Source organism: Nicotiana sylvestris, chromosome 8 (genome assembly GCF_000393655.2).
Source record: "Nicotiana sylvestris chromosome 8, ASM39365v2, whole genome shotgun sequence".
In the NCBI taxonomy this organism is placed as follows: Eukaryota; Viridiplantae; Streptophyta; class Magnoliopsida; order Solanales; family Solanaceae; genus Nicotiana; species Nicotiana sylvestris.
Window position 1 is genome coordinate 108,202,056 of NC_091064.1, and position 72,089 is coordinate 108,274,144.

Here is a 72,089-nt window from a genome sequence, read left to right on the forward strand (position 1 = left end):
TTTTCTTATTATCTTAGGAGAAAGATTCATCAGACTAAGATTTTGATCCTCGGAGAAAGTTCATCAGACTAGGTCTCTTTTCTACTTCTTTTTTGGTATCTTAGGAGAAAGGTTCATCGGACTAAGATTCTATTGGGAGGAAAATCCATCAGACTAGGACTTTTTATCCTAGGAGGCAAAATGTGACGATCAAATGACAAAAATTTATGCATATGAGCAAGATAAAAAAAGGCAAAAATTCGAGAAACTTCCTTTTGTCGGCTCTTCTCTTCTTTTCATTTTCATTTTTTTCTTCTTTTTTCTATTTTTGTTTCTTTTTCTCTTTATTTTCCCTTTTTTTGAACCACATTCCTTGCACTGCTTTGTTCCTATTTCTTACAAAGAAAAATTTGCCAGTTTTGAAAATGGTGGTCGGTTTGTGGCCTTGAGTCTTGAGCAGCTTGGCTTTTGCTCGATCATCTTGAGTCGGTCTCAAGAAACTTTTGTTCTGCACCAACTCTGACTATTTCGCACCCAGTACCATTTGTATTTCTGGCTCAATCAGTCTTATCCCAACTGGAGATCTTTTCTTAGATGACTTTTTCTGATATCTTGAATGACTTCCTGCTTTGAGCAATTTGTCTGTCAGAGAGAATCACAAGTTATATTTGTCTGCGCCAAGCAGGCTGACAAGAGTCTTTTGGGGGAGCCTTTGTATGAATACTCAAGGCATGTTGACATTAACAACTGAGTTTGCTGACCAAATTTACTTTGAACAACTGAAAAGCTGGTAGCAGATTTTGAAATTTTTTCTTGCTTGTTTTGAGAAGGACTGACTCAGGGTGAAGGATACAATGACACAAAGAAACAAATATTAACAAGAAATGCCCCTGTCGGAAGGACAGAAGGAAGAATTTTTTTTCTTTTTTTTTCAATAACTAGCCTTAATGATCATGACATGCATTTTGGATCAACGGCCTGATCTATCAAACTAATCCAATCTTCCCTTTTACCATTCTTATGATCTTTGAAGTCGGGCCTATCCGTGTCAATCCTTTGCATCAGCTTCATGACTCACTTTCGACTAATGGTGCCCCGAGGAATTTTCACCAACAAGCCTCTCTCATTTATTCATCTCTACTTACCGTCGTCTTACTGTGCCCGAGAGGGTTTTCACTAGTAAAACTCTCTCATTTTTCTTTTTCTTTTTCTTACTTTTTGTGAGTAACTTGACAGTGTTATATGTCATGTGACAACCGTTGCTCATTGCATGCTTCTCTTGGCATTCTTGAAGGCATATCGGGAGGTCTTTATTTGGAAGGTTTTTGGATAGGGTTGGACGAAAGGCCGACATGAGGCTCCAAACAGACTAAAGATGACGTGGTTGTATACTTACAACTTTTGAAATCGACTCTTTTAAAAATGAAATAAAATCCTTGCCCAAGTTTCAGCTATTAGGGATTTTTTTTTGAATTCTTTTCTTATTTGGTTGGACCGAACTGTGAGGCTGCCTACATATCCCTTTTTTTAAGGAATCAGGTCGAACTTAGTTCAAACATCTGACCTAAACTATTTTTCATCTTTCTTTCTGTTTCTCTTTTTCTCTTTTTCTTTTTTCTCTTTTTTTTTTGCCCCAACTTCTATTTTTGAGGGAATGGACCTTTGACAATTCTTTTCTTCTTCTTTTTTTCACTTGAACTTTCTAAGAATTTCCCTAGTTTGTACTCTTGGGACATGGACTTTTATTTTCTTTTTCTTTCTGTTTTGTTTTCCTTTTTTTGACTCTTGACTCCAAACTTGATTCCAAAAGAGGGTGGTCAAAGAAAATAACACATGCTCAAAAGGGGTAATGAAGGATATAAAGTGTTTGGATAGCAGAAAAAGGTCCTCCCAACCTTGAGAACGCCAAACATAGTATCTTTTCGCGATCACATCATTGACGAACATGTCTGTCTTCTTGGTGTGTCGTGGTCACAAGACACTTTCCATCCCTTAATGTCAAACTTTCCAAACAAACTTCAATTGATTAAACATCTTCAAGCCCGATCTTTACAATGATTTGAAGGTGAATTTTACTCGACCTTAGTTCCAAAGTATTCCAACTCTTTATTCATCCTCAAATGTATTTTTTTTTAGTTTTTTTAGTTATCCAATTCCAGATTAAATCAGTTCCTAAGATCTGGCCTAAATTTCCGCATGGATGTCATGTCATTAGAAATAGCGACAAAAGAACTAGGAACAGAATGACATAAAAGGACAAACTATATTTTATTGAGTAAAGGATGAAAGGGTTTTACAACTAAACAAACAACCCAAAATACGAGTTACAACCCTAAAATAACTCGATATGAAAATAGCAATAGAACAGACAAACAAGACTCACACAAACAGAATGGAGGGATAAAAGGGTTTGACTCAATAAAACAAATAAAATCTTGACCACAAGAAATAACCCAGATAATAGAAAAAACATCAAAACAAGCTACCAAGATTCCTTCCTAGTGAGGAGGGAATGACTTTTCAATTGCTAAGCTTGACATTTAGCCACAAATTTGCTCATCAGAATCAACAGAGCCTTCTTCAATTTCAAAATTGTTAACTTCGGTTAGCAAATTCCCGAGAGGATTCTCATATTCCCTGTCACCATGCATCATTCCCACAATGTGTGCATCATCATGTGCAGGTAAAGGATTCTACGCGATATTCTGGGCGTCACTGTCTTGGATCACAATCAGGTTTTCCTGGATCATCCTTTCTATTTCTCTTTTCAAATCCCGACAACTTTTAACATTGTGCCCCTGGGTATTGGAATGGTATTCACACCTTTTAGAAGGGTCAAAGCTTCTTGAACGGGGGTCCACATGATTTGAAGGAATATGTGCAATCATGTCATACTGTTTTAATTTCTCAAACAAGCTTGCATAGGACTCTCCTATTGGTGTAAAATTATCTTTTAGCCTTTGTTCCTTTCTATACCCCTGGCTTGGATGTGGGTTATAGGGCATTTGAAAATTTTGTGGAGGTTAGTGGAGATTTCGCGGTGCTAGTGCTCGCCTTCTGGGGTGTCTTGGTGGCCGGGAAACATACTGATGTGCAACAACAGAGTATTGAGGGTTCTGAAGTGGATAATAATATTCAGGGGAATCATGGGAAACCTGATGAGGTTGCTCATACCTTCAAGATTCTCTTCTAGGACCTCTTCTCGACCCTGATGTCATCATGATTTCTGCGTGCTTCTCATTCGTGTCACTAAAATTACCGGATTCAATTGAGACAACCTGAGTTGCGGCTTTGAGAATTGCTTGACTTATAATTTTGCTTGTCTTAAGACCATTCTCAATCATTTCCCCCATTTTGATTGTTTCCGAGAAGGATTTACCCACTGCGGACATCATGTTTTGAAAATAATTTGGCTCTTGAGCCTGAAGGAAGACAGTGATTAACTCGTGCTCATCCATGGGTGGCTTAACTCTGGCCGCTTGCTCTCTCCATTTAATGGCATATTCCCTGAAACTTTCAATTGGTTTCTTCTTCAAGTTTGAAAGGGAATTGCGGTCTGGGGCAATGTCAATGTTGTATTGGAACTTCTTGACAAAAGTCTGTGCCATGTCATCCCAAACATACCAGCGAGACGTGTCTTGGTCCATAAACCATTCGGAGGCTACTCCCGCAAGGCTTTCCCCAAAATAAGCCATCAACAATTCTTCATTTCTTCCCGTACCTCTTAGTTGATTTTAATACCTTTTCAGGTGGGCTATGGGATCTCCATGTCCATCATACTTTTCAAATTTTGGAGTCTTGAAACCAGGCGGCAAGTGGACATCGGGGAACATACATAGATCTTTGAATGCAACACTCTTTTGACCTGCCAACCCTTGCATGTTTTTCAACCGTTGTTCTAAGTTTTTCACTCTTTGGGTCATTTCTTCCTGTACTATCTTTCGGGCAGGCTTCTCAATGTTTGCAGGAAGATCAAACGAGTACGAGTGGTACTCAGGAGAGTGGTATTGCTCTTGTTGTATAGCAAATTGTGACTCATGATGAGGTTGTCCTTGACCACTGGCCCATGCTTGACACATTTCGGTCATTTGCTGTTTCAGTATTCTATTTTTCTCAAACATAGTAGACTCTTGTTGAATCCTCTGACCCTGAGTCTCTTGAGCACTTGTAACAGCTTCGATGTTAGTTATCATTTTTCCTTGGATCTTGTGTTTCCAGCTTACCACAAACCGACCACCTCAACTTTCTTCACAATTAAAAACAAAACATGTTAGAATGGGCTCAGTCGGTCTTTATTATTATCAATATTTTTTCATTTCTTCATTTTTTTTCATTTCTTTTTAATGGTGATCGAACTTGATGTGGGTTGCCTACGTATCATGTGGGAACATCAATCAGATCTTGCGTAGTTCGGGAAGATCATGAATAAAGAAAATAAACTAACTTTTTTTTGGATGTTGAATTTTTTTTCATTTTATTTTTTCGAAAGAAAGACTTATAAAGAAGAAAGAGAATATTTTTGGGATTTTGATTCTTCTTCAAAAAATTTGCAAAGAAAGACTTCTAAAGAAAAGAGATATTTTTTGAATATTGACCTCTTTTTTTTGGAATTTCGAAGAAAAACTTCTAAAGAAAGAAGAAAATATTTTTGAATTTTTGGACTTTTATTTTAAAATTGTGAAAGAAAGACATCTAAAGAAAATATTTCTGAATCTTGAATATTCTTTTCAATTTTTGAAAGAAGAATGAAAATATTTTTGGATTTTTTTTGAAACTGGTGGGCCGGAACCGATGAGGTTTGCCTACGTATCTCACATCCGGTAAGAATCAAACCCGCATAGTTCGCCCAGTTTTTACGGAACAGGAAAACATGACACATGAAAATATTGGCTCATTTTGAAATGACCTTTTTTTCAGAATTTTGGCAGATTTTCAGAATTTTCTTAATACCTGCCTCTCACTTTTGATTTTCTATTTTTTTTCTCTTTTTTTTCTTTTTTGATTTTTTTTCCCTATTCTAGAAGCCAATCAACAGGCAAGTCGAAACAAACAGATGTGTAAGTAACACGTAAGATGCATCAGGATGGTCTTTTAATTTGGGTAAACCTGTTCTAGACGGACCCAACCCCTGTGTTGAGTCCCCAAAGTCAAATGCACGTGATGCAAACAAGCGTTCCTACTAAGGATCCGGCAAGAGGCTGCGTTATTCTAAGTTTAAAACCTGGGTGTATTGTTGTAGACCTAGCTTACCCGAGCGGACAACTGGGGCCAAAGAGGGGGCAACGTACCGGGAGCACTAAAGTCTACCCGGCCATGTTGCTGGCCCAGCCTCGATCTATTTGGTATAATTTCTACAGAAAAAAGCAGGCCACGCGAATGTGTGTACCATTTTCAGAAGACTCAGAGGGGTGGCGTAAGAAGATAGTTAAATATAGTCAAGTAATATCAAAGCGGTAAATGGTAATTAGCACATTAAGTCCACAAAATACAGTAATATCAACAATAAAGCCAAATAAAAATCGCATCAATAAGATCAAATTCTTGAACCCTGAACCAGAAGTTCTAGGTTCTTATCCCCAGCAGAGTCGCCAGAGCTATCACACCTCCTTTTTTCTACCCCCGAAAGAGTATAAGGGAGTTTTTTCCAATTTAAGTGACATTATTCGAAATGAGATTGTTTAATTAATCAGAGTCGACACTTGGATAATTTATTTGGTGTCCCAAGTCACCGGTTTAATTTTAATCCTAAATCGAGAAAATTTCGACTTTCCTTTTGAAGTCTGCGAACCAGAAATTCAAAGTAAAGAATTCTGTTAACCCGGGAGAAGCTATTAGGCATTCCCGAGTTCCGTGGTTCTAGCACGGCCGCTTAGTTATTTATACTTGGCTTAAATTGTTTAACTATTCATATTAAGACCTATGTGCATTTATCTATTAACCGCTTTTAAATCACTTGATTATTCGTAATTAAAGAATTGAGTTACGTGTACGTATACTCTTTTCCTTTGGCGCGTCAAAAATCATGTCACACAAACGTGTCCATAATTAATAACGCTTTGTTTATTTATTTAAGAAAATTTGGTTGAGGTTGCGTGAATGCATCCCTCGAGTTACTTTTAGAAGAAAATCATAATTATGTTACGCGAACGTATACATAATCACGATAATAGACTAAGTCGCGCCTAAAGCAAGCTACGAAAATTTAATTTTTTGAATCGTAATCATCAATTATAGATATTGAGTTGTAACTAGCTCTTTAAATATTAGCAAACTAGTATGAATTATTTACAAATTAATGAGTTGATGGCTCAAAACAAAATGAATCAAACTGCTCTATATATGAACAATACCAAAATTCATAACTTGTGTTCATAGATTAAAATTAGAAAAGGAAAACAAGAAAATGAAGCCATAGATTAATAAATTGGTGAAAGTGGTTTTGGACGTTACAGCAAAGAAGCAAAGCAATGAAAAAGAGGTCTCGTGACTCTATATTGTCTTGTAGTAACTTGTGGCCACGGAAGTGGAAAGCATGTAATAGGTGAACCCAGATACAAAAAGAAGGCAATAACTTTATCAAACTTACACAACCCTATATATAAATGAGCCTATAATGTGACATATACCATTTAAAGAACTCGATGGAAACAAAACCCCATCAAAACCTAGATACAACAAGGCAATAACCTTATCACTAAAACTTGAACAGCCCCAAATAGAAACAAACTTTATTAGTTTTACGCAAACGCATGAGGCCTATATTTGAAAGGTTTCATAAACTAAAGTTATAAAAATTATCAACTTACTAAACAAAATCTTATAGGCCTATAAGCTAATAATAAGGCAAGCAAACAAACCATAATCCCATTCAAAGATGAATATTCACGTGGAGATAGACAGAGAAACGAAGAAAAAGCGATAACTGAAAGAGAACCAAATAACTACAGAGCTGCAGCAAATTAAAACAAATAGAAATGTGTAATCCCAAACTTACGCCGACACCAATGACTAAGCATGAAAACCTCGCCGGAACTCAACGGACCTCAAATTCGCCGGAAAACTCGACAACGAACAGGCTGAAAACGAGCTATCCGTGGCTGCCGTTTTTCTTCCTCTCAATCTTATCCATTTTTCTCCTTTTGTTTCTTGTAAAGATTCAATATATATATAGTTACTGCTGGAGGAGTTTTAGGCTAACTTATCTTCGATTTTATGGCCATGAATGACTTCAACGTTGATTCGGGATAATGGAACTGAAGGATTGAATATGATGAAGTTTTCGTCCCTTTTAGGAATTAGGAAATTGGGGATTTAAAAACTTTTTGTTCCATCTTTTCTTTCAAGAAATCTGTCGTTTTCTTTGGTTGTCTAGGTCTTCAAGGTTTTTGGTTCTTTGCCATTTTTGGTTTTTCTTTGATTCTTAGAAGATAAACGGCGGATTCAGTAAGGTTTTTAGGTGTAGTCCTTATATTTTAGGTGTAGGTCCTATTATATTGGGGTAGGGATTAGGTTAGGGGTATGAGCCTAGGAGTTATGGGCTTAGAAATTATGGGCTAGGGAATTGGGCCAAAGACTAAAAAAATGGACTACAAGATTCATAAAGACGGGGTAAACCAACCCAAAACTAATTCCTCCTTCCAAAATTATATACAATTATGATATAAAAATATAAAACTAATTTTAATTAATTGAACTAAACTATATTAAAATGTGAAACTATTTTTGTATTTTCAAGATTATATATAAAATAAAAAATAGCTACTATTTTTGTATATTTTTTTGTTTAATTTTATGAAAGTTGCGTAAACTAAAATATTTTTGTAATTTTTATTTTCTTGTAATAAAATAAAGTAAGAAAGTAAAAATTAGTTGAAATAGCTATATTAAGCCTAAATTAAATACTTATATGCTAAAATATAAAAAATCTTGGGGAGGGTCAAAAATCACATGTCTACACATACATAATCAAAGAACATAGAACCAAGGCAAGTTCAACAACCACAAATAGGGATAATGGGATTTGGGAACACATAGAGCACATAGTATACATGAGCATAGTTGTTCTTGTGGGGGTTTAAGGGATTAGGGAATAGCTAGTGGTACCAACACAGTAGGAATTTCAGAAACAATCATAGAATCAGCCATTTAAAGTGACAGATCAGTTTGCATATCAAAACTGGATAATAAGTAGACAAGCATTCAAAATAGGGTAGAGTCATGTTGAGACAGACTACTGGGGGAGGGGAGGTAGAACATGTTCTGAAAGGCCTAAGAGGGGTAGACTAGCATGCTAGAGGAAGTAGTAATGTAAACATGTCAATTACATGCTGAACAACAGAACCATAGATAGAAATAAATCAAAAACAAGATAAACTGAAGCAGTAAAAGAAACATATTGGTTTTGGGACTCGAATTGAAATCAGAACATACCAGTAAAGAGATAGTAAACACAAGGTGAAGAATAGGAGAGCGCAATAATTAGCCTTGGCTTGCAGCCGGCTAACTCAGAATAATAGCAAGTAGCCAAAGAGTGAGAGTAGAAAAGTTTTGAGAATGAGGGAGTTTTGAACTAATGTGTTTGTCACGTCCCAAACCGATGGGCCGCGACGGGTGCCTGTGTCCTACCTGTCAAATACCTCTAACATGTGTCTAGGATATGAACCTGTATAACGTCTACTGCATTAAGAAATTGACATACGTGAAGGAAACCTGCCATCAAGGCATATGTACGTATACATGCAGAATACAGTGGGCGAGCCGGCAAGGCTGCTATAGACAACTATACATCAAAAACTGAAAGCCGACAAGGCCACATACAACCCAACTAGACATACTGTCACAACCCGGATTTCCCACCATCGGGAGTCGTGATGACGCCTACTAATGAGAGCTAGGCAAGCCAATCCTTAACTACTTACTTCATTATCAAATAACTTCTTTTTACAAATACAAGGCGATAACATGAAAACAACGGAACTTTAAATAATTAAGCGGAAGATAACAATTAAATATCTGAAATCTGCGTCTAATACAATTACTTAAATCTCAACCACCCAAAATCTAGTGTCACAGTGTCACAGACGGTCTAAGATTTACTGCATACAAAGTGTGAAGAAATAATAATACACTGTTCCGGAATATAAGAAAAATGAAATAGGAAAAATAGGGATAGAGGGAGATGCTAGGGCCTACGGACGCTTGCAGGTCTACCTTGGATCTCCGTGTGGACTGAAGGTAGCCTCCACACTATGGTCCAAAAGCTACTCCGGGATCTGCACATCGTACAGAGTGTAGAATTAACACAACCGACCCCATGTTCTGGTAAATGTCTAGCCTAACCTCGGCGAAGTAGTGACGAGGCTAGGACCAAACTACCAAATAAACTTGTGTAGTTCAAATATATACAGCGGAAAAGAAATACAAAAATAACCAGTCAATACGGGAGGGGGAGCATGCTGCGGGGGAGATAACAATTTTGAATAGAAAGACATCAAGTAATGAAAGAACAGCATAACTCGGATATCAACAAAGAATCAGAAATCAACAAATGCACGGCATCACCCTTCATGCTTTTACTCTCGTCCTCACCAAAGCAATTATATAATAAAAGTGTGCACGACATCAACCTTCGTGCTTTTACTCTCTTTCCTCACCATATAATCAATAAAATCGACACGGAATGGTACATCGTGCAGCACGACATCACCCTTCGTGCTTTACACTCTTTCCTCACAATAATACACAGCATCACCCTTCGTGCTTTACACTCTTTCCTCATAAAACAAACAATACACGGCATCACCCTTCGTGCTTTAACACTCTTTCTCACCCAAACAACAATCACAAACAATGGGGCAAGGGAATAAACAAGATTATAATAGGAATCCCGGCAAGGGAATAACAATTCAACAGTTAAGTCCCGGCAAGGGAGCAACATCAATAATATCAACATCCCGGCAAGGGAGATAACCATTAAAGCAACAATATTCCGGCAAGGGAACAATTTAATAACTTCTTTCTCTTATTCACTTTTACTTCACAACTCACTTTACCACTTGAGCCAATGCTCCAAAGGGTTCAATCAACTCATATACTTTCACAATTCATAATATAACTTGAGTCAATGCTCCTTGATGTTCAAAGGTCACAATTCCTTCCATAAACTTTTCACAAGAAATAGAAATCAACTCTAAAGCATGGATAATACATCGAAGTCATGAAAATCACAATATAAGACTCACGGGCATGCTTGACACTAACGTATAGATACTCGTCACCATGCCTATATGCCGTACTCAACATTTATCACATAGCAGATAGGACTCAACTCCTAATCCCTCAAGCTAAGGTTAGACCAAACACTTACCTCGATGCCACGAACACAATTCACGATTCAATTATAGCTTTACCCCTTGATTCCACCACCAATTTGCTCGTAGCTAGTCATAAGTTACTTAATTACATAAATAAACGCTAAATGAATCAATTTGAATGCATGAAAATGAATTTTCCAAGGTTTTACCCCAAAAGTCAAAAATTGCCCTCGGGCCCACATGGTCAAAACCCAAGGTTCGAACCAAAACCCGATTACCCATTCCTCCACGAACTCAAATATATAATTTGTTTTGAAATCGAACCTTAAATCGAGGTCCAAATTCCCAATTTTTGAAAAACCTAGGTTCTATCCAAGACACCCAATTTCCCCCATGAAAATCCTTGATTTTGAGTTGAAATCATGTTAAAAGATGTTAAGGAGTGATGAAAATGAGTTAGAAATTACTTAGCAAAGTTTTGGAGAAGAAAGGTTATTTAAAAAATCGCCTATTATGTTTTTGGGGTTTTGGAAATGAAAAATAACTGAAAATCCCGTCTTAATATACCCCTCTCAAACCACATGTGCGGACCGCACAAAATCAACTGTGGCCGCACCGCACCCGTGTGGACTGCAGTGACATGCTTTAGTATTTTGGTCATAACTTTATCTACGGATGTCCAAATTATGATTTCTTTACCTTTTTGGAAATTAGACACGAAGGGCTACAATTTTTGTCTTTGAATCATTTAAAAATTCTTTGTAGATCAAAAGATATAGGCTTCCGAAGTTGGACCAGTGAAATATTTCTTCACTGCGGACCGCACAAAATCTAGTGCGGCCGCACAGGCCACTCCGCGGCAGCACTCCATTTTGTGCGGATCGCACAGGTTTGTTCAGTGGATTTCCACTTCTATGAACGCAACAGCTATGTTTTAAGCCTAAGACATCCCGGAACCTACCCGAAACTCACCTGAGCCCTCGGAACTCCAAACCAAGTGTGTATACTAACTCAAAAACATCCTACGGGCTTATTCGTGTAATCAAATCACCAAAATAACATCATGAACATCGAATTAAACCTCAAGATCAATGAAATTTCTCAAAACTTCTTTAAACATCAAATTTTACATTTAATGTCCGAATCACGTCGAATGGATTCCGTTTCTTACCAAACTTTACCGTCAACACATATAAATCATATTGAACCTGTATCGGGCTCCAGAACCATAATACGGGCCCGATACCACGGGTTTCACATAATATTTCACTTTCAACAACCTTAATATTTTTCAGAAAATAATTTCTTTCAAAAATTCATTTCTCGGGCTTGGGACCTCGGAATTCGATTCCGGGCATACGCCCAAGTCCCATATTTTCACGGGTCCGGGTCTGTTTACCCAAAATATTGACCGAAGTTAAATTAATTTATTTTATAGTAAAAATTTATTATTTTTCATAGATTTTCACATATAAGCTTTTCAACTACGCGCCCGGACTGTGCACGCCAATCGAGGTGATGCTAAAAGAGGTCTTTAAGGCCTCAGAACGCAGAATTCAATTAAAATCCGGGTCATCACACATACTGTCACAAACCTCTAATGAAAACATAACTGTACAAAGACGGGACTGAGCCACGTCATATATATATATATATATACATATATATATCGTACCAAACTTAAAAGCAGCTCCGGATCAAGTGAAGCATGCCGACTCTCGCTGATTTGGGATCCTAAGAAGGGGATCGTCAGTTTGCCCACCTGCACCTGTGGGCATGAAACGCAGGCCCCGTGAAATAGGGCGTCAGTACGAAAAATGTACCGAGTATGTAAGGCATGAAAATTAGTACGTAAAAGACATAGATGAAACATGGAATACAGAAATACCTTTAAATCTAAATAACTCTGTAAATTCTGAAATGTTTATTATATCATGCACATGCGTATAAATATCGTACCATGCATAGGTATGGGTGTACATAATATCATCAAGCCATTGAGGGCATCCCATTATATCGTCTCGGCCACTATGGGCAACATCATCAACATATACCAGCTGATCAGGTGGTGGTGCGTATATAATGCCATAACCTCTTCCCATATCCCATATACATATACATACATATATATGTGTATATAACGTCGTTTGAATCATATTTTAGCTACTGTGAGCATCATCATCATCATATACCAGCTGATCAGGTAGTGGTGCGTATATAACGCCGTAACCTTTTCCCATATCCCATATACATATATTTACATATATACGCGTATATAACGCCATCTGGTCATGGGTCAATGCACATGTATGAGTGAAATGCATGAAAAATACATAATAATCTAGATATTCCTTCCGGATAAACTTTTCCAACTGCGTATTATTCTGAGACCCATGAACAGAAAATAATAATGGGGATTCAAGAATATAAACACCCCTAATAATTCTACGAATAGTGTAATTTATAGAAACTGTGTGTTTGCTCGTTTCTTCAGTATAACTTGGACCATGCCAAAAGAAAGAATGGATGGCCTTAACATACCTGGAGTAAGGAAAATTTTGTATAATATTCTTGGTTAAGATTGCACCGTACTCTTTTAGAACAACAAAATTTGGATGGAATTTTCTGCTCGTTGAAGTGCTTGAACGATTGCGCTTCTATTTTTGGCATTGAAGTATCTGAGCAATTGAATGTCCTTGACATTGAAATGTCTAAACCAAGAAAGGAAAGCTTGCTTTAGAATTTCTTGGGGTCATTTTTCTTAGTTCTATTTTAGGTCTAAATGAAATGAAAAACAAGGCACTTAATTTACCTTGAATGGAATATTAAAGTTTCCAAGGATTTCATTGTTCTTTTGAGAATGAAAAGCAGAAGACGTGTATGAATTAAAATGATGAATCTATGTAACCTTGAATGGAATATTAATGTTTCCAAGAACTGAAATCCTTGGAATTGGACACATAATCAAGGAATGACCTTAGTCATATCCTTGTAAGGTGGCTAGCTCCCACGTTGCTTTTAGGGCTGGGAATTATTATTAATTTTTATCCATTTATTAGTTAACCAAATAATATTTTGCTACCCGATAATTAATCTATTACCCGCATAATTTAAAAATTATACAAATTACTTAAAACTCTATTTATTTTCAAAATATTTCATATATACTTTATATATTACACTACCATGGTCATATGGTACCTTGCATGGTACTTGTTTATAATTATCGGGTATTATCGCTCGGCCTGTATTTTATTCCAAATTGGCCACTCCCAACGAAACTCGTTTTCTTTAATTCGTGTATCTTTTATCCTTCAGGATACTTATTTATCGCTTGTAATAAATAACGTAAATAAGTTAACGTCAAGATGATCTCACCCCCGAGTCTACGTCGGTTAACTAAAAATGAAATTTTAACGTACGAAAAATGCGAGATGTAACATCCTTCCCCCCTTAGAAACATTCGTCCTCGAATGTTCAATTCCCCGTAATCTGCATAACTTTCGTAGGGTCGCCTTTGTAACAACACCACTACCAATTCTCCTCATAGAAGCTTAATAATCCAACGCCACACCGGATCATAATTATCAATAATGACAATGGCCTCACATAACCAGTGACAATAATCAACACAAGAATTTATACATATACCTTATAATTATGACGTCTCAGGCGGACACTTCTTTGGAGGAGAAAATAAGTAGGGATATCTAGATTTCATGTTTTCCTCGGTCTCCCAAGTCATCTTTTCCACATTGTTGTTTCTCCAAAGCACTTTCACGGAGGCTACCTCCTTATTCCACAGCTTACGAATTTGTCGGTCTAGAATGGAAATCGGAATTTTCTCGTATGACAAGTCCTCTGTAATCTGTACATCATTCGTGGGCACCACTTGGGTAGGATTGCCAATGCACTTTCGTAACATAGATACGTGAAAATCTAGATGGACAGACTCCAATCCCGAGGGAAATTCTAACTCATAAGCTACTTGGCCCACTCTTCAAATGATCCTATAAGTCCAAATATACTGTGGGCTAAGTTTGCCTTTCTTCCTGAACCTCATGACAACTTTCATCGGTGATACCTTTTTGTAATACCCAATCTTCCACCTGAATTTCCGATTCTCGTCATCGATTATCCATATAAGCCTTCTAACGGCTTTGAGCTGCCAATAGCCTTTCCTGTATAAGCTTAATTCTCTCGATTGCCTACTGTACAAATTCTGGTCCTACTATTGTAGTTTCCCTAACATCGACCCACCGTATAGATGACCTACACTTTTGTACGTAAAGAGCTTTGTATGGAGCCATCTGAATGCTGGAATGGTAGCTATTATTATATGCGAACTCAATAAGTGGAAGATGATCATCCCAACTACCTTTGAAGTCTATTACACAAGCTCGTAACATATCCTCCAGTGTTTGAATAGTACCCTCAACCTATCCGTCTGTCTGGGGATGAAATGTTGTACTAAGACTTACTTGAGTCCCCAATCCCTTTTGGAAGGACCTCCGGAAGTTAGCTATAAATTGAGCTCCTCTATCTGAGATAATAGATACAGGGACACCATGCAGTCGTACTATCTCCTGATATAAAGCCTCACATAATCTTCTGAGGAATATGTAGTTCTAACGGGCAAAAAATGGGCTGACTTTGTGAGCCCATCAACAATTACCCATATCGAATCGAACTTACGCTGGGTACGAGGTAAGCCTACGATGAAGTCCATATTGATTATTTCCCATTTCCAAGTCGGAATCTCCATAGCTTGCAATAATCCACCAGGTTTTTGATGCTCAATCTTAACCTGCTAACAGTTAGGGCACTGAGCAACAAATTCTGCTATATCTTTTTTCATTCCGTCCCACCGATATATTTCCCTGATGTCATGGTATATCTTTGTCGCTCCTGGATGGATAGAATAACGGGAATAGTCTCTCCCATAACCTGCCGACATAGCCCTGCAACATTAGGTACACATAATCTTCCTCGATATCTGAGGATCCCATCTTCTGTAATTTCAAACGGTGTTTTCTCCTTTTGAAGAGTGGCATCCCTATAATGAACTAACACAGGATCCTTGTACTGGCGTTCCTTTACTTCAGTTACTAAAGAGGATGTTTCTGTATCCTGAAGAATAATTCCAATGTCACCTGAGTCCAGTAACCGAACTCAAAGACTAATAATCACAGCCTACTCCACACTACTAAAAAGTAGGAAGAGAGGGTCGCAATAGCTATTACCCGATTTGTGGGTCGGGATCGATTTCCACATGGAGCTAGGAATGGAGTCGAGTATCTATTTAGAGTGGAATTGTGTATTTGTTCCAAATATCACTTCCATTCATTTTTGGTTTTTCTTTAACAAACTAGTATTATCAACTACTAATTATAAATGCAACTAGATTATGCTAAACGAGAATTGCTAAAAGTTGTATCTAATAGATAAAAAAGCACTAGGGTAGTCACTTTCACCTAGATTGCTAATTGACGGGTAATTGCTTCTAAAGCACAATTGACATGATTGGAGAAATATGTTATAACCGTTGCACGATTTTACCCACTCTCACACCTCTCGGTAGAAAGAGTGATTTTGTCTAATTGACTTTCTCAAGACCAAATGGGTAGGCAAATTTGCTCAAGAAACTAGGGTTCAAGTCGGGTAATTACTCTCTCGAGGTTTAACCCTTTAATTGGGACTATCAATTCTCTTGAGTGCATCCCAATTCCTTATTGGGTCAATTTTGGAGGCTTAGGCTCTCTTTCTTAAGAAAAGCCAAGTCAACTTAGCACAAACCAGTGTTTACAATCACCAATTCATAAATTAAACCATAAAATTGACCCAAATAACAAACACCCATAGTCAATCTAGCCCTAAATCACAATACCCATCAATTACCCACACTAGGGTTGAGCCACAACCCTAGCTAATGGGTTTAGCTACTCATGCTTGAAGAGAAAAACAGAGAAATAGATGAAGATAAAGGCATATTAGTTAAACACTAAAGTAAATACAGAGATTCTATCATTAAAACTAAGTTAAAATGCCCAAAATGGCTACAGATAGTCTTCTCACGAGCGCACCTCAGTTCAGAAAATAGCTGATAATATTGGATGCCCTAAAAATGGAAAAAGGTTCTATTTATGCTAAGCTAGAAAAACTGGACAAAAATGCCCCTGCGGGGTCAGTGCGGACCGCACAAAATGGTGTGCGGCCACACTAGGCTCTTGACTCTGCAATTCCAACTCTCTGAACCCAGGCTCCGCGGACCGAGCAGAATGAACCACGGCCGCGGAGGCTTCCAATGCGGTCCGCGTAGAATGGACTGCGGCCACGGAGGCTTCCAATGCGGTCCGCGCAGAATGGACTGCGGACCGCACAGGTTTGAACCCTGGCACTTGACATCTCTCTGAACATTGTTTCTGCGGACCGTAAGAAATGGTGATGCGACCGCGGTGTCTTCAGTGCAGGTCGCACAATATCTACTGCGGTCGCACTGCTTTGATGCCTTCAAATCCAGGTCTCTAAATCTCCCTAGTGCGGACTGCACAAAGTGTATTGTGGCCGCACTAGGCCTGTTTGTCTTGAGTTGTCTTGTCTTTGGTACTTGTACAGGTTTCACTCCTTTTTAGCCGATCTTTGACATCTCATCACTTTGTTGATCAAACCTGCAATCAAGCACAACTTATGAGCCTTTTGGGACTATTTTGTAAGAATTTATAATCAAAACAAGCAAGAAGGAGTATGAAACACGTCAAAGTCCCTAGTTATCAATTCCCCCAAACTTAAGTTTTCGCTTGTCCTCAAGCAAATAAAATAAGACCCACCCCTTAAGGGAAAATCCAAGAATTTTCAGCTATCCTAAAGTAACCTCAACTAGCATCAATTGGGACTAAAAATTTCCCTCAATACAATTGAATCATTAACAACATTTAACCTTTGAAAAACCATGGATCAAGTGTGACACAAGAGCATCAAGAGTTGACTCATTACATCAAAGAACTCCCTCAATTACTTTGGTCATTGTGGAACCCAAACTCACACATCCTCAACTCTCCCTAAGCAAACCTCATCTTTTATAATATTGGCATACAAACTGAGGTTAATGGAAATTCAATCATCTCTCTCAAGAAAAGGTCACAAGTCCAGCTCTAAGTACCATATGCTTGTCCCTCATGTGAGTATCCACTAATGTAAGCATCATTCAACTCTAGATCATATAGGGCTTTTGTGGAGTCATTGTGAAGGCTTTTGGTTCCGGGCAGGGAATGTTTTGATCTAAGTGAGTTCCATCATCCCTTAAGCACTTCTTTTGATTCATTCGGCATACATTCTCTTGACTCTTTGAGTCATCTCACCTCTTTCTAAGGGGTTAGAGGGACACGTTGTCACTCTTTATTATGCAATTCAAACCATTTCTCCTTTTTCAACTTTCCACATCTTTCATTCTTTTGCTTTTCTTGAATCCCTTTTTATTCTTTTTCACTTTGAGCATTCTTTTTGTTTTGCTTTTATTTATTTTTCATTGCCTTTCTTTTTCTTCATTTTTGTGCCTTTTACCACTTTGTTGCCACCTTCGTATCTCCCCCCAAACTTATACTTTTGACGTGTGCTCACGGAAAGATTGGGTGCCAAGAGAGAGTATCTTTTAGAACGAGTATAGGCTTGTCTCATGGTTCTTGAAAGAAAAAGGTCTAAGGCTCAAAAGGGTTAACTAGGGATCATATCATTGGTAGGATATGGAATTTTTCAAGCTATTATTTGGATCAAGGAGGGCCTATAATCACGTCTTAAGTCAAAATTCACTTAGGATTTCGCCTCAACAAACATTCGGGGCAAGTTCTAGACCAATGGCTCGGGACTTGGATTTGCAATTCAATTACTTACCGCACAAGCTAAAGGATCGCTAAAGACATAGAGTCGGGGGCCCACAACGACCTTATATACGATTTGAGCACACAATGGTCCCGAAAAATCACTTGATGATTATCGGTCAACACAAGAGTCTCAAGGTCACAACTTTCACCATCCTAACACAACATTTTGTCTTTGACCATGGGATCAAAGGCAAATGTGCTAGGCCCAAGTGAAGCTTTGCTTGAGGTATCCTTAACTATAAACTACTAAAAACAAAAAACAAAAACGGACTCAAACCCTTAAGAAGGTTGTCACGCCATCCATCATTGGGAAGAGCCACCCGGTTCACACAACACTCCACCTTTGGAAAGAACCGTTGCATTAAGAAAACCAAAGGCTTATTGAAAACGTCCAAAACAAAACAAAATCTACTAACATAAATAAGAAGCTAAACACATAAAATTTTTGCGAAAATAGAACGAATATATACAATAGGGGATTTGAATATACAATGATGTAACTTTATATACAGACCCAAAGAAAGATAAAAAATGCGATAAAAGTAACTAAATATCAAATTATATACAGACCAAATGTGAAAATCAAGAAAGCATAAAATGAATCAATATATATAGTCATCCAAAAATGTAGGGCGCACCCCCTCAAATAAAAGTTAGCATTGTCCCCAATGCCAACTAGTCCAAATAAGCATAAAAAATAATAGAAAAAGGACATGAAGACTCCCTAAGCCATGTCAGTCTGCATAGGATCATGGATGGTCCCTGGGTCCTCTGTGTGCTCGGGAACCTCAGACTGGTTCTCGGTGTCCTGCTGCTCAGCTGCTGGGACCTGTGCCTGGACCTGAACAGGCTCTGGATCTGGTACACCCTGTGGCTGACAGGAGGAAGTCTCTGCTGGGTCCACCAACTGGATGATAGCATCATCTGCTCTAGGAATCATCCTCTTCCTCTTGGGAGGTCGTTGTGACTACTCCGGCTGTGGCTCAGCTGCTGGAATTGTGTCCTCAAACAATAGGTCTAAAGGCAACTGGTCTGCCTTCAACTTGTCAACATCCGCCTGCATCTCCTTCATGGACTCCTTGGAGGCCCGTATCTTTCGCAACTTCTTATGCTCCTTAGCAAGCTCCTTGAGAGCCTTACTATGCGAATCAACTGCCTTTGCCAATGCATCCTGGGTAGTGAGGATTTTCTTCTGGTTCTCAAGAATCTCTTTCAAAGCATCCTCAATGGATTGTGGGACCTATGTTGGCTGAGGTGCCGACTGAGCTGTAATAGTGGTGGTCAAGGTAGACAACTTGGATAAAGCAGTATACATCCAGTTGTTGATACTCTGAAGCATCTAACTCAGTCGGTGGGCAGTGATAGGATGGGCCCGGGAAGATGGGATCTCCGGGCCTGCTAATGTGGAAGGGCCAGGAGGAATGGATGAAGATGTGGAAGGTCCGAGAGGCATCTTAGCAGAAGTGGAGGCAGGCTCAGCGGGGGCCTCTACCACAACTGGCTCTTCAGACTGGCCTGTTGAGGTAAAAGCAGGGGTTTTGTAGATCTTATCCTTGGGGTTGTCATTCCCCTTCACGATATACTAGGAGAACGGGGTTGTCGCCTTGACCTTGATGTCGTATGGCCTCTTGTCCATCTGCAAGTCCTGGAAGTACATAGTAAGGGTGTTGGGGAATGGATAGTATCGATCGCTCTTGGCACCCACTATAGAAATGATCTGGGACATCACATTCCCCACATTTATGGGGTACCCCACCATAATGGAAGCAACCAAAACAGCCCGATGGAGAGGAAGTGTCTGGTCATGGGTAGTAGGGTCTAACCGGCTGCACACAAATGTCTCCCAACCCCTCGCCTCAAAGTTTAGGGTCCTCCATAATTTTGACCCCAACAGTCAATCACTCCGGAACGGTACCTGGGATTTCCAAGTACTGAGCTAACCATGGACGGACCTCCTCGCCCATCTCCAGCTTTGCCATATAAAGAGACTCATTTTCCTCATTGAAACCCAGGTATTCGTTGAGCGACTTCCCGTCAAGCAACACCTTGAGGTTCCGAACCTTGGTCACTTTGGAACCATTTACGATGTGGGCTACATTACAATAGAACTCTTTGACCAAGTATTCATTGGCATCCACGCAGTCATCTAAAAAGTGCTTCCAACCCACTCTCGTTCTGAACTGTCTATGCACGTCAGGGTTGTGGGGTAAAAGATCTTTGTCAATGAAAATCCACTCCGTTATCTTTCTCACCGGCCACCACTCCTTAAATTTGTGGTATGCCACCTGGCTCACGAACCTATCCTCCCAAACTTCGGGTTTTCTAGTTCGGGCAATGCCTCCAACCTGAGGCTCACCACCCTCAGCTACCTCCTCAACCCCTTGCACTTCCTCATCACCTCCGTCTGCACCCTCCCCAGATAATGAAGCTGTGGGGGAGGTGGAGTATTCACCAGTGCTGGCTGCTGAGCCCTCAAACGACTCAGTAGAAACATGCTCTGGTGCTTGGGCAGTAGGTGATGGTAAAGGAGTGTCATATGTCAATCTGAAACTTGAGTGGAAATGTGTTGGTACTGAGTCTGAAGAAATATCTTGGGAGGGCACATACTCACTCCCCGACTGATCACAGTCTCTATCAGCTGCCTTAATTGCCTTTCTCATCTTCTTTATGTTTTGACGATCCTGGGGAGTGAGTTTAACCAATCTCTGCTTCCCTCCCCGGGAGGAATCACCTCTGTCGGGTTATTTGGAGCCTTTTCCTCTTTGTTTAACCATTATCTGCAAACACAATCATCTTACATTGTTAGTATCAATAGAAGCAGTGGGCAACATTTATGCAGAAAGGATTGCAGGCATAATTGAAAAGTTGTAGTCAGGTTGCAGAAACAACTCAGTGTGGACCGCACGAAAAGGAGTGCACCGCACAGGGACTACCGCAGACCGCAATAACGACTATGGTCCGCACAGGATGGGGTTCAGACTACCCTTACTCTGAATCTGACCAGTGCAGCCCGCACAAAATGGTACCGCGACCGCACTAGGCCAGTGTGGACCGCACAATATGTAATGCGGCCGCACTGACCAAGAGAAATCTTTCTGAAGTTTGTCAACGTGGTTCGCACAAAGTGGTACTGCGGACCGCACAAAAGTGACTGCGGTCCGCACTGGGTGCCCAGCAGTGGCACTGAGTTAGGGTTCTTAGATTTTGCTTTTAAGTTCAACTTTTGCTAATTTATGTCCTTACATATTTACCCAGTCCATAAAACTCATTAAGTCCTCATGAATCAGCATTACAACCAATCTAAACCAGCTAGCGAACTAATTAGGGGAACAACAAGAATTATAAGCTAAGAAAAATTGAAAATAAAATGAAATTGACAGAATTGAAACAAGAAAATGGAAAATTATGTTACCAGTTGTTAGATGAGGTGAGGACTGATCGATGTAAGTAGTTAATTACAAAAAGAAAGGAAGATGAACAGTGCTCTATGCTTCTGAGAGCTAAAATTGTGAAAAGGGTAAAAGGGGGTCCCCAGGGTCTATTTATAGAAAACCCTAGGGGTCCAGTCTCATCTACCAGTGCGGACTGCACAAAATGGACCGCGGTCCGCACTGGGCTGTTATGATCAAGCTTGGCCTAGTATCCCATTGCGGTCCGCACAAAACAGACTGCAACCGTAGTGGTCCACCACAAACCGCACAAAGTGTAGTGCGGCCGCCGTGGCAAACTTCAGAGAGGTAACATTTTGGCCTTCACCAGTGCGGACCGCACAAAGTGTAGTGCGGCCGTACTGGCAACTTCAGAGACTGAACATTTTCTTCACTATGTCTTGCACTGCATCAACACAATCCTTACAACATCTCACAACCAGTTAGCCCAAAAATCAATCTTATACTACAAAAAAAAATCAAAGAAAACAAGAAGAAAAACACATGGGTTGCCTCCCAAGAAGCACCTGATTTAACGTCGCGGCACGATGCATGTTACCACCACATCACTTGAGATGAAGGAGCGCCACCACGTGGCTGTCATCAAAATTTCCAAGATAATGCTTTACTCGGTGCCCATTAACTCTAAAGACTTTACCATTTTTGTTTTTCAAATCAACAGCACCAAAAGGGGTCACAAACACAACTTCAAACGGTCCACTCCATTTGGATTTGAGATTTCCCGGAAACAGACGTAACCGGGAGTTGAACAAGAGAACCAAATCACCTACGTTGAACTCCGTTCCACGAACATATTTGTCATGAAGGTACTTCATCTTGTCCTTATACAAAGACGAACTGGAGTAGGCATGAAATCTAAATTCATCGAGTTCATTGAGTTGTTCAACATGAAGATTAGCTGCAACCTCCCATTCAAGATTTAATTCCTCAAAGCCCACATGGCCTTGTGCTCTAACTCAACCAGAAGATGGCATGCTTTCCCAAACACCAACCGATATGGAGACATCCCAATCAGAGTTTTGTAAGCCGTCCGATAAGCCCATAGAGCGTCATCTAACTTCTTCGACCAATCGGTCCTATTTGCATTGACCATCTTTGACAAGATACTTTTGATTTCTCTGTTGGAGACTTCCACTTGACCACTAGCTTGAGGATGATAAAGGGTCGAAACCTTATGATTGACACCGTACTTGGAAAGTAATGTGTCGAAAGCTTTATTGTAAAAGTGAGACCCACATCACTAATAATCGCACGAGGAGTGCCAAACCCTGTGAAAATTCTCTTTTTAAGAAATGCAACAACAGTCCGGGCTTCATTGTTAGGAAAAGCCACGGCTTCAACCCATTTTGAGACATAGTCAACCGCCACGAGAATGTAAGTATTCCCACAAGAGCTAACAAATGGACCCATGAAATCGATGCCCCAAACATCAAAGATATCCACTTCAATAATGGTATTGAGAGGCATCTCGTCCCTTTTTGAAATTCCACCCGCTCTTTGGCAATCGTCACACCTCTTCACAAAATCACCCACATCTTTGAACAAGGTGGGGCAATAGAATCCACAACTAAGAACTTTCAAGGCGGTCCTCACCCCACTATGATGGCCACCATAGGGTGAAGAATGGCAAGCCTCTAAGATACTCAATTGTTCTTCCTCTGGGACACATCTACGAATCACACCGTCCGTGTAAATCTTGAACAAGTATGGCTCACCCCAATAGAAATCCAAACTATCCCACTTGAGTTTCTTCCCTTGGTTAGAAGAGAGCTCACACGGGATTACACCAGTCACAAGGTAATTGGCAACATTAGCAAACCATGGCATATCATTCATTGACACCGCAAGGAGTTGTTCGTCGGGAAATAAATCATTGATCTCAAGGCCATCACAAGGCCTCCCCTCCTCCTCCAAACGGTACAAGTGGTCCGCCACTTGGTTCTCACTACCTTTATGATTCATAATTTCTAGATCAAACTCTTGAAGTAGTAACACACATCGCATCAATCTTGCCTTGGAGTCTTTCTTTGTCATCAAGTACCTAAGAGCGGCATGATCGGTGTGCACTATGACCTTGGCCCCCATAAGATACGACCGAAACTTTTCCATTGCAAATACTATAGCCAACAACTCTTTCTTGGTGACTGTATAGTTCCTTTGAGCCTCATTCATGGTCTTGCTTGCGTAGTATATCGGATGAAACATCTTGTTAATCCTTTGACCTAAAACAGCCCCAACCGCAACGTCACTTGCGTCACACAAGAGCTCGAAGGGCAAGCTCCAATTTGGTACAGTAATGATAGGGGTAGTGGTCAACTTGAGCTTGAGAAGCTCGAATGCTTGCATACATCCCTCATCGAACACAAACTTTGCATCCTTTTCTAGCAACTTGCACAAGGGGTTTACCACTTTTGAAAAATCTTTTATAAACCTCCGGTAAAAACCAGCGTGCCCAAGAAAACGCCTTACCCCTTTGACAGAAATGGGGGGAAGAAGCCTTGAAATCACCTCTATCTTGGCTGTCAACTTCAATTCCACAAGTCGGGTTCAAGTCGGGTAATTACTCTCTCGAGGTTTAACCCTTTAATTGGGACTATCAATTCTCTTGAGTCCATCCCAATTCCTTATTGGGTCAATTTTGGATAATTAGGCTCTCTTTCTTAAGAAGAGCCAAGTCAACTTAGCACAAACCAGTATTTGCAACCACCAATTCATAAATTAAACCATAAAATTGACCCAAATAACAAACACCCATAGTCAATCTAGCCCTAAATCACACCCAAGAATTACTTATACTAGGGTTGAGCCAAAACCCTAGCTAATGGGTTTAGCTACTCATGCTTGAAGAGAAGAAAAAAGAAATAGATGAAGATAAAGGCATATTAATTAAACACTAAAGTAAATACAGAGATTATATCGTTAAAACTAAGTTAAAATGCCCAAAATGGCTACAGATGGTCTTCTCACAAGCGCAGCTCAGTTCAGAAAATAGCTGATAATATTTGATGCCCTAAAAATGGAAAAAGGTTTTATTTATACTAAGCTGGAAAAACTGGACAAATATGCCCCTGCGGGGTCAGTGCGGACCGCACAAAATGATGTGCGGCCGCACTAGGCTCTTGACTCTACAATTACAACTCTCTGAACCCAGGCTCCGCGGACCGCACAGAATGGACCGCGGCCGCGGAGGCTTTCAATGCGGTCCGCGCAAAATGGACTGCGGTCGCGGAGGCTTCCAATGCGGTCCGCGCAGAATGGAATGTGGACCGCACAAGCTTGAACCCTGGCACTTGACATCTCTCTGAACATTGCTTTTGCGGACCGCATGAAATGGTGGTGTGGCCGCGGTGTCTTCAGTGCGGGCCGCACTGCTTTGATGCCTTCAAATCCAGGTCTCTGAATCTCCCTAGTGCTGACCGCACAAAGTGTACTGCAGCCGCACTAGGCCTGTTTGTCCTGAGTTGTCTTGTCTTTGGTACTTGTGCAGGTTTCACTCCTTTTTAGCTGATCTTTGAAGTCTCGTCACTTTGTTGTTCAAACCTGCAATCAAACACAACTTATGAGCCTTTTGGGACTATTTTATAAGAATTTATAATCAAAGCGTAAGCAAGAAGGAGCATGAAACACATCAAAATCCCTAATTATGAACTAGCTAGCTGATGAACCTCATGGGTTATTCCCCTCTTTTGTGGCTGCAAATATGACAGGCTACCCATAGATCTACGGCTGAGAGCATCGGCAACTAGGTTTGCCTTCCCTGGATGGTATAAAATATCAACGTCATAGTCTTTAAGTAGCTCCAACCATCTCCTTTGACGAAGATTCAATTCCTTTTGCTTGAAGATGTACTGTTGGCTCTTATGATCCGTATAGATATCAACATGAATGCCATACAAGTAATGCCTCCACATCTTCAGTGCATGAATCACCGCAACTAACTCTAAATCATGGATTGGGTAGTTCTTCTCATGCTTTCTTAGTTGTCTAGAAGCATAAGCCACAACCTTACCATGCTGCATCAGCACACAATCCAATCCAACGCCTGAAGCGTCTCAATAGATAACATAACCATTGGTCCCTTCTGGAAGCGTTAGAACCGGTGCTGAAGTTAATCTATCCTTTAAGGTCTGGAAAACTTCATTCACAAGCGTCGGTCTATTGAAACCTAGTTCCCTTATGAGTTAACTTACATGGTTATCCTAATCTTGTACAATTCAGGAAATTCCTCTCTTCGAAGGCCAAACTTCATCTTTTATCCCTCACAATTGCGCCCTTATCCTACTATTAGGGAAACATTTCATCTATTCTAAACGTTACTTGTCTTAGACTCCTTTGAGTTCATTCAGGCTATACTAAGCCTTACATAACTTAGGGAAACCATCAGCTCTCTTATGGACTTATTCCCAAGGACTCATCCATGCTTGTTACCTTTTTACTCATCTTTTCTTATCCTTCCTCCTGTCTTCCTAGAACCTTGTCTCTCTTCCATACTTTAGCTTGCGACCTACATATATCTATTTATACTTATTCACAACCTTTCTTCAACTTGCTTGCACCATAGATTTCCTTATGTTATTCTGGAACATCAAGCAAGACACCACATACCACTTTGGCCAAAGGTGCTTAGAAGAGAAGAAAATTTCGTTACAAGTTTCTTGTAATAACCTGCCAACAGAAGCTACGAACCTTCATCGGTGTTGTGGGTCTAGGAAAAGTCTTCACTGCCTCAGTCTCTTGTGTATCCACTCGGATGTCTTTACCCGAAATAATATGCCCAGGGAAAGCTACAGAGTTCAACCAGAATTCATATTTAGAAATTTTTGCATACAACTTCCCTTCTTGTAGAACTCTTAGTATAGTACGCAGATGATCTGCATACTCAGCCTCTGAACGAGAATATACCAATATATTTCACCGATAAATACGATTACGAACAAATCTTAAAAAAGGGCCTGAAAACACGATTCATCAAATCCATGAATACTGTTGGGGCATTGGTCAAACTGAACGACATAACATGAAACTAAAAGTGCTCGTATCCAGTCCTAAATGTTGTTTTCGGAATATCTTCCTCTTAAACCCTTACCTGATGGTACCCGGTCCTCAAGTCTATCTTTGAAAAACACTTGGCACCTTGTAACTGATCAAATAAATCCTCAATCCTCAGGAGCGGGTACTTATTCTTGATCGTGACCTTATTCAAATGCATATAATTAATACACATTCGTAAGGAACCATCTTTCTTTCTTACAAATAACACAGGTTCTTCCCATGGTGATGTACAAGATCTGGTAAAACCTTTTTCCAAGCAAGCCCCTTAGTTGTTCCTTTAACTCGTTCAACTCTACAAGGGCCATTCTATAGGGGGAATAGATATTGGATGAATATCTAGTAGTAGTAGGTCAATGACAACTCAATTTCTCGCTCTGGCGGAAGACCCGGAAGCTCATTGGGGAAAACATCGGGAAACTCATTCACCACAGGGATTGAGTGAATGGTTGGTGACTCTACTTCTATATCCTGAACCCGAACTAAGTGATAAATACAACCCTTTCTGATCATCTTCCTTAACTTGAGAAAGGAGATAAATTTACCTCTTGGTGATGTCGTATTATCTTCCCATTCTAAAACAGGCTCCCTTGGGGACTGAAGTTAAACCATTCTTGACCTACACTTGATGTTAGCATAAAAAAGGCCAACCAATCCATACCCATTAAAATATCAAGTTCTACCCAACCGAACACCACGTACCTTATCCTTGTTTATTATTAAATCTATCATGGTCCATTACAGCGACATCTATATATATAAGTAACAGTATTAAGAGTTAACTTGCATAACTAATTTAGAAAAAGGTTTATGTATATAGGGGTCGACTAAGCCGTAGACATAACATACCCAACAGTATATATGGGATACTGTCTGCAAAACCTCTAAGTAGGCAAAACCATAATATATACAAGTCGGGACGGGGCTCCCTACATCCTCATAAAACAACCAAGCACATTTAAAACTCTGACTTGATAATATTCCAAGAAGAGGTGGAACTCACCAACCAAAAATTGACACTTGGAGGAAGTCTATAGTAGAGGGTCCTTGCCTCGTCCTATATAAGAACCTCGATCGGGCACACTTCGAAGCGGAATCTTCATGAACTTATCAATTAGCTCCCTCCTCTTGGCTCGACTACTATCTTCTTCCTCTGCATATCCCATAGCATACACTGACAAACCTTTATTGATGGACTCCCAAGACTGTGGACTATCCGGAACCTTAGAAGAGTTGGTGTCCTCAAATACCTTGACATAGTTTTGAGCCTGAGGGAATCCTGGTTGTGTCAATCCATGCACTACTCCCCTCATATCCTGATCAACGGGCTATGAAACTAAGGGTCTTGGTGAGGTTGGAACTCCTCTCACCCCATCTACTGCCGGAGTGGTCGAAACAACTTGAATGGATGACTCATATGGATCCTCAGATGGATCCTCCTCAATAGAACCCATGATCTCCGATGGGTCTGAATCCATAGTATAACTTATCTCTCTTTCTAACACCTTCATAGCCTTCTGACCCATGCTAGCGGCTGTAGTCTTCAGAGGCATCGCTAAAAACGTAACACATTATTAGGAACATGAATCCTTATACCGCACGATTTAAGATAAAAAGAGAGGATAACATCCTATATGTCCTGTAGCCTCCTGTCTATAAGTGTGGTGCACGACACACCTATAAACAAGACTCTACTAGACACAGTCTACAGACAACCCTAGGACCGAACTGCGCTGATACCACTTTTGTCACGTCCCAAACCGATGGGCCGCGATGGGTGCCTGAGTCCTACCTGTCAAACACCCCTAACATGCATCTAGGATATGAACCTGTATAACGTCTACTGCATTACGAAATTGACGTACGTGAAGGAAACCTGCCATCAAGGCATATGTACGTATACATGCAAAATACAGTGGGCGAACCGGCAAGGCTGCTATAGACAACTATATATCAAAAATTGAACGCCGACAAGGATATATACAACCCAACTAGACATACTGTCTACAGACCTCTAATGGAAACATAACTGTACAAAGACGGTACTGAGCCATGTCATACCCATATATATATATATATATATATATATATATATATATATATATATATACACACAAACGTATCGTACCAAACTCAAAAGCAGCTCAAGATCAAGTGGAGCACGCCAACTCTCGCTGATCAGGGATCCTAAGAAGGGGACCGTCAGTTTGCCTACCTGCACCTGCGGGTATGAAACGCAGGCCCCGTGAAATAGGGCGTCAGTACAAAAAATGTACTGAGTATGTAAGGTATGAAAATTAGTATGTAAAAGACATAGATGAAACGTGGAATACAGAAATACCTTTAAATCTGAATAACTCTGTAAATTCTGAAATATTTATTATATCATGCACATGCGTATAAATGTCGTGCAATACATAGGTATGTGTGTACATAATATCATCAAGCCACTAAGGGCATCCCATTATATCGTCTCGGCCACTGTGGGCAACATCACCAACATATACTAGCTGATTAGGTGGTGGTACGTATATAACGCCATAACCTCTTCTCATATACCATATACATATACATACATATATACGCGTATATAACGCTGTTTGAATCATATTTTAGCCACTGTGGGCAACATCATCATCATATACCAGTTGATCAGGTGGTGGTGCGTATATAACGCCGTAACCTTTTTCTATATCCCATATACATATATTTACATATATACGCATATATAACCCATCATGGATCAATGCACATGTATGAGTGAAATGCATGAAATATACATAATAATCTCCATATTCCTTCCAGATAAACTTTTACAACTGCGTATTATTCTGAGACCCATAAACAGAAAATAATAATAATTTTCATGGGGAATCAAGAATATAGACACCCCTAATAATTCTTCAGTATAATTTGGATCACGCCAAAAGAAAGAAGGGAGGGCCTTAACATACCTGGAGTAAGGAAAACTCCGTATAATATTCTTGGCTAAGATTGCACTGTACTCTTTTAGAACAATAAAATTTGGATGAAATTAAACTTCTGCTCGTTGAAATGCTTGAACGATTGCGCTTCTGTTTTTGGCGTTGAAGTATCTGAGCAATTGAATGTCCTTGACATTGAAATGTTTAAACCAAGAAAGGAAAGCTTGATTTAGGATTTCTTTGGGTCACTTTTCTTGGTTCTGTTTTTGGTCTAAATGAAATGAAAACCAAGGCACTTAATTTACCTTGAATGGAATATTAAAGTTTCCAAGGATTTCATTGTTCTTTTGATAATGAAAAATAGAAGACGTTTATGAATTAAAATGATGAATCTATGTAACCTTGAATGGAATATTAACATTTCCAAGAATTGAAATCCTTGGAATTGGACACATAATCAAGGAATGACCTTAGTTAATCGGGTAATGTTTCGCTACCCGATAATTAATCTATTACCCGCATAATTTAAAAATTATCACAAATTACTTGAAATTCTATTTATTTTCAAAATACTTCATATATACTTTATATATTACACTACCGTAGTCATATGGTACCTTGCATGGTACTAGTTTATAATTATCGGGTATTATCGCTCGACCCGTATTTTATTCCAAATTGACTACTCCCAACGAAACTCGTTTTCTTTAATTCGTGTATTCTTTATCCTTCAGGATACTTATTTATTGCTTGCTATAAATAACATAAATACATTAACATCAAGATGATCTCATCCCCGAGTCTACGTCGGTTAACTGAAAACGAAATTTTAATGTACAAAAATGCGAGATGTAAGAGTGTTCGTGTGTGTTAACGGTTAATGAGAGAGCATATATATAGTAGTTTGAAACTAGGTAGAATAAGGCAAGAATCACAATTGTATAGTAATTATGGAATTCAGAACCAATTAGAGCAAAATCAGTACAAGTACTCCCTTAATTAAGGGAATCAGTTCAAACGGTAAGAACATGTAGCAAATAAGGAAAGAAATAAATGTGAAATTGGAGCATAACAGACAAGGAAATAATTCAAACATAGTAAGCATAGATTAAACAATTAGAGCTAGGTTCAGAAAATTCTAATTAAGGAGATAGTCAGTAAGAATCAAGTAACCATACAGACAAGGTAAGGGAAAGCTAGTTTAGGCAAGCAAATCAATCACATTGAGTAGGAAGGTAAGAATCGAAGTTTTAAAGGAAAGTTTTCAAATCGAACCAAGAAATAGGGAATTCAGAATCAATCAAAGAGAACGTCGTGAAAAGAGTTAGTGTTTAGCATATAAATAAAGTAAGACATGGATAGTCAAGAGTCGACATAGAACTCTAGCAAACATGAAAGTTAAACAATACTGCTTCAATAAGAAAGAGGCGAGTCTTGAACAATCAAGATGAACACAAGCACATAGATGCAGTGTAAGTTTAGGCTAGGAAACTCAGTAGAAACATATCGAGGCAAGATAGTCATGAGAAATTACAAAACTCAAAATGAGAACCTATCAGTCATGCTAATATGCAGAACCAAACGAAAGAACCCTAAAAATTAGGGCTTTCAGCATAGACGAGTTAAGATATAGTAGACTCATAGAATCAGTCAAAATATGTAAGAAATAGAAGTTTAAATACAAAGAATCAGTTAGACAAGGTTTTAAAAAGAAGTTCTGAAAACCCTTGTTTTAGAAGAAGATGAAAAATACTTGAAATCACATGATTCTTGTAAAAAACCTCAAGGATAGTGTAAAACATTCAAGAAACAAACTCAATCGTCCTAGATCTATACAGATCTAGGAGGTGTAGAAAAGAAATTAGGGTTTCAAAAGAAACCCATATAGAGATGAAGAAGCCTGTCTAGAATCCCAAGGATCGTAGAAAATATAGAATGATTCCGCTTGAAATCACACTTGAATAGCCAGGAACAGGCAGGAGATGAACCCTAGATGCAAGTCGGCGTGGCCCTGGGCCCTTGAGGACCTTAGAGAAGGCAAGAATGGCATGAGAGAAGCCATTGGAGGCGTAAGAGATGATGAAAGGTCACCGGAGATGGACGGAGATGGGAAGTCGACGTTGGAAGATTAGGGTTAGGTTGAGAGTGTTTTGAGAGCATAGAGGACCTTAGGGTGGCGGAGTGGGTTGTAGAATGAATTAGGTTTTGGGGGTATTGGAATTAAAAAAAGGGAAGTTTTAACGAGGGCCGTTGATCTTTTAAATCAACGACCATGATCTGATGGGGTCTTCGGTCGGGTAGGTATATTTAAGGCCTGGGTCGGGTAATTTAATTAGGAATTGGGCTGGGTATTGGGTTGAATGTAGGCTAAAATTGAAATACAATTTGGCTAAGTTTTAAATAGCCAATTTAATCCAATATAATTTATAATAAATAATAACTGATTTTTAAAAAATAATTTCATGTACTAAAATGATTTAAAATAGCTATTTAACCTTTTAAAAATATAGAAGATCCTTTTATGCATATAAATGTAATTATGCATTAATAGGGCTGGTATTGCAAATATATGCAAATTAGCTTAACAAATGCAAATGCAATTATAAAAAATGCCCTAAAATATTTTAACAATATTTTGGCATAAATACAGAATTTAGATGGATAAATCACCACAAAAATAATTTGAAGGATAATTATTGGAGACTTTATGAGTAAAAAGGGAGGAAATAAATCAATTTGAAGCCTTTAAAATTATAGAAAAAATTATAAATGCTTATGCATGCTTATATATGCATATATGCTATTTTTGAAAGTATTTTTATATATTAAAAATATATATAGGGAAAAATTGGGTATCAACAACTCCCCCTCTTTACCCGGGAAGGATGAAAGAGTTTACGGATAAAGAAGTGATGGCCAATTTTGACCGGGCAGGATGTTTTCAAAGACAGAGGCCGGACTCCGGCCTTCAAGTTGCCTACATATCCCTGGTTTTACAGGAATCAGGCCATGTGTAGTTCTAGATTCATCGGCGGAATATGCTGATGAAATTAGAACGGACACGCGATGCGGAAGCGACTATGTTGAGCGGTTAAGTTTCGGGACAGTTGAAGGAACTGGAGCGAGATCTCTCCTGCTAGGATAGCGGTTACTTACTGGTTACATGCAGATAAAAGATGCTACGAACATGTATTTGTGAAAATTTAAACATGATATAGATTCCCTTTGGACCATGAAGGTTGTCTTTGGACGGTTAAAGATGACGTCCTTGGACCATGACGTCCTGGGCCACGAATTTTTTAGTGAGGGGTTCACAGGCCATGAAATGGTGCCTCTGAACCATGACGCCTTTGAACAATGATATGCAAATTTGAGAGACCCTCAGGACATGGCATGGTGTCTTCTGGCTATGAGGATGATGCCTTTAGACTATGACGTCTTCGGATAGATTGGAGATATTTCAGCCCTTGATATGCAGTAATGATGTTAACAAGACAAGGCTTAGTTTTGTGAAAGGGAGGGCAGAGCTTAGCCCGATCGAAAAGCAAATAGATAGTGCTAGAAATAGAGCAAAATTTGTGCGAAAAAGGGACAGTGCTTAGTCCCATGCGAATGTGGAGGCAGGGATTAGCCTCATGCAGATATGGAGGCAGGGATTAACCTCATGCAGGTATGGAGGCAAGGATTAGCCTCATGCAAGTATGGAGGCAAAGATTAGCCTCATGCAGATATGGAGGCAGGGATTAGCCTCATGCAGGTATGGAAGCAGGGATTAGCCTCATGCAAATAGGGAGGCAGGGATTAGCCTCATGCAATTATGGAGGCAAGCATTAGCCTCATACAAGTAGGGAGGCAGGGATTAGCCTCACGTAGGTATGGAGGCAAGGATTAGCCTCATACAAGTATGGAGGCAAGGATTAGCCTCATTCAGGTAGGGAGGAATGGATTAGCCTCATGCAGATATGGAGGCAAGGATTAGCCTCATGCAAGTATGGAGGTAGGGATTAGCCTCATACAAATAGGGAGGCAAGATTTATCCTCATGCAAGTATGGAGGCAAGTATTAGCCTCATTCAAGTAGGGAGGCAGGGATTAGCCTCATGCAGGTATGGAGGCAAGGATTAGCCTTATGCAAGTATGGAGGTAAGGATTAGCCTCATGTAAGTAGGGAGGCAGGGAGTAGCCTCATGCAGGTGTGGAGGCAAGGATTAGCCTCATACAAGTATGGAGGCATGGATTAGCCTAATGCAAATAGGAAGGCAAGATTTAGCCTCATGCAAGTATGGAGGCAGGGATTAGCCTTATGCAAATGTGGAGGCAGGGATTAGCCTCATGCAAATATGGGGGACAGAGATTAGTCCCATGCAAAGAACGAGTAGCAAATAAGAGTAGTGTATGTTTTAGCTGGAGATATATTCAGTGTCTGATGGCCGGATGGATAGTGAATTTGCTTTGTGTATATATGTTTGTGAGTGTTATCGTTACGTCAAATGTGCCTGTGTTCAAAGAAAAGTTGTAAGTTTTGTGGGGGAAGGTTGATTCGTGCTTCTGTCCGCTGGCCCTTCTTTGCTCCATCCTGGAAGCACCTTTCGCGTTCCCCTAGGTAACACCTGACTGTTATAGAAATAGAGTTTTAAAAATATGCAATTATTGATAAAAATAGAGTTGTTTTTAGAAATGTATTGATATATCAAGTAATTTTGATAAACTAGTGACTGTAACACATCTCAAATTGCAGCTCTCTTATGGAATTTTGAGGGTCCTTCTCAAAATTCTGCCCTAGTTTGGTAGATGATTTTTTGACCGTTGGCTGATGATAGGCATGGCTAAACATTTTTCGGAATTTTGAGAATCCTTCTCAAAATTCTGCCCCAGTTTCTTAACCGATTCCTGACCGTTTGACATGCGATGGCGTTGCCTGGACTTGCTCCGGAATTTTGAGGGTCCTCCTAAAAATTCTGCCCCAGTTTCTGATATTTGGGGGAAATGAAAATTTTATTATGATATGACCGAACTCATAAGGCTACCTACGTATCCTCTCTTAAACGAGAATCAGGTCAAGCGTAGTTCAATTACATCGGATGTGGAAATGTAAATAATCTAAGCATAGTATCTCTTGACTGCGTCTGAATTGATTGGTTTTGGCTAGATTTCTCCTCCATTTCTGCAAGTATGAGTGCTCCCCCTGTCAGCACCCTGTGAACCATGTACGGACCTTGCCAGTTGGGAGAGAATTTTCCTTTGGCTTCATCTTGATGTGGGAAGATCTTCTTCAGCACCAATTGACCCCGTGCAAATTGCCTTGATTTGACCCTTTTGTTGAAAGCTCTGGACATTCTATTCTGATAAAGTTGGTTGTGACACACTATGTTCATCCTCTTTCCATCTATAAGGGTCAATTGTTCATAGTGGTTCCTTATCCACTCTGCATCACTGAGTTCAACTTCCTGTATGACTCTTAAAGAAGGAATCTCTACCTTGGCTGGGATGACAGCCTCGGTACCATAAATCAGCATGTAGGGAATTGCCCCGGTTGATGTGCGAACCGTAGTGCGGTATCCCAATAAAGCAAAAGGTAGCTTTTCATGCCACTGCTTGTGGTTCTCTACCATCTTCCTTAGTATCTTCTTGATGTTTTTGTTGGCGGCTTCTGCGGCTCTATTCATCTGAGGTCTGTAAGCTGTGAAATTATTTTGCTTGATTTTGAAAGTTTCAGACATAGCTGTCATTAGATCACTGTTGAGATTGGCGTCATTATCAGTAACTATGGATTCGGGAACACTGAATTGGCAAACAATTCGATCCTTGACAAAATCTGTGACGACTTTCTTAGTTACAGCCTTGTAGGAAGCAGTCTCTACCCATTTTGTGAAGTAATCAATGGCTACCAGAATAAACCTGTGTCCGTTTGAATCAGTAGGATCAATCGGACATTCAATAACATCCATTCCTTAGGCGGAGAATGGCCAAAGTGAGCTTGTTTCATTGAGCTCATTTGGCAGCACTTTTATCATATCGGCATGCACTTGACATTGAAAGCATTTGCAGACATACTGAATGCAATCCGTCTCCATGGTCATCCAAAAGTAACCTGCCCTGAGTATCTTCTTAGCCAAGACGAAACCATTCATGTGTGGGCCACAGGTCCCGGCATGTACATCCTCAAGTAGCTTAGAAGCTTCCTTTGCGTTGACACATCTTAGTAAACCCAAATCAGGAGTTCTTCTATACAAGTTTCCTCCGCTGTGGAAGAAGTGATTGGACAATCTCCGGTGTGTGCGTTTCTGAGTGTGATTTGCGTGCTCCGAATATTCTCCATTCGATAAATACTCATTGATGTCATGGAACCAAGGCTTTCCATCAGTTTCTTCTTCAACATGAGCACAATATGCTGGCTGATTATGGATCTCCACCGGAATGGGATCAATGTAATTCTTATTTGGATGTTGTATCACAGATGACAAAGTAGTCAATGCGTCGGCAAAATCTTTCTGAATTCTGGGAACAATGGAATTCTATCTTTGTAAACCTCTTTCTCAATTCCTGCACATGGTGTAGATATGGCAATATCTTGGAATTCTTGGTGGTCCACTCTCCTTGTACCTGGTGCACGAGCAAATTTTAATCACTGATCACCAGTAGCTCCTGAATGTTCATGTTGACTGCCATGTTGAGTCCTAGTATGCAGGCTTCATACTCTGCCATGTTGTTAGTGTAGGGAAATCTGAGTTTAGCAGAGACCGGATAATACTGACCCGTTTCTGATACCAAAACTGCTCCAATGCCTACTCCTTTAAAATTATCCTCCAACCGTTATATGCTTCGGTAATGTCTTCCCCTATGAATGACACTTCTTCATTAGGAAAATATGTTTTCAAAGGTTCGTATTCTCCTCCCGCCGAGTTTTCAGCAAGATGATCTGCCAATGCTTGTCCTTTGACTGCCTTTTGAGTTACATAAACGATGTCGAACTCACTCAACAGTATTTGCCACTTGGATAACTTCCCAGTCGGCATGGGTTTCGAAATATATACTTCAAAGGGTCCATCTTGGATATGAGGTATGTAGTGTAGGAATAGAAGTAAAGCCTTAATTTCTGAGTTGTCCAGGTCAAAGCACAACAAGTGTGTTCAAGCAAAGAGTACTGTGCTTCATAAGGTGTGAACTTCTTACTCAAGTAATATATAGCTTGCTCCTTTCTTCCTGTCTCATCATGTTGTCCCAAAATACATCCGAAGGCTCCATCTAATACAGATAAATAGAGTAGCAGAGGTCGTCCTGGTTCTGGAGGGACCAAAACTGGTGGTGCGGACAGGTACTCCTTGATCTTGTCAAAAGCTTTCTGGCAATCCTCTATCCAGCTTGTTTCGACATCTTTTCTCAACATCTTGAAGATGGGATTGCATATGACTGTGGACTGCGCTATGAAGCGACTGATATAGTTGAGATATCCTAGGAAGCTCATCACGTCCTTTTTGCTCTTAGGTGATGGTAACTCCTGAATAGCCTTGACCTTAGATGGATCCAGCTCGATCCATCGATGACTGGCGATGAATCCCAATAATTTTCCTGCAGGAACCCCAAATGCACACTTTGCGGGATTCAGTTTCAAATTGTACCTCCTTAGCCTATCAAAGAACTTTCTTAGGTCCTCTATGTGATCTGCGGCCCTTTTGGATTTGGTAATGACGTCGTCCACATACACCTCTATTTCTTTATGGATCATGTCATGGAAGATAGTTGTCATGCTCGCATGTAAGTGGCCCCAGCATTCTTTAGACCGAACGACATCATCTTGTAACAGTATACATCCCAAGGTGTAATAAAAGCTGTCTTCTCCGCATCTTCTTCATCCATCCAAATCTGGTGATAACCCGCGAAGCAATTTACGAAGGATTGGAGTTCATGATTGACGCAATTATCGATCAGGATGTGTATATTTGGCAATAGGAAGTCGTCCTTGGGACTTGCTCTGTTTAAATCCCGATAGTCAACACATACTTTGACCTTCCCATCCTTCTTCAGAATTGGCACAATGTTAGCTAACCTGGTTGGGTACTCAACCACCCTGAGAACTTTGGCCTTGATCTGCTTGGTAACTTTCTACTTGATTTTCAGGCTCATGTTTGGTTTGAACTTTCTGAGTTTCTGTTTCACTGGCGGACACATGGGATTAGTGGGCAACTTGTGAGACATTATAGACGTGCTTAAGCCAGTCATGTCATCATACAACTATGTGAAAATATCCTCATACTTTTTTAGAAAGCGAATGTACTCTTCCTTCTCTATTGGTGACAAGTGAATGCTGATGCGAGTCTCTTTGACGGCCTCGGCGTCTCCCAAATTTACTGCCTCGGTCTCGTCCAGATTGAACTTAGGCCGATTCTCAAAACAATTCAATCTCCCTAACAATTTTCTTGGGTATTTCATCTTCTTCATCTGAATCACTACTCATGTTGTATTGCCTCATTACATGTCACAGTCACTAGTTCATCAGGAAAAGTAATAATAGCGTTGTAGAAAGCAAAAATGTAAAGATAGTAGTGAATAATAAAGAGCAAATGCATTTGATTAAAACTGAAAAATTATCCAGACAAAGTACGGCTCGATGAATCTAGCATTTATTTTGAAACAAGTAAATCTTAAAACAAAATTACGGGAAATCTTAAATGCCTAGAATGGCTATAGAAGTAAATTCTGCCAAGCTACCCAGGGACTTGGCGGGCTCGGGATGATGTAGCAGTCCAGTTCCTGAGAACGGATCCCTTCTTTATGGTCTGAATGGTGAGGCCTTCTTTTTCCTCCTCCTTAATTATGGCACTGCAGTCCATGTCCCCATCCTCCAAGAACAAATTCTTCAACCCGGCTAGTGCTTCCTCTTCTGCAGTCCCCCATATTGTATCAGCTTGGTAAAAAGCTTGTTCCAAATGTGGCACTGGTTGCTCGAGAGGGTTGTACGGTCCACGCCATGGAGGTGACAAATTTTTATACTCTTGCCATGTGTACTGGTATCCGAGCCCAAAGGTGGTACCATAATTTTTCTGTTGTATTGGTTTAGTGATACCTTGGAGGTTCTTTCCCAACCCTTTGCCGGGTTCATATCTAGACCATGCTAGTATGCTTTCTATTTTATTACTCCACCACTTATCCTTCTCGATGGCCTTGACCCGTTCAATGTGATGATAGGTTTCCCCTCCTAGCCTTCTTCGATGTCCAATGGCCGGGATGGTTTGACTAGTGTAAATGGGGTCCCATCTCCGTGAATGATAACCTCCTGATGATTCCATTCGAATTTCATGGCTTGATGTAGTGTGGAAGGCACGGCTCCAGCGGCATGGATCCATGCTCGGCACAATAGAAGGTTATATGAGGCTAGTATATCGAGTACCTGAAATTCAACATCGAACCAAGTTGGCCCCATCTGTAAGCAAAGGTGATATCCCCAATCGTGGCCCTTCTGGACCCATCGAAAGCTTTCACATTCATGCTTCCTACCCATATTTCATGAAAACCTTTGTCCAACCTTTTCAGAGTGTCCAATGGACAAATATTTTGGCTTGAACCTCCATCAACCAAGACCCTGGCAATGAATTTGTCTTCAAATTGCACCATAATGTGCAATGCCCGATTGTGATTTAGCCCCTCAGGTGGTAGTTCATTTTCGTGGAAGATAATCTTATGACTTTCCAATACTTGCCCCACCATGTTCTCCGATAGTGATGTTATTGGGTACGTAAGCCTCGCTCAACACTTTCATTAAAGCGTTCTTATGCGCCTCTAAATTTTGCAACAATGACAGGATAGATATCTGAGTTGGGGTTTTGTTCAGATGGTCAATGACGGAATACTCCTTTGCTTGTACTTTCCTCCACAGGTCGTCCGGCCCTGTCTCAATGATAGGCTGCCTAGTAGTGGAATCCTTACTTGAACCTCCTAAATGTTCAGGTGTATATACTCTTCCAGTTCTAGTCATTCCTTGTGCAGCGTCAGATTCCTCTACCTTGGCCTTCCCTTTTTCGCTGAGCCTTGGCAACATAATCCCAGGGTATTGCTTTTGAGTTGAATGGAGGTGTGGTTGATACTGTCACAGTGAAAGGTGTGACTACTTCTACTTCAAATGGAGGTAGGCGGAGCCACCTTTACCTCGAATAAAGCTGATGCAGTTACCTCAACCTCGATTGGTGACTGAGTCTGTACCACAATAGGAGTAAGTGTGACTTCAACTTTAAAGTCATCACCTTCTCGAATAATTCCAATCGACCCCTCGGAGTCCCATTTTTCGTTTGTCTCTATCACATGTACTCCACCACCTCTATGATCAGGGAGGGGGTTGTCGCGGACATTAGGTGCGGCTTCTTTTCCCTGTATGACCTTGTTGTCAATTAGTGTCTAGATCTTATCATTTAATGTTCGGCACTTAGTAGTGGTGTGCCCCTTCATGCCGGAATGGTACGCACAAGTCTTGTTTGGATTGACCAATTTGGGATGGGTTTTCTAAGGCCATAGCAGGAACAGGAGTGATGTAACCCACGGTTTTCAACCTTTCGTACAACTGGTCGATGGGCTCAGCAATGGAGGTGTATTGTCTGGGCGGCTTGCGGTCAAAGTTGAGTCTTGGCCTTGGATAGTTTTGGCGAGCTAGTGGTGATTGGAAGTGGGATGGTTGGGAGTTATAGGTGTGATGGACAGTGGTTGTTTGAGAGTATCTGGGAGATGAGGGTTGATATATAGGCGGTGATGCTTGATATGTGGGCAGAGGTGTTTGATATGTGGGTAGAGGTGTTTGATATGTGGGTGGAGGGTTTTGATAGATAAGTGGAGATTTTGGGCCCTGAGCCACCATTACTGTTCCAACATCTTTCCTTTTTGATATGCCGCCTGACTGTAATGCTTTATTTGTGTCCTGTAGTGCTTCAAAATTCGTTACCATCCCGCTCTTGATCCCTTCTTTGATTCTTTCTCCGGGTTTGATGATATCAGAGAATTTGTGATTTTCGATAACCATCAACCTTTCATAATATTGTGGATCTTGTGCTCTGATGAAGAATTTATTCATCTGTTCTTAGTCCAAAGATGGCCTGACCTTGGCTGCTTCTGACCTCCAATGAGTAGCATACTCACGGAAAGTCTTAGTAGGTTTCTTCTTAAGATTCTGAATGTAGAAAACATCTGGTGCGTTCTTTGTTGAACCTGAACCGGTCTATGAAATCTGACGCCATAATTACCCAATTGGACTATTTCTTGGGATCTTGGCTGATATACCAGGATAGAGCATCCCCAGTAAGACTCCTTATAAAGAGCTTCATCCGGATCATTTCATCTTTCTTGACCCCGACAAACTTGTCACAATAGGTCCTTAGATGAACCCTGGGATCACTTGTGCCATCGAACATCTCGAACTTGGGAGGTTTGTACCCCTCTGGCAGTTCCACATCTGGCTGTATTCATAGGTCTTCGTAGTTCAAACCTTCTATTCCTCTGCCACCTATAACACCCTGAACTCGTCTTCTTAAATTTTTGAGCTCTTCAGCTATGTTTTTAATGAGCAGATCATTCTCAGAGGATTCTGGTGTATAGGATTTGGGTAGAGTGAGTTACAGTTTCAACGTATATAGGGTTTCTTTGATAGGTGCTAGGGACTTGAGTGTAGTGATGGTCATTGGTTGATTTTTGGGGATCGGGAATGGATTGTGGTGTGTTTTGGGGGGTATGGTAAGTGGTGGTTGGTGGGTACTGAATTGGTTGAGGGTGATGTTGTGGTGAGTTGGTATTGGCAATGGATTGAGATTTTGGGGTGGAGTTGCGTATTGATTTGGTGCGGGAGGATTTTTGTTTTGTGTGTTCTGAGGAGGTGTTGGGTTTTTTGGTGTTTTGTTGGTTGATATCGGGGATATTCAAGGTAAGGGATAGGTTTGCCAAGTTGCGGACCTGCTCAAACTCTCCCTATAGCTCTAATATCTTTTGTTCCAATCTCAAGACTAGATCATTTGGGATTTGGAGTACTACGGCCATCTCAGGTTTCTGCGTTCTCAATATTCTCCTTTCGGATACCACTTAAGTCATCCATTTTTGCTTTTCCTCTGCCCTTTGTATTGCTTGGAGGAGGAGGTGGTGGAGGGCCTCTAGATCTGGTATGATATGTTGATGAGGAAAGTATGAGTGAACCACCTAAGAGGATGAGAATAATAAAAAAAAGCAAAAATAAAAAAAGGTAACAAGTCAGTGAGGATCCTGAAATGTTTGCAGTATTTAAACACATATTGCGGAAATGTAAATTCATGTCCTACTTTGGGAACCTCGTTGTGCCCGAGGTAGGCCTAGCAACAAATAAATTTGGAGAACTTTAAATGCCAATAAATGCTTTATTTTATAATATAAAAATAGACGAATTCCAAAACGACACTAAGAAAATAAAAAGATAAGTTACTACTGGTACTTGGCCTTATTACATTTTTAGGAAAATAAATAAATCTAGCCTATTTGGTCCTAGAAGGACCTTCCACAGGTTAAATGTTCTTGTTGATCAAATCCTCCAGTTTGCATAGGTTCACCAATAAGAATGCCTTTGCCAAATGTCCTCCTTCGTTTCCCTCAGCGTTCTGGCAGTCGATGACTCTCTTCCTCATTTTTCCTTCCAATTCCAGTAGGCTGTATTCCAGGTATTCCGGCTTTTTGCTAGATTTGGCGGCCCTCTCTTTCCATTCATTGCTTTGGTCGTCTGATGGAATATTCCTCCACCAGTCTAGCAAGAGTGAGGGTGTGCTAACCATACCAAAGTTGGGGACATCGTTCCTCATTTTCTGCAAAACAAAAAAGGGTTAGGGCTTACCCCCACCAGACTCGACTATTTATACATTTACGATCAGCATATCGGCATCTAGTTCTCCAAATCAATGCACAAAACTTGGTTGTGTCCGTTGGGATTATAGAAAACCCGATAGACTTTTGGATAAGACTTATCTTAAAGGATCATTATGTGGACAACATATTGATCCGACTAGGTTTGACTATGATGCATGCACAATTTGACCAGAGTAACGTACTGTGGGGTTTTAGAATGGTATCCTCAAGCGGACAACTTGAGGGGGAAGGTACGGAACCGTCAATTGCACCACTGATTGACTGGTTTTACCGCAAATAAGCCTTTCCAAATTAAAGGGTAATAAATAGGAAGAGCGCAATCACTCATTAAGCGTTGCTATAAGATCTGATACGCACGAGTGGAATATGACGTGGAGCATGATTTATGCAGCAATTAATAACATGCAGTCAAGTATTTGCACGTAGGAAACATAAATATAGTATTTAAATAATTGAAATACATTTACAGAAAAAAGAAAACAAAGAGAAAAGTCAGTTTCATGAATAAAAGAAACAAAATGCTTAAAATAGGCAATTAAATTCAAATAAAGGAAAAGGGTACGGTGATAAAACATGCTTGGACTGATTCAAAAAAGACAAGTTCGTTATGGTAAGAGCCTAAAGGTAACCCCAGAAGAGTCGCCATGCTGTCGTGCCCCCTTTTTTCCCTCCACGGAGAGAAGGTCCGGGTTCCGACGTTCATAGAGGTAATAACTCATTTCCTTTTGGGAATTGGGTATTTGAAAAGTCGCCACCTAACGAATTATGGTGCGTTAGAGCATCCAGAGCGGTTAACTCTTGAATTGGTTTGCATTACCAGAGATTTAGGGTAAGAGGTCGAAATAACCTTGAGGGGAAGGTGTTAGGCACCCCTCTCGGTCCACAACGGTGGGTCCCGACCGAACTTATACTTATAAATTAGTCCTTTAACAAATAAGTAGTTGAAACAAATAATTTCAAATAAAGCATGTTGGACATTGTATGACTCAGATAATAAGACAAAGGATTTGAACAAGTTGCGTACATAAAAAATGAAGTTTTAAGCAAAAGGAAGTTTGGAAAGGAGGGGTCCTAGGTTGGTTAGCCTGCAGGATCACCCAACGCAATGTCCTCCACAAATAACACATATAAGCAACATGTCTCAAACACAAACAAGAGGCATTTTATTAGACAGGATCCTAAGGCATGATGTCTAAGTGAATATCAGAACACAGAAGATAGGCAGTTTTATTTTAGGAGCTCAGAAGTAGAGGCCCTAATCAGTTTGCCTACTTATTTTAAGCCTGTCAATCATTAAGCAGTAAACACAGGAGCAGTTTCCAGTTCTTTATAAGAGTTGATTACCTAAGGCTTTCCTAGGCATGGGGCAGTGCACAGTTGTTACCAGAACCATTAGAAATTCAGAAGTCGTTTTTGCCAAAGAGCATGTTGTTCTAGGTGTTACAAAGATACAGGGTTATTAATAATTTGTTTAAACAGGATAATTAGTCGTGAGACTGTTTGATACCCTTTTCATGCATCAGTAGTTTAACTAGATATGATTGAGCGAGTATGAACGAGATCCTGAACATGGTATCTAATATGCACATATAAGGTTCAGAATGGTTTATATACAAAATTCCTAAAGCATAATTTCTAAATGCACAGCAGGTTACAACATGATTTCAAAATATACATAAGTAACAATTTATTTTTAATGTTGTCGTTTATCTTAGAAACAAGATTTCTAAGTGATAATAAAGATGTCAAAATGAGATGATGAAAATAGTATACGTGAAACCTAGGAGCATGGTATCTAATGCATGATATGCTTTGCATGTATTAGTCCTAAACATGAATTCTAATGCACATACAAAAATATAAACCTAAAGCATGTTTTCTACCCATTGATATTGATAACATATATGACTACCCTCCCCTTTTCACTAGCCAATCCCAGTATTCGTTTACAACAAATTATTACAGGCCAATATCGAATGAATTACATAAATAGATAAGAAAAATAAGAAGTTACACTATATGGAGCCTAAAGCAGGCCCAAATGATTTTCCCATGCCTCAAATGCCAAATTCCATAGACAATATCATTATCTAGGTGCGTTAGAGTTCCCTAAGGATCTCAAGGATCTCGGGCAGTGCTCATACCTAGACTTTATAACCAGAACTGAGTAAATGCAGTGTGGAAGAGCCAGCTCCAGTATATCAGAGTTTAGAGGGATTTCATAGGAATCCCAAGGCAGTCACACACTGGAGGGGCAGAACTTAAGGACCTACGAGTAGAGTGAGAGTGCTTGACATAATTTTGAAAAGATTTAAGCAGGAAAATAGTTTGAAAAGAGACTTGTTTGAAATAGTCTTGTAAAAACAACAGAGGGAGTTATTCAATAAGACAATTTCGAAAATAGTAGAGTAATAAGCAACAGTCCAAACACAACACCCAAAAATAGGTCCATACATAATCAAAGAACATAGAACCAAGGCAGGTTCAGCAACCACAAATAGGGGTAATGGGATTTGGGGACACATAGAGCACATATTATACAGGAGCATAGCAGTTCTTGTAGGGGTTTAAGGGATTAGGGAATAGCTAGTGGTACCAACTTAGTAGGAATTTCAGAAACAATCATAGAATCATCCATTTAAAGTGACAGATCAGTTTGCATATCAAAATTGGATAACAAATAGACAAGCATTCAAAATAGGGTAGAGTCATCTTCAGACGGACTACTGGGGGTAGAACATGTTCCGAAAGGCCCTAAGAGGGTTAGACTAGCATGCTAGATGAAGCAGTAATGTAAACATGTCAATTACATGTTGAACAATAGAACCATAGATAGAAACAAATCAGAAACAGGATATACTGAAGCAGTAAAAGAAACATATTGGTTTTGGGATGTGAATTGAAATCAGAACATACTAGTAAAGAGATAGAAAACACAAAGTGAAGAATAGGAGAGCACAATAATTAGTCTTGGCTTGCAGCCGGCTAACTCAGAATAATATCAAGTAACCAAAGAGTGAGAGTAGAAAAGTTTTGAGTATGAGGGAGTTTTGAACTACTGTGTTCGTGTGTGTTGACTGTTAATGAGAGATCATATATATAGTAGTTCGAAACTAGGTAGAATAAGGCAAGAATCACAATTGTACAGTAATTATGAAATTCAGAACCAATTAGAGCAAAATCAGTATTAGTACTCCCTTAATTAACGGAATCAGTTCAAACGGTAAGAACAGGTAGCAAATAAGGAAAGAAATCAATGTGTAACGGGAGCATAACAGACAAGGAAATAATTTAAACATAATAGGCATAGAGTAAACAATTAAGGCTAGGTTCAGAAAATTTTAATTAAGAAGATAGTCGGTAAGAATCAAGTAACCATGCAGATAAGGTAAGGGAAAGCTAGTTTAGGCTAGCAAATCAACCACATTGAGTAGGAAGGTAAAAATCGAAGGTTTAAAGGAAAGTTTTCAAATCAAACCAAGAAACGGGGAATTCAGGATCAATCAAAGAGAAAGTCATGAAAAGAGTTAGTGTTTAACATATAAATAAATTAAGACATGGATAGTCAAGAGTCGACATAGAACTCTAGCAAACATGAAAGTTAAACAATACTGATTCAATGAGAAAGAGGCGAGTCTTGAACAGTCAAGATGAACACAAGCACATAGAGTCAGTGTAAGTTCAGGCTAAGAAACTCAGTAGAAATATATCGAGGTAAGATAGTCACGAGAAATCACAGAAACTCAAAACGAGAACCTGTCAGTCATTTTAATACACAGAACCAAACAAAAGGACCCTAAAAATTAGGGCTTTCAGCATAGACGAGTTAAGATATAGTAGACTCATAGAATCAGTCAAAATATATAAGAAATAGAAGTTTAAACACAAAGAATCAGTTAGACAAGATTTTAAAAATATTCAAGAAACAAACTCAATCGTCCTAGATCTGTACAGATCTAGGAGGTGTAGAAAAGAAATTAGGATTTAGAAAGAAACCTATATAGAGATCAAGAAACCTGTGTAGAATCCCAAGGATCGTAGCAAATATAGAATGATTCCTCTTGAAATTACATTGAAATAGCCAGGAACATGCAGGAGATGAACCCTAGATGCAAGTCAGTGTGGCCCTGGGCCCTTGAGGACCTTAGAGAAGGCAAGAATGGCATGAGAAAAACCATTGGAGGCGTAATAGATGATGAGAGGTCACCGGAGATGGCCGGAGATGGGAAGTTGGCGTTGAAAGATTAGGGTTAGGTTGAGAGTGTTTTGAGAACAGAGAGGACCTTAGGGCGGCGGGGTGGGTTGTAGAATAAATTAGGTTTTGGGGGTATTGGAATTAAAAAAGGCAAGTTTTAACGAGGGTCGTTGATCTTTTAGATCAACGGCCATGATTTGATGGGGTATTGGGTCGGGTAGTATCTTTAGGGCTTGGGTCGGGTAGTTTAATTAGGAATTGGGCTGGGTATTGGGTTGAATTCAGGCTAAAATTGAAATACAATTTGGCTAAGTTTTAAATAGCCAATTTAACCCTATATAATTCATAATAAGTAATAAATAATTTCTAAAAAATAATTTCGTGTACTAAAATAATTTAAAATAGCTATTTAACCTTTTAAAAATATAGAAGATCATTTTATGTATATAAATGTAATTATGCATTAATAGGGCTAGTATTGCAAATATATGCAAATTAGCTTAAAAAATATTTTAAAAATATTCTAACAATATTTTTGTATAAATACAAAATATAGATAGCTAAATCACCACAAAAATAATTTGAAGGATAATTATTGGAGACTTTATGAGTAAATAAGGAGGAAATAAATCAATTTGAAGCCTTTAAAATTATAGAAAAAATTATTTAAATGCTTATGCATGCTTATATATGCATATATGCTATTTTGAAAGTATTTATATATATTAAAAATATATATAGGAAAAAATTGGGTATCAACACCAAGCCCAAACCCTTTCACATTCGAGGCATCGTCCGTGAAGAGGGTCCTACCTCCAATGATGTACCCAATTTTAGCAGAAGTTATTTCTCCACTTCGGGTATGAGGGTTGGTGCAAAATCGGCCACAAAGTCAGCTTCAATTTGAGACTTGATGGTCGTTCGGGGTTGATATTCGATATCTTACACGCCAAGTTTCGATGGCCCATTTGGCCAATCGGCCCGATAACTCGGGATTATGCAAAATATTTCAGAGAGGATAAGTGGTTAACACACATATGGGGTGACACTGGAAATATGGCTTTAACTTTCTAGATGCGCTTATTAATGCAAGTGTCAATTTCTCTAAGTGTGGATATGTAGTTTCAACATCTCCTAAAGTTCGACTTACGTAATAGACATGGAACTGTGTACCTTGCTCTTCTCGAACTAGTACACCACTTACCGCTATTTCGGACACTGCCAAATATAATTATAACTTTTCATCCACCTTCGGGGTGTGAAGCAGAGGTGGGCTCGATAAGTATCGCTTCAATTCCTCCAATGCTTGCTTGCATTCCGGGGTCCACGCGAAATTATTTTTCTTTTTGATTAAGGAAAAGAACATGTGGCTTCGATCTGATGACCTCGAAATGAATCAGCCCAAGGCAGCTATACATTCTGTTAGCCTTTGAACGGATTTCACACTATCTAAGATAGTGATATCCTCGAAGGCCTTGATCTTGTTGGGGTTGATTTCGATTCCCCAATTTGACACCATTAAGTCGAGGAACTTGCCTGAACCGACCCTGAAGGCATATTTTTTAGGGTTAAGCATCATGTTGTATTTCCTCAAGATTTCGAATGTTTCCTGTGAATGAGTTAAATGGTCCTCTGCGCGCAGAGACTTAACCAACCTATCGTTAATGTAAACTTCCATTGATTTACCTATCTGTTCCTCGAACATTTTGTTAACTAGGTATTGATATGTAGCTCCTGCATTTTTTAGCCCAAAGGGCATTACGTTGTAACAATATGTTCCATACTTAGTGATAAATGAGGTCTTCTCCTGGTCTTCCGGGTTCATATGAATTTGATTGTACCCAGAATAGGCATCGAGAAAGGTAAGGATCTCGTGGCCAGCCATGGCGTCGATCATGCTATCGATGTTAGGCAGTGGAAAAGAGTCTTTAGGGCATGCTTTGTTTAAGTCCTTGTAATCTACGCACATTCTAAGTTTGTTCCCTTTTTTAGGGACTACAACTACGTTGGCTAACCATTCAGGGTATTTTACCTCCCGAATGGACCCTATTTTAAGATGATTAGTTACATCATCCTTTATGAATGCATGTTTCACCTCGGACTAGGGCCTTCTTTTTTGCTTCACCAGTTTGAATTTGCGATCGAGGCTCAGCCGGTGTGTTGTTATTTCCGGTAGGATCCCTGTCATGTCTAAATAGGACCAAGCAAAACAATCTATGTTATCGATAAGAAACTGAATGAGTTTTTTCCTTACTTGAAGTTATATTTACATTATGCAATTACTTTGAATAGATTTGGGTCATTTGGAGTCGGGTACTCTTGGCAAGAACGTGATTTCGAGTTGATTAAGCTGGTTTCAGGTAAGTGGCTTGTCTAACCTTGTGTGGGGGAACTCCCCTTAGGATTTGGTATTGTGTTATGTGAGTACCGTGTACGTGAGGTGACGAGTGCATACACGTGTTAATTGTTGAAACCTCGTTTTCATTAAGTTAATACCTATGTTTTCAAGTAATTAAGCAATATTTGTACTTAAAGCCTCTTGCTTAGTTTAGGAAAAGCATGCTTATGTGATTTAACTGTCTTACCAACTTTAATTGCCTACTTGTACTCCGTGCAGCATATTAGAGTAGAATTTCCTGCTTAAATTCTAGAATAAAACTGTAAATTCTTCTGAGATTGTTGTGTGATTTACTTTGGGACTATGGGACGATATACCAGGATATTCCCCCTGCATGTTTACTTTGGGACTACAGATCGGTATTCCGGTAGATCCCCCTGGAGATTTATATTTGAGACTACGGGATAGCACCCGGTAGATCCCCTATACTGGATATTTACTTTGGGACTACGGATTGGTATTCCGGGAGTTTCCCCTGCATATTTATGATTCGGAATATGGGATGATATCCCGGGAGATCCTCTAGGCATTTACATTTGGGACTACGGGATGATATCCCGGGAGATCCCCTTTTGTTATTTCTATGTACTAAGTTAGATTCTTTTTGTGATTTTATTCGTTATAGACTGTTAGCATTTTAATTATGTTGTCATATTTTATATTGCTTTACCTTGTTTTTCTTCTATAATCAGTAGGGCCCTGACCTTCCTCGTCACTACTCGACCGAGGTTAGGCTTGGCACTTACTAAGTACCGCTGTGGTGTACTCAGGCCCTTCCTGCTCATGTTTTTCGTGTGCAGATCCAGGTTCTTCGGCTCAGCCATACTTCCAGTTAGGCAAGATGATCTTCAGAGACTTCGAGGTATATCTACCGCGTCCGCAGACTGAGGAGTCCATCTCTATTCTCACTTCTAGCTTTAGTTCTCCTGTATTTACTTTTGTTTAGATATTCTGGAGTTAGAACACTTTGTAGTTATTCCACAGCTTGTGATTTCATGAGATTCCGGGTTTTGGGAGTTGATTCAGTTTGAGAGTTTATATTTGTATATGCCGAGCGGCATCTTAAACGTTTTATTTATGTTTTATCCGTAGTTTTGGATAGTTTTATCTTTCGTTTTCTTTTCCGCAAATTGTTAGGCTTACCTAGTCGTAGAGACTAGGTGCCGTCACAACAGTTCGCGGAGGGTGAACTTGGGTCGTGACAAGTTGGTATCAGAGCTCTAGGTTCATAGGAGTCATGAATCACAAGTCGGTTTATTAGAGTCTCGCAGAGTGGTACGGAGATGTTTGTACCTATCTACGAGAGGCTAGATAACTGTTAGGAAAATTCCACTTCATTTGATTTCCATGTCGTGCGAGATTTTGATATCATAATTCTAAACTTCTGTCTTCTATTCTCTCACAGATGGCGAGGACACGTGCTACCGGAGATGACCAGGCACCTGTGCCCCCTACTAGAGCCGTCAAAGGTCGGGGCCGGGGTAGAAGCCAAGTATGCGCCCGTGGTGCGTCCAGAGCACCTGCGCGAGCTGCCATAGAGGATCCACCAGCAGCTCCAGCCGGAGTCCAGGCACCTGATACTCTTACTGCTACTACTATTCCAGCTCTTAACGAGACTCTTCCATAGTTCGTGAGCATGTACACCACTCTAACTTAGGCATGGTTGATTCCCCTTGCTGCATCCACATCCCAGGCCGAGGGAGGAGCACAAACTCCCACTACCCGCACTCCTGAGCAGCGGGTCCAGGTTGATCAGATCCCATAGGTTATACCGGTAATGCCTATGGCCCCAGTTCAGCCCGAGGACAGGGTAGCGACTTCAGAGGATGAGCAGCGGAGGCTTAAGAGGTTCAAGAAGTATAAGCCTCCTGTATTCAGTGGTTTAGCATCAGATGATGCCTTAGGATTTTTGAAGGAGTGTTACCGTATCCTCCGCACTTTGGGTATATCAAGATCGAGTAGGGTTTCTTTCACTACCTTCCAGCTTTGAGAAGCAACCTACCAGTGGTGGCGTACTTTTGAGTTGGACAGTCCAGCTAAGGCAGCATCCCTTACTTGGACTCAGTTTTCATATATGTTCCTGAGAGAGTTTGTCCCTCAAAGCCTCAAAGAAGCATGGCGCGCAGAGTTTGAGCATTTGCGCCAGGGCACTATGTCTGTTTTGGAGTATGCTATCCATTTCACTGACTTAGCTAGGCATGCATCAGCCTTGGTTGCTACAGTTCGGGAGACAGTTTGCTGATTTATTGAGGGGCTCATTCCCAGCATCAGGTCTAACATGGCTCGTGAGTTGGAGATGGATATTTCTTATCAGCATGTGGTGAGCATTGCTAGGAGAGTGGAGGGTATTCATGCTCGGGATAGAGAGGAGAGGGAGTCCAAGAGGTCTTGAGAGTCAGGCCATTATTCTGGTGCCCGTGCTCCAGCTGCAGTTCGTCATGGTAAGGGTTATGTGAGTCGCCCCATTCATTCAGCTCTTCCAGCAGCCAGTGGTATTCCAGCTCCTCCTAGACCTCATAAGCCTTATTATGCACTTCTAGTATCTAGTGCACCTCTTGCACGGGGTGCTTTGAATGGTCAGTCTAGTAGACCTGGCTCGAACCAGTCACAGCTACCATGCCCTCCCAGAGCTTGTTTTGAGTGTGGCGACACACGTCATATGGTAAGGGATTTCCCCAGACTTAGGACGGGTGTACCTCTATAGACTCCTCAGCCACAACGTGCCCCGCAGAGTTCCCATGCTATGGTTCCAGCACTAGTTGCTACCCCACCTGCTCAGCCAGTTTGAGGTAGAGGTCGCCCTAGAAGAGGAGGCCATGCCAGATATTATGCCCTTCTTGCCTGTACTGAGGTTGTTGCCTCCGCTTCTGTCATCACATGTATTGTCCTGGTTTGTCATAGAGATTCATCAATTCTATTCGATCCAGGCTCCACTTATTCTTATGTGTCTTCTTATTTTGCCCCGCATTTGGGCGTATCTCGGGATTCTTAGAGTTCCCCTGTTTATGTTTCTACTCTTGTGGGGGATTCTCTTGTTATGGACCGCATTTATCGGTCGTGTTTGGTTACTCTTAGTGGTTTTAAGACAAGAGTCAATTTATTATTGCTCAGCATGGTAGATTTCGATGTTATCTTGGGCATGGACTGGTTATCGCCGCATTATGCTATTCTTGATTGTCACGCCAAAACCATGACGCTGGCTATGCCAGGTGTACCACGAGTAGAGTGGAGGGGTACTTTATATTACACTACCAGTAGAGTTATTTCTTTCCTTAAAGCTCAGCGAATGGTTAAGGGGTGTGACACGTATCTTGCCTATGTGAGAGATGTTAGTGTTGATACCCCTACAGTTGATTCAGTCCTAGTAGTACGAGACTTCCCTGATGTGTTTCCAGCTGATCTTCCAGGTATGCCACCGATAGGGAAATTAATTTTGGCATTGATCTGTTGTCGGACACTCAGCCCATTTCTATTTCTCCGTACCATATGACTCCTCCTGAGTTGAAGGATCAGTTACAGAAATTTCTTGATAAGGGTTTTATTCGGCCCAGTGTATCACCTTGTGGTACTCTCATCTTGTTTGTGAAGAAAAAGGATGGTTCTATGCGTATGTGCATTGATTATCGCCAGTTGAACAAAGTTACAGTGAGGAACTGGTATCCTTTGCCTCGTATTGATGATCTGTTTGACCAGTTACAGGGTGCGCGAGTATTTTCTATGACTGACATACGTTCAGGTTACCATCAGTTGAAGATTCGGGAGCCAGATATCATGAAGTTGCCTTCCGGACTTGGTATGGTCATTACGAGTTCCTTGTTATGTCATTTGGGCTGACCAATGCCCCAGAAGCCTTCGTGTATTTGATGCACAGTGTTTTCCGACCATATTTTGACTCGTTCGTCATTTTCATTATTGATGATATTCTAGTATACTCCCGAAGTCTGAAAGATCATGAGTAGCACCTAAGGACAGTGCTTCAGACTTTGAGAGAAATGAAGTTGTATGCAAAGTTCTCAAAATGTGAGTTTTGGTTGGACTTCGTGGCATTCTTGGGTCATGTGGTGTCGAGTGAAGGGATACATATGGATCCGAAGAAAGTGGAAGCAGTGCAGAGTTGGCCCAAACCATCCTCAGCTATAGAGATCCGTAGTTTTCTTAGCTTGGTGGGTTATTACCGTCGATTTGTTGATAAGTTTTTACCTTTTGCAGCACTTATGACCAGGCTGACCTAGAAGGGTGTTCCGTTCCAGTGGACGGAAGAGTGTGAGGCGAGCTTCCAGAAGCTCAAGACAGCTTTGACTACAGCCCAGTATTGATATTGCCTACAGGTATACTATCTATTGTGATACCTCGAGGATTGGTCTTGGAGCGATATTGATGCAGGACGGTAGGGTGATTGCCTACGTGTCCAGACAGTTGAAGGTACATGAGAAGAATTATCTTGTCTATGATCTCGAGTTGGCTGCTATTGTTCACGCCTTGAAGATCTGGCGTCATTATTTGTACGGTGTTCCTTGTGAGATCTATACTAATCACCTGAGTTTACAGCATCTATTCAAGTAGAAGGATATTAATTTGCTCCAGAGGAGGTGGTTAGAGCTGCTGAAGGACTATGATATCACTATCTTGTATCACCCGGGAAAGGCCAATATGGTGGCCGATGATTTGAGTCGCCGGGCGGAGAGTTTGGGGAGTTTTGCTTATTTACCAGCAGTAGAGAGGCCCATGGCGATGGATGTTCAGGCCTTAGCTAGTCAGTTTGTGAGATTGGACCTTTCTGAGCCTAGTCGGGTTCTAGCTTACATGGTTTCTCAATCTTCCTTATTTGATTGTATCAGGGAGCGTCAGTATGATGCCCCTCATTTGCTCGTCCTCAAGGACAAGGTTCTATATGGTGATGCCAGAGATGTGACTATTGGTGATGACGGGGTTTTGAGGATACAGGGATGGATATGTGTGCCCAATGTAGATGGGCTTTGGGAGTTGATTCTGGAGGAAGCCCATAGCTCGCGGTATTCTATCCATCCAGGTGCCACAAAGATGTACCAGGATTTGAGGCAGCATTATTGGAAGAGAAGAATGAAGAAGGATATTGTGGGATTTGTAGCTCAGTGTCTCAATTGCCAGCAGGTGAAGTATGAGCACCAGAGGTCGGGTGGGTTGCTTCAGCAGATAGAGATTTCGGAGTGAAGTGGGAGCGGATCACCATGGACTTCGTAGTTGGACTCCCACGAACTTTGAAGAAGTTTGATGCCATTTGGGGTATATTGGATCAGCTAACCAAGTCCGCGCACTTCATTCCTGTGTGTACTACCTATTCTTCGGAGCGGTTGGCGGAGATTTATATTCGGGAGATTGTTTGTCTGCATGGTATTCCAGTTTCTATCATTTCAGACAGAGGTACTCAGTTCACATCATGGTTCTGGAGGGCCATACAACAGGGGTTAGGAACTCGGGTGGAGTTGAGCACATCATTTCACCCCTAGATGGACGCACAGTCCGAGTGCACTATTCAGATTCTTGAGGATATGCTCCGTGCGTGTGTGATGGAGTTTGAAGGTTCTTGGGATCAGTTCTTGCCACTGGCGGAGTTTTCCTACAACAACAGTTATCAATCCAACATTCAGATGGCACCGTACGAGGCCTTATATGGTAGGCAGTGTAGATCCCTGGTGGGTTGGTTTGAGCCGGGTGAGGGTAAATTATTGGGCACAGACTTGGTTCAGGATGCCTTGGAGAAGGTTAAGGTGATTCAAGATAGACTCCGTACAGCCCAGTCCAGACAGAAGAGTTACGTGGACTGGTATGTTTGTGATGTTTCCTATATGGTTGGAGAGTGGGTCTTGCTTTGGGTGTCTCCTATGAAGGGCGTTATGAGATTTGGTAAGAAAGGGAAGTTGAGTCCGAGGTTTATTGGTCCTTTTGAGATATTGAAACGTGTTGGGGAGGTTGCTTATGAGCTTGCCTTACCTCCCAGCTTGGCAGGAGTTCATCCGGTATTTCATGTTTCGATGCTCCGGAAGTATCACAGTGATCCGTCACAAGTATTGGATTTCAGTTTAGTCCAACTGGATAAGGATCAATCTTATATTGAGGAGCCAGTGGCGATATTGGACAGGCAGGTTCGAAAGCTGAGGTCAAAGAACATTGCATCAGTGAAGGTTCAGTGGTGGGGTCAGCCGGTCGAGGAGGCGACCTAGGAGACCGAGTAGGATATGCGCAGCCGTTACCCTCATCTTTTCACTACTTCAGGTATGTCTCTATGCTCGTTCGAGGATGAACGAATGTTTTAAAATGGGGAGGATGTCACGACCTGGCCGGTCGTTTTAAGAATTAACGCCCCGATCCCCTATTAACTTCTTTCCCCGTATTATTTTTTGCCATTGTGAGTTATTGGGAGGATTCGTTCTGAGTGTTTTGGGACACTTAGTCCCTAAATGAGAGCTTAAGTTTAGAATTTGGCATGTGGTCGGAGCAGTGTGAAGACGGCCTCTGAATGGAATTCTGTCGATTTTGTTAGCTCCATTGGGTGATTTCAGGCTTAAGGGCGTGTTCAGATTATGTTTTGGAGGTCCGTAGCTTATTTAGGCTTGAAATGCCGAAAGTTTTTTAAAGTTTCCTATTCGATAGTGAGATTTTGATATAGGGGTCGGAATGGAATTCTGGAAGTTTAGTATGTCTCTAGTGTCATTTGGGATGTGTGTGCAAAATTTCAGGTTATTCAGACGAGGTTTGATAGACTTTTTGGATCAAAAGCGGAATTTGGAAGTTTTAGAATCCTTAGGCTTGAATCCGAGGGTGAATTGGTGTTCCGGCATTGTTTTGAGTGTTCTGAGGGCTGGTACAAGTTTCAATAGTGTTAGGTGACTTGTTGGCATATTTGGTTGAGGTCCCGGGGGCCTCGGGTGAGTTTTGGGTGCTTAACAGAAGTTGAATTAAACTTAGAAAAATCTGAAACTTTGCTAAATATGTCATAATCACACCTGCGTGTATGGGACCGCAGGTGCATCACCGCAGAAACGGTTAGGGGACCGCAGGTGCAGTCTGAGGCAATGTTGAAATTGGTCGCAGATGCGGCCCAGGTACCAAGAAACGACACCCATCTGCGGGTAAGAGGTCCCAGGTGCGGAAGTTTGGGATTTAATGAAAAGTCACAGGTGCGGTTCTTTTGCCGCAAGAGCTGTCCCATGGTCGCAAAAACGAATATCGCTGGTCAGAAAAAGGGAAGAACGAGGGTTTGAACTCAAAACTTGGAAAAATGATTTGGAGCTTGGTTGAGGGTGATTTCTTGAGGGTTTTTGAAGGAGAAACATTTGGTAACATTTTCTATCTTGATTTTGATCCTAGAACTATAATGTATTGTTGTTTTCATCTTCTAATTAAGGAAATTGGGAGTAAAAGTTTAGAAAATGGGAGAAGGTTTCCTTTTTTGAGTGGGATTTTGACGTCGGATTTTAGTAATTTTCGTTCGAGTGTGTTTGTGAGTGGTTGGGGGTTCTAAATTCGTAAATTTTATCCAAATCCAAGATGTGGGCCCAGGGGACTTTTTGGGCAATATTTCTTAATTTCGCGTGTTAGCTTCTAATTAATTAGTTACTTGAAGTTATATTTACATTATGCAATTACTTTGAATAGATTTGGGTCATTTGGAGTCGGATACTCGTGGCAAAAATGTGATTTCGAGTTGATTGAGCTGGTTCGAGGTAAGTGGTTTACCTAACCTTGTGTGGGGGAACTCCCCATAGGATTTGGTATTATGTTATGTGAGTACCGTGTACGTAAGGTGACGAGTGCATACACGTGTTAATTGTTGAAACCCCATTTTCATTAAGTTAATACCTATGTTTTCTAGTAATTAAGCAATATTTGTACTTGAAGCCTCTTGCTTAGTTTAGAAAAAACATGCTTATGTGATTTAACTGTCTTACCTGCTTTAATTGCCTACTTCTACTCCGTGCAGTATGTTAGAGTGGAATTTCCTGCTTAAATTCTAGAATAGAACTGTAAATTCTTCTGAGATTGTTGTGTGATTTACTTTGGGAGACAATATCCCGGGAAATCCCCCCTGCATGTTTAGTTTGGGACTACGGATCGGTATTCTGGTAGATCCCCCTGCACATTTATATTTGAGACTACGAGACAGCACCCGATAGATCCCTTGTACTGGATATTTACTTTGGGACTACGGATTGATATTCTGGGAGTTTCCCCTGCATATTTATGATTCGAACTACGGGACGATATCCCGGGAGATCCTCTAAGCATTTACGTTTGGGACTACGGGATGATATCCCGGGAGATCCCCTGTTGTTATTTCTGTGTACTGAGTTAGATTCTTTCTGTGATTTTATTCGTTATAGACTATTAGCATTTTAATTATGTTGTCATATTCTATATTGTTTTACCTTGTTTTTCATCTATAATCAGTAGGGCACTGACCTTCCTCGTCACTACTCGACAGAGGTTAGGTTTGGCACTTACTGAGTACCGCTGTGGTGTACTCAAGCCCTTCCAGCGCATGTTTTTCGTGTGCAGATCCAGGTTCTTCGGCTCAGCCATACTTCTAGTGAGGCGAGGCGATCTTCAAAGACTTCGAGGTATATCTACCGCGTCCGCAGACCGAGGAGTCCCTCTCTATTCTGATTACTAGCTTTAGCTCTCCTGTATTTACTTTTGTTTAGATATTCTGGAGTTAGAACACTTTGTAGTTATTCCACAGCTTGTGATTTCATGATATTCCGGGTTTTGGGAGTTGTTTCAGTTTGAGAGTTTATATTTGGATATGCCGAGCAGCATCTTAAACGTTTTATTTATGTTTTATCCGCAGTTTTGGCTAGTTTTATCTTTCGTTTTCTTTTCTGCAAATTGTTAAGCTTACCTAGTTGTAGAGACTAGGTGTCGTCACGACAGTTCACGGAGGGCAAACTTGGGTCGTGACATTATTTTTGCCCGATTTTTCTGAGGTTGAAAGTGCTGATATCGGCGTCACCTCGTCGACTACAAACATTTCCTTTGCAACGTGTTGTTCCCCGTAAACTGTTTTCACACCATCTATTGTCTGGAATTTCATCATTTGATGAAGGGTTGATGGCACTGCCCTCATGTTGTGGATCCATGGCCTCCCGAGTAACGCATTATATCTCATGTCGCCTTCGATGATGTGGAATTTTGTATCTTGGATGGTCTCGACCACGTTCACTGGTAGGATTATCTCCCCCTTCGTTGTTTCACTTGCCATGTTGAAGCCATTTAGGACTCGAGGTGCAAGCACAATTTGGTCCTGCAGGCCAAGCTGCTCTACGACCCATGATCTGATTATGTTTGCTGAGCTACCTGGATCCACTAGAACACGTTTAACTTAAATTTTATTTAACAAAATAGAAATTACCAGGGCGTCGTTGTGCGATTGAGAAATGCCCTCCGTTTCTTCGTCGTCGAATGATAGGATACTTTTGGGCACATAACTCCGAGTCCGCTTTTCTCTGGTGATCTACACCTTGGTACGTTTGAATATACGCCCTTGTGGAATATCGAACCGCCAACGATCATATGAATTACATGCTTCGGCTCTTCCTTCTCATTCCTCGATCACTAAGAAACTCTCGAAGGTGGCCCTCGTTGAACAATCGAGCTACCTCCTCCCTCATCTGTCTGCAGTCTTCGGTCCTGTGGCCATGTGTGCCATGATATTTACACATCAAGTTTGGATTTCTTTGAGAAGAATCGGTTTGTATAGGTCTGGGCCACCTGGTGTCTTTGATCCTTCCGATAGCCGATACGATCCCCGATGCATCGACACTAAAATTATACTCTGATAACCGAGGTGCTTCTGCGGGCTCGGTATGTTTGTCAAAACCATTTTTACTCATAAGTCCCCGGGGATTTTGCCCTCGATGGTTTCTTCGGTCGTTGCGAGGTGGATTGCTCCCTAAACCATTATTTCTTCGATCTGCAGCATATGGTTGATACTGTTCTCTATTTGACCTTGATTCCCTGTCGGTATCCCTCGAGGACTTAACTGTCAATCTGTTTGGATAAATTGATCCCGAGGGGTCTCCTAACCGGTCGTCCTCAACCCTGATCTTCGATTAATAATGATTATGCATATCTGCCCAAGTTACAGCTGGATACTCGATCAGATTTTACTTCAACTGTCGTGATGCTATTGAATTCCGCTCGTTCAACCCCTGAGTGAAAGCTTAAACGGCCCAATCATCTGTGACTGGTGGTAATTCCATTCACTCCATTTGAAATCGGGATACAAAGTTCCTTAGCATTTCATCACCCCCTCTATCTTATCTTAAAAATGTCTGATTTCCTTGTTACGACCTTTATGGCCCGGCGTGTGCCTTCACGAAGGCGTCTGCTAACATAGCAAATGAATCGATGGAATTCGGTGGCAAGTTGTGATACAAGATCATTGCTCCCTCTGACAAAGTTTTCCCAATTTTTTTTTAACAAAACCAACTCAATCTCATCATCATTTAAGTCATTTCCTTTAATCCCGCATGTGTGCGAGGTGATGTGTTTATTAGGATCGTTCGTCCCATTGTACTTAGGTATATCTGTCATACGGAACTTCTTAGGAATGGGCTTCATAGTTGCACTCTGAGGGAATGGCTTTTGTACGAACTTCTTGGCATTCAAACCTTTTAAGATCGGAGGTGCCCCCGGCATTTGATCAACACGAGAGTTATATGTCTCCACTTTCTTGTCATTATCTTCGATTTTTTTCTCTCCCGACTCGATTCTTTTGGTGAGCTCCTCGAGCATCTTCATAATTGTGGGGTCAGTCCCCGATCCATTACTGTTTGATCTTTCTGGCATCGGCTCAGAACGGCGAGTAATTTTTGGTTCGTCCACACTTGGAGTTTTATGCTGACTTTGAAGTTGAGCGATAGCAACCTGTTGAGCCTCTAGCATCTCGAATATTACCTGGAGGCTAAGTCCCCCGTCTCCTATACCCTGTGTTCCTTGGCCACCAGATCGGACTTCCTTGCGTACACTTCCTCCGGGGTATGTGCCTAAATCTGCATTCAAAGCAATGTGTGAACTAACATCGGCTGGTTCCACAATCGGCATTTCCTTAGGGTTAATCGGTGATACCCCGGCTCCCTGCACAACTACATTATCGTTTTCCTCATGAAATCCAAGACCATCATCGCCGTATACGGGTGCGCTTTTTGATTTTGACATGTTTTAACCTGAGAACAAAAATTCTTGACAAGATCAAATGTGAAAATAACATGCGTTATCAGAATCGATACTGAAATAATTACTATTATCTTTAGCCCCACGGTGGGTGCCAAACTGTTTATCCTAAAATTCGAGTAACAATTAAATTTGTATTGAGGTCTTAAAGATATGTAATTTAGTCCAATACCAACTGATAATCAAAGAATCAAACGTATAAGTTAAAGAAATAAGTTGAATCAAATCAGTGTGCAATCTAGTCTCGACCTCGAGCTAAGGCGGCCTCGAGGTGGGTTAGCAAGAATAATAAAATAATAAGGCAAATCAGATGAACAATAAACAAGAAAGTGAAGAATGTATATTCTTTTGTTAATGATTGATGCGTTACAAATGATTGGGATCCCTTTATATAGTAGGAAAATTTTAAATAAGGTACAATTCTAATTGTAGTAGGGAATCTTATTATACAGCTATCTAACCGCCTAGTACAAATCCGTTCCAGAATTTATGCCGTGATCTTAGGGCCACCGCGGGAATCTCGCTCTTTCTATTACAAAACCAAAACGTTATTGCCTCGAGGTTGCTCATACTCGACCCCGGTATTCATCGAGCACTTCGATCTTCGAGTTTCGTATTCTGACATCGGGCTCGAGCCCGGTCCATATTGAACTTGTTCTCGACGCGACCCCTCTTGCCTACAAAATCGGGGAAACATGATTTTGACCGTATACAAGATTCAAAATTTAATGGGCGTCGATGAATTGTTTGACGAAAAGATGATTTTTGAAGATGATTTCCGTCACGTACTATCAGTAGTTCCAAAATCGATAAAAACATAAAATGTAAATGCAACCTAGTAACTTTATATTTAGGGCCTGAAATTAAAAAGATTCGGCTAACAAAAAAACTATGAGAGTATGAATAAATATAACATCGAGTAGTTTTTTGCTTCTTGTCAAAACAAAAAAGAGCATACAATTAGAGATCATTTTTCCTTCTCCTAAAACAAATGGTTGTCAAGCTCAATGGTGATAAGTTAGTATTAAAGATTGTTTAACAAGAAAATGGTTTCAACATTAAATAAAAATATAAATTATGAAAATACATGACAAAAAGATTTATCTTAGCTTAGAAGAAATAAATATGCCAATCAACTAGATTTTAATGGCCAAGTTTCCTGGTGAGAGCAGAATATTTTTTATGTATTTTAATTTCACATAAGAAGATACCAACAACTATTATGGGAAAAAATATTTAAAATATTAAACACCAAATGGTCTTTCACCATACAGGTTCATTGTCTTTCATTGTCTAATTTATTTATCTCTCTCTACAATAAAGATTCAACATGTACAATTTTGTTGCATTTTTTCACATCTATTGCACTGCGACAAATCTTTTTGCTTTTTTACAAATTTTTGATAAATTAATTTATTATTCTTTCATATAAATAATTGACTAAACAATCACGTGCAACGCACGTACATATAAACTAGTGTGTGTGTATATATATATATATATATATATATATATGAAAAATATTAAAAGTTAATTTATTATGCAGTTTTTACATATAAATGATTTTTTATAGAAATATATTAAATAATTATAAATTAGTAAATAATATCATAAAAATAATCGGTATCTTATAAATAAACAATATTGTTACCTAAATTAATTAATAAAGAATTTCATTTTTACCAACTCGAGTCAATATAAGAAAGCTAGATATGAGCTTAGAACGTATTTATTATAATAAATACTTATACTAATAATTAGCAAATAAGACTGGTAAATACAAAGTAAACAATTTTTAACATGTAAAAATACATGTATATAAAAGAAATATTAGATATTATTTATAGCTAAATTTAAATCACATATTTTCAAAAAAATACAAGTACTAAATAATTATAAGTTGATAACTAATACCATAAAGAATAACCAATATCTTATCTTTCAAATAACTAATATTTTAATTTAAGATAATTAATAAAAAATTAAATTATGAATTTAATTCTTCACCAACTTTTTTGAACATAATATAAAATTTATAATTTATTACACTTTTTATATAACAAAAAGATAAATATTAGTTTAGAAGATAATTTTTAATAATTATATATACTAATAACAAAAAAATAAATTTAATAAAATATGAAATTGTGTTTACCAACTAAGAGGAAAAAAGTAAAATATGAGAAGTTACAAATTGTACGGAAGCACACCATAAGCAGCACATTGGAAAAGGAAAATAAGAGAAATAATGTAAAAAGAATATTCTCTCTGTCTCAATTTATGGGACACTTTTTGCTTTCCTTAAATTCAAACTTCGTAATTGGACAATGCATTTAGACATAAAAAAAAATTAATTTTTGAAATAAAATTTACGTATTTGGAAATTACGTAAAAAAATATTTCAAATCATAATAATTAATAATTTAAAATATTTAAAAAAACATATAAAAACTATGGTAAAAAAAAAATTCATTTGACACTCGAAATTCGAACATTTTCACATAAATTAAGACGAAGGGAGTAATATTTAATATAATTGAAAATAAATAAAATTAGAAAAATTATATTATCTTGTAATTACGACTAATTTTGATCTCCCCTTTGAGAATTTGAGCGTGTAAATATACCGCTCAATTACACTCAATTTCATCTCAACCAAGTAAATTACTCGGCTAGACAAACATGCATAACTGTGTACTTATGTTCAATTCTACACAAACATGCTCTTAGTATTTGTATTGGTTATTGAAAAGCCCTTTTGATTTGTGTTTTTTTCTTTTAACAATTGGTTAGTATTCGTATTTGTTTTGAAAGAAAATTACTACTACTATTTTCGGTTTTAAAAATAATAGGTTAAAGCTTATAAACACAAAAAAATAACATGAAATTGAAAAATATATTTAAATAGGAAAGCAGCAAGTCTTAGTGATTGAAGGTGGCTCATTGATCCCTTATATTTGTTCGACATTAAATTGGAAAGCTCCAGTTGTACGGATTTGTGGGAAAATGGGAAAAGACTGACCGCCAATAATGTCGTTTACTGTATTTATAGTAATATTCTTTCTTCTAATATATTGGAGTACAGCACAGAAGTTCCCCAAAAAAGGTTCGGGGGAGGAGTAGATTAACCCATCACCGACACATTTCTTTTTGTGTTTTCTTTACTTTATTCTTTGCTTTCTCTATTTCTCTTTCTTTTAATAAAAAATTAAAGGTCTCTTTGGATGCCTCTCCTCTAACAAGGGAAATAACACATAATCGGTAGTCGGGGTTAAATTAACCGGACACGATGAAAAATAAATAAAAACTTTTGATATTTATGTTCTAAATATGTAATGATATTATTGTGACTATAATATCATATCATTAAGTGTAAATAAGAAGCTTAAAATGATATTATTTTTAAGTATAAGAAGAGGTAACTCATTGTAAAATAAACTAAAAATAAAATACCTGGCATAAAATGTCTAAGCTACCGAAATTAGCTTATTTTCTAAAAGTACTTCGTTTTAAATGTGTTTGTAAACATCGAAATCTTAATGGATCAACCTAAATTCTAAATTTAACATACTGCAAGACAACTCTTGAAATTCCAGAAGTCTATTAGGGTTGTTTGGACTTGGAGGCTACTTTACCTCAACCCTAGGTCACTCCTATAAAAAGAGTTACATACTCCCTTAAAGAATATCTAAAAAATAGAGATCATCTCAGCAATTCCATAAAATCCAGAATATACGATCTCCGAAATTCCATAAAACTCTTGGAATATTCATTAAGAGATCAAAGACATGTCAAGTAGTCTTGCTCAAAGTTCTAGCAACATTCAAGATGCAAATGGAGTGCTGCTACATGCTTCTGATCATTAAATACTGTTGGGGTTTTTATGTATTTAATTAATATATTAAATACTTAAAAGAGGGTGAATGGGAAATGGAGGAAAATAAAATTTTTAAGTGAAATTTTAAGTTTTTCCCCTTGGTAAATGGATATTGTCCCATATTGGAAGAGGAAAAGGTTTTTTATGGGTATATAAGCAATTGCTCTTCTTCTAGCTCTTAAAGAGTTGAGAAGAAGGCAAGCTTCGCGCCGCCGTCGTCGTCGTCATCGCTCGCTCGGCTCGGCTTCGGCTTCGGTCAGACGATTGATTGATTAACTTTTTGGACCAAAAGGCATAACTAAAGAGATAGTTGACTTCTCTACCTAGAAGACTAGAGATCCCAAGATCTAGGTTCAAGGAGATCAAACAAAGTCATTAATGACGGTTCAACATTGTCAACTAAATTTTTGGTCCATTCTCGTGATGAGACAATGTTCATTACCAAGGATAAAGCATTAAGGTTTTTTAATGATTTTTAATTTTGATACGGGATATATCAAATAGTGTATCTACGGGATGACACATTTAGGAATCACCTTTGTAAGTGTGAAGTGTTAGCCGCTTCAAGGAGAACTTTGTAAGGCCAGTTCTCTACGCACTTATGAAACCAGACGGTGTTCATGGCTGAAACGAACACAATGAGAACCAAAGACGGTTAAGGGTTGGTTGTGTGACTTGTGGTTGTCTAGGTATATACCAAAGTTCGACGGTTTAAAGATATCAAATCAACCGATTGATCGAGTATATCCGACATAAGTTCACTATGGAAAGTTCAAAGGGAAGCCTACTTATCCAGATGCAATTAATCCTTACTTGCGAATCACACAGTTTTTCATGCATACTTCCGTGATATAGCCATTCCCCATTTATGTGGGGGATTGTTGGGTTTCTTATGTTTTTAATTAATATATTAAATATTTAAAAGAGGGTGAATGGGAAATGGAGGGAAATGGAATTTTTGAGTGAAATTTTAAGTTTCCCCCCTTGGTAAATGGACATTGTCCCATATTGAAAGAGGAAGAGGTTTTTTATGGGTATATAAGCAATTGCTCTTCTTCTAGATCTTAAAGAGTTAAGAAGAAGGCAAGCCTCGTGCCGCCGTCGTCGTCGTCGCTCGGCTCGGCTTCAGCTTCGGATTGATTCGGATTCGGATTTGGATTTGGTCAAATGATCGATTGATTGATTAACTTTTGGACCAAATTTATTTGTTAATAGTAAAATATTAACAGAAATGTTATTAAATATTTGTTTTAATAACAGAATATTAATATTAAATATTAATATTAAATCCAATCCGTTTTTTCTGTTTTGATAACAGAAAATTAACTACCCTCTTCAATTTTCCCTCTTTATTTTCCCTATTTATTGTTGAGTAAATAGCCATTTATGTAATGGCATTTATGTTATGGCTGTTTTGCAGAAACAACCATTTTGAAGAGTTGCACCTCTTCAGATTTCAGCCCAACTTTGGCTATAAATACAATACTATTCTGCTCAGAATTTCACTATGATTTTCTGAGTTTTTTCTCCTACTTTTGAATACTTTTAGCATCAAACAAAGCAATAGTAAGTGTGATTTGCTACCGAACTTTGTGTTCGCTGAAATACTGGGGTTTGAAGTACCACTACACCAGTGTGTAATTCGTTCTATCCTGGGAGGAAATAATTCATAATCTTGGGTACTAGGAGGGGATTAAATTTCTTAAGGAAACATTGTGAATTCAGTGGGCTCAAACTGGTTTTCTGTTATTTCGTTGTTCACTTCTGTTTATGTTCATTTCTGTTTATGTTCATTTATATTTCCAGAATTATTTTACAAATACAGTTTGCTAACAAATACATCAACAAGATGCATATCATACTACATTCGAGAAATACGCCGCTAAGACCCTCGACTTACGGATAACAAATCAGAGGAAAGAATCAAGGGATAAACAGAGTTGTAACCCGCAATTGATCAAGAAAATCCTTTTTCTTTATAGTTGTTTGTGATTGCAGATTTATTTGTCTGCACAAAATTTGTTGCAAACAGTGTTCTCTGAAGAAGTGTGTAAAATATTTAGCAATTTGTATTTGGTTAAATCATTTGAAAAGTGCTTTTGTTAGTTGTTTGTGTTTGACCAATATTTTCAAAAAGTATTTTTACATATCAAATTATGAAAAAGAAAATTACTATTACTTTTAATTTGGTAGATATGAATTCTTTATATGGGTAATCTTATCCCAAAAACAATTAAAAACACTTACTTTTAGGAGAAATTACTTTTTTCAAACCTTTGCTATTAACCAAAAGCATTTATTTCTTCACCAAAAAGCTTGAAGCAAACACCTTCATTCTCTAAAATGAGTACTATAATAGTTTTTAAAAAATAAATAGGCCGTACAGGCAGTAAATAATTTTCAAAAGCAAGAATTTACAATTTTTGTTTTACAATCCCGACAAAACTAACAGCAGGAATTAAATGAAAATTTTGACGTGCACGTAAACGTAATACTCCGACCCCCACCCGAAAAGAAAAGAGAGATTCCACAGAGAGATAATAACATATACTCCCTCCATATCATATAATCAATTGTGGTTATTAAAAATAATTATCTTAAATTATTTATCATTTTAGAAGTTTAAGATAAAAATAATTTTTTTTCATATTTAATAATAATTATCTTTGAAGACGAATAAAAGTAAAGTAGTCAAAATCTCATCCTAATTAATTTTTCTTAAAGAACGTATACAAGAGAATCATTACACATAATATGAGACGGAGGGGGTACTGCTCCAAAAGAGTATCATTCTGTCTTGTGTGCATCTTTATTTTTCCATCATGAAAATACTATTAATAACCAATTATCTTGGGAGTAAATATGAATAAATACCACTGTCGTGCAGACTGCAAAGGGACCAAATACATATCGGAAAAGGGTCATAAATATCCTTCTACTATGTAAAATAGATTATTTATACCCTTCGTCATATTATCTGTCTATAATTACCCCTAACGTTATAGAATTAGTACAAAAGTACCCCTCTGTCGTTAGGGCCCTCCATCATGGCCAATACCATCTCACATGGCCTAACATTTTGCTAAGGTGGAAGTCACATGGGATCCACCTCAGCGCACCAATCCAATTTTACCCTCTTCCCACAATATTCCCTCCAATACCACTTCTCCGTTCACCTAACCATTATCCATACTGGAATTTTTTTGCTTAATTTTCAAGATTGCATTTTGAAGCATTTTGGCAGTGAAATTTAATTGCAAATACTTATGATTGATACCCATTAGCTATTTTACTTTTTAGTCTCTTAGTTAGATGAGAATAGAACTTTTTATGATGATTCCATAAAGTTATATGTTTATACTTACTCGGTGTTCATCCAAAGAAAAGAATTATCAAAAGGTCTGCGGTATGGTGTATCAACTGAGCACCTGTATGCCGTATTCTGAAGTTTGCCTAAACTACGACCCACTTCTTTTTGATCCAAGTTATTGATCTGAATCAGAAATGACCATTCTCGCTTTACGTTCAACTCCTCTTGGAGGTTCATTTTCTCATTCTCTACTGGAAACTCGAGCTGGCAAAACAAATGAGTATGCATTCTCTTCTCAGATTGTGCCCCAAATTTGATATATCCAATTAGGTGAAGGGGGAGGTGGTATTGGAGGAAAAATTGGGGGAAGGGGGTAAAATTGGGGTGGTGCGCTGAGGTGGCATCTCATGTGGCTTCCACCTTAGCAAAATATCAGGTCATGTGGGATGTTATTGGCCATGATGGAGGGTCCTAACGGCGGAGGGGTATTTTTGTACTAATTCTATAACGTCAGGGGCAATTGTGGACAAATACTATAACAAAGGGTATAAATGATCCTTTTCGCATAGTAGAAGAATATTTTTGGCCATTTTCCGAATACATATTCGTCGGTGATATACATTATGGCCACCTCTCCTTCCTTCAACCAGCTTTCTCGGGCAAAACTTATTTATTTTACCCAAAAGAATATTAAAACTTCATATTACTCCTGGTCCACTTTAATTGATTTTTTGACTTTTTTTATGGTTCATAATATTTAATTTTTCATATATCAAGAAGGAATTAACCTTTTTTTTCAAAGTTGCCTTAGAGTAAAGAGCTTTGGAGTATTTTTTATTTTTTATTTTTGAAAATAACATTGCTTTCGCGACGACCACATCATGATAATATCTTATTGTTTTACATAAACAAACTTTTGGGAGACTAAGGGGTCGTTTGGTTGGAATACAATTTATACTTGTATAAGTTATGCCGGTATATGTTATATTAGGATAAGTTATGCTAGGATTAGTTATGCTGGGATTGTTGTTTATTCATTGTTTGGTATGTTGTATTAAGAATGACAATTGCATAATTTCTAAGAAGAAGATATAAGTTATGCTGGTACTAATTACCCCACCTTCTATAAGGTATAAGTTATCCCATGTGTTAAAATTAACACCGAGATAACTTATACCTGGTTTTCTAACCAAACAGAGTATTAAGGTTGTATTAATTTTTATACTATCTGTATACCTTCTTACATCTCATACCAAACGATCTCATGCCAAACGATCCCTAAAGGTAGAAGAGGACAGAAAAAGACAAAACATACTATGAGAAAATGAAATTCAAACAGCGTTTTGCAACATTAATTTGCCCACTAATTTTCATGCGACAAGTATTTGATGGAAATTTAACTTAAATTAGATTAAGGATAGAAGTAGCAAATGGACAAGTAATCACATCATTAATATTGACAAACAGCTGTATAAGTCTGCACTCATATTTTATGCTACTTCAATCTCAATTTGAAAGTCAGATTTTTTTGCCAACCAAATCACATGTTGTATTCGTACTACTCGAAAACGATAATAAAATCTGAAAACGAAAGAACTATATTTTTCGTAAACAAGTTACTTGTGTAACAGTACAATTATTAAAAAGCAAGTGTTACTTGCATGATAAAGTACGTACACGATAAATGATCTCAATCAATTTCAATTCGGCTTCATAGGACCACACCAAAATACAAATAATTCTGTTTTCTCCTTTCTTTTATTCTATAATTTTCTTTTTGCTTTTTCAACTTCGTTCCCTTTTGATTGATTGGGGGTTAATTAAGCGGAAAAGGGCCAAAAATGTCCTTGAACTATTCGAAATAGCTCAAAAATATCCTCCATTTGTTTTTGGTGCCAAAACTATCCCTGCCGTCTATGTTTTGGACCACAAATGCCCCTAAACCGTTAGTTTTGCCATTGAAGCTGACATGACAGTCCAACTAGGTTAGATTTGCTTACATGGCCATCCACCTAAGCAATCCAACATGACAAAAATAAAAATTCGAAAAAATTATTTTTCCGATTTTTTTTATTAAAATACAAAATCAACATTTATTCCCAAAAAAGTAAAAAATATTTGGAAAAATTATTTATTTTGGAATTTTTTTATTAAAATACAAAATAAACACTTATTCCGAAAATAGTAAAAAAAATTTAGAAAAATTATTTATTTATTAAAATATTATATATAATATACAAAATAAATTATTTTGGAGCGTGCTTTAATATATTATTCCGGAAATTTGTTACTTTTTTCGGAATAAGTGTTCGACCGTGAAAATTTTAAATTTCACTTAAAGTTAAATTTTGGAATTTTTGAAAATTTGAAAACTTCAAAAATTATAAGAACTTCGGATGAACCAATTGATACTTATAGTAGAAGTGTGCCTTTTGTGAAGCTATAACTGATAAGTATCTAAAATTTTAGATCAAACTAATCATAAATTCACAAAAGAGAACAATGGAGTTTTTTAATCAAATCATAAAGCCAATCAAGAATAATTTTTCCGGAATCTTTTTACTATTTTCGGAATAAGTGTTGATTTTGTATTTTAATAAAAAAATTCCAAAATAAATAATTTTTCTGAATATTTTTTACTTTTTTCGAAATAAATGTTGATTTTGTATTTTAATAAAAAATTTCGGAAAAATACTTTTTCCGAAAAAATAGTTTTGCCATGCTAGATTGCTTAGGTGGATGGCCATGTAAGCAAATCTAACTTAGTTGGACTATCATGTCAGCTTCAATGGCAAGACTAACGATTTAGGGGCATTTGTGGTCCAAAACATAGACGGCAGGGATATTTTTGGCACCAAAAACAAACAGAGGATATTTTTGAGTTATTTTGAATAGTTTAAGGACATTTTTGGCCCTTTTCCGTTAATTAAGCATAATAGAGGAAAATTTATTATTTAAAAGTAAAATTTGGACGATATTAATCTAATTATACATTTTCAGAAGCTACATTTATTCCTTTTTTGGTTGATATATATTTTTCTAGTATGTTGCAGGGGTTTTTACTTTTTCCTTGCAAGTATTTTATAACCAGATTATCTTGAGGTTTCTTTAATTTAAAAAATTAATTTTATTATTCACTCAACTAATGAAAATTATTTTAAAAAGTCACTTTTTTTTTGTTTTGTAATAATTTACTTTATTTTTGCCATTTCACCTATAAAGTCACTTTTCCTTATTATGTGACAGAAAAATCACTTTGTTTTTGTTAATTCACCTACAAAGTCAGTCTAACATTCAAGTGATATTTCAGGTGGTTTTAGCTGATGTGATAATTCTTTTGGAGTTTAACATTATCCACCGACTGTGTACATAATTTTAACATTTTTTAGATTACTTTTATGTATTGTAACAAGTAACTTGCCTCCTTTAAGATTATAAATCTCACTTTTTATGAAAAATTGCCTTGTAGCTCTCTTTTAGATGACCTAAAAGTGTAAAAATTTCTTTGTAGTATCGGCGTATATATATAATCTCTTTTTTTAAGCCAAAGTTTAAAATATAAAAAACCACCATTATTACATTTTTTGATCAGCTCCAATGATCCGACCCACTAGCTCCCCCCCCCCCCTTTTTTTACGTAACAAAAGCCCCATCTTGATAATTTTACATACCTATATACTATTGAAAACTTTATTACCCTCCCTACTCAAGTTTTACTTCAATTACCTCCTATATACAAAATTACCAATTATGTACATTTTTTGGATTTAAGGATAATTAATCAATTCCTACAATCACTCCCACTCCCCCACGTTTCTCTCTCCACATCCCTCCCCCCCACCACGTATCTTGCACAAGAGAGCAGCAATTCCACCATTGACAATCATTAAAAAGCTTTGAAGCTTTGAATTCGAATTTGGGTTTTCAAAAAACATTATTTGTTTGAATTGGGTGTTGTTGCAAAGAATTGGGATTCTCTCTACGTCTCTCTCTATCTCTCAATTCCTAATTTCAATAATGTAAAGCAAAGGAAAAGAGAGCAGCAATTCCGCCATTGACAACCATTAAAAAGCTTTGAAGCTTTGAATTCAAATTTGGATTTTTAAAAACCATTATTTGTTTGGATTGGGTGTTATTACAAACAATTGAAAATATAGTTTGGAATTTATATCTCAATTTTGATGGTGTTTTGGTGAAAATTAGACTTGATTTTGGCTGAATTTCAGATTGAAACTCGAAGAAGAAGAAGAAGAAGAAGAAGACATGACATACATTATACTGCAGAAATTGTAGTAAAGTTATAGTAAAATTGTAGACAAATTGTATTCTGTTGTTTATATATATATATTTTTATTTAAATATTATATGAAAGTTGAACAATATTGTATAAAAATTATATTTAAGTCGTGTGATATTGTAGTTGTATATAACTGGGTAGAAATAATGTGTGAAAATTATGGATAAATTATAGATAAGTTGTATAATAATTAATTAGTTGTATGAAATTTGTTTTTACAATATATATAAATCGGATACAAAATATACAAAAGACATATTGTATAAAATTTGTATTTAAGTGGTATGATATTGTAGTTGTATATAACTTGGTATAAATAATGTATGAAAGTTGTAGATAAATTGTAGATA